The sequence below is a fragment of the Stomoxys calcitrans genome, chromosome 1, assembly GCF_963082655.1.
Source record: "Stomoxys calcitrans chromosome 1, idStoCalc2.1, whole genome shotgun sequence".
In the NCBI taxonomy this organism is placed as follows: Eukaryota; Metazoa; Arthropoda; class Insecta; order Diptera; family Muscidae; genus Stomoxys; species Stomoxys calcitrans.
The window spans coordinates 230,923,703-230,976,276 of NC_081552.1; the positions used below are offsets into that span (position 1 = coordinate 230,923,703).

Consider the following 52,574-nt stretch of genomic DNA (forward strand, 5'->3'; position numbering starts at 1 on the left):
TTCCTGGTGGTAATGCTTTTCCTAGGGTAATGTTCTCATTAGGAGAGGGATGGCACCTCAGATACTTCGACTCAAATATGCATATCAAATTCGTGCTGCACTTCCAAATCTCTTCAATTTGAGCCCCATATTGCCATGGTCGGTAAATATCAACTGTTTGGAGAGTGTTTTGGGGCTGAGGCGGCCACCGGCACTTTGCAATGAAAATAGATATCAAATTCGTTCTTCATTCCCAAATATCGTTGATTGGAGCTCCATATTGCCCAAAACACTTGGCTCTAAAATTGGATATCAATTCGTTTTCTACTCTCAAATACCTTTTATTTGAGTCCCATGTTGTCATAATCGGACAAATAACCCATTTGAGGTATCTTTAAGAGGAAAAGCGCCACCTAGACAAATTGTATTGTCATATTCGTAATGTACTCCTTTACAGCTTTAATTTGAGTCCCATATAACCATGATCGGCTAATATGCCCATTTGGGGGTACCTGGGGGTGAGCGACGCCCATTACTTGGACCTAATGTTTTATGCCATATTTGTAATCTGCTGCCTAATACCTTTCATTTGAGTCCCATATTGCCATGAACTTCGAATTTATCTGTTTAGAGGTTTTTTGGTTTTGGGGGCCCGCTGGGTACTTGGACCTAAATTTAAATACCATATTCATTTTCTGGTCTCCAATACTTTCATTTGATACCTTTATTGTTCCCATCGAACCACTTTTGGATATGGGTGGCATTTTTTGAGGTAAGGGGGAGGGTACGCCTCCACCCGATATCTAAAAATTATAAAGCCTATGTTTCCTTTCAAACAAAAGTAAACAATCTATGAAATTTTAAGAACATCGGTTCAGCCAAGTATCATATAGTCATAATGGGTTTAAAGGCGTTTTTGAGGGGTGGCTAGACCCCTATACTTCGATCTGATTTTGTATGCCAGATTCGAAATCTACTCCCGAAAACCTTTGGGCCCCATATTGAAATGAACATCGAATATGTCTGTATGGGGAGTTTTGGCGTTGTGGCCCGATGGGTACATAGACTCAAATTTTAATACCATTTCGCATTCTACTCTCCAATACCTTTCATTTGATACCGATATTGTCCCGATCGGTTAACTTTAGATTTTGGGTTGTGTTTTTGTCATAAGGGGGAGGGTTCGTCCCCCGTATATAACCTATGTTTCCTTCCAGACCAACCTACACAATATGCGAAAATTTCGAGAAAATCAGTTCTGCCGTTTTTCAGTCTATACGGAACAAACAAACCGAGTCCCATATATCCGTAATTGGCTAATGGCACATTTTGGAAGTTTTTGTGGGGGTAGGGTGACACCCTATACTTCAACATGAATTTGTATGCCAGATTCGTTATCTACTCCCGCATACTTTTCCCGCATACTTTTTTTTTATTTTGGGTGGTGTTTTCGGGGTAACGGTAGAGGGTCCGCCCCCTTCCATTATCAATAAATTATGAAGCCTATTCCTATTTCCTAACCATATTCGTAATCTACATCGGAATATCTTTCGTTTGAGTCCCGTATTGTCATGATCGTCAAATAAACATTTTTTAAGGTGTTTTGGCTCTAGGGCGTCCCCAAGGTACTGGGACCCAACTTTTGTTATGAAATTCGTACTCTACTTTTGAATACCTTACGTTTGAATCCCATATTGTCCCGATCGGTCCACTTTTATTTTTGGGTAGTACTTTTCGGGTAAGGGAGAGGGTCCGCCCCCTCCCGCTATCAATAAGTTGTAAAATCTATTCCTATTTCCTGACCATATTCGTAATCTACTCCCGAATACCTTTCATTTGAGTCCCATATTGCCATGATCGTTAAGTAAACTTATTTTAAGAGGTTTTGGGGCTCGGCGGCCCCCAGGTACTTGGACCCATTTTTTATTATGAAATTCGTACTCTACTCTTAAATACCTTTTATTTGAACCCCATATTGTCCCGATCGGTCCACTTTTATTTTTGGGTAGTACTTTTGGGGTAAGGGGGAGGGTCCGCCCGCCTCCCGATATCAAATTATATAGCCTATGTTTCCTGCCAGATCAACCTACACAATCTGTGAAAATTTCAAGGTAATCGGTTCAGCCGTTTTTGAGGCTATACGGATTGGATTCCAAATTTGGTATCTACTCCTCCTCCAAATACCTTTATCGGAGCTCTATTTTGTCAGTAAAAAATTGCTGCTTCTGGGGTATTTGGGAAAAGGGGCAGGCCCCCAGAAAATTGCTCCCGAAAGTGGTTATCAATTCTTGCTCTTCCCGCAAATACCTTTCATTTAAGCCCCATTTTGACATGGTCGGTAAATATGCCTGATTTACTGGTGTTTTGGTGAGTGGAGTGGTCCTCCAAACACTAAGCCCTGAAACTGTATCAACAACGTGCTTTATTCTCATATATCTTTGTATCATTTATTTGAACCCCATATTGCCATTGGCCTCAAAATTGATTATCAAATTCGTTTCCTATTTAAGGGTCAGGGAATACTTCCTATTTGGTTGGTGTTATGGGGATGGGGTGGCCCCATAGACAATTCTCCCGAATATTGTTATCAGATTCGTGCTTTACTTCCAAAGACCTATCATTTGAGCCCCATATTGCTATGGTCGTAAATTTGTCCTCTTTGGGGGATGGGCGGCCCCCCCAAATACTTGGCCCTACATCTGGATATCAGATTCGTAATCTACCCTCAAATACCTTTTATTTAAGCTCATATTACCATGGTCAGTAAATAAGTCCTGTTTTGGGGAAGGGAACTTGGGCCCATATTTGGATATCAGATTTATATTTTACTCCTAAATATCTTTTATTTGAGTCCCACATTCCCATGGTCACTAAATAAGTCCTGTTTGGGGGGTGTTTTGGAAAGGCGTGGACACCCAGAAACTTGGTCCCACATATGGATATCAGTTTCGTATTCTACTCGCAAATACCTTTCATTTGTGTCCCATATTGCCATGGTGGGTAAATATGTCCGATTTAGGGGTGTTTTGGGGCTTGGGGTGGTCCCCCTAGCACTTGGTCTGACAATTGGATATCATATACGTTTTCTTATCCTAAATACCTTTCATTTGAGTCCCATATTGGCGTGATTGGTCTAAATATATGTTTGGTAGGTTTTGGGGTGGGGCGCTCCCCCTAGGTACCCCACCCGAAATTTGGATGCCAAATTTTTGTTTGTAGGTTACTTTAAGAGAGCACACAAAATTTCGCTTAAATCGCACCACCCATCTCCGAGATCTGGCGTTTCTGAAAATTAGGGTAAGGGTGAGGGTCCGCCCCCCTCCTGATATCAAAAATTTATATAGCCTATTTTTCTTTCCAGACCAACCTACACAATCTATGCCCGATTTAGGGCTGTTTTGGGCTTGGGGTGGTCCCCCTACCACTTGGTCTGACAATTGGATATCATATACGTTTTCTTATCCTAAATACCTTTCATTTGAGTCCCGTAGTGTCGTGATTGGTCTAAATATATGCTTGGTAGGTTTTGGGGTGGGGCGCTCCCCCTAGGTAGCCCACCCGAAATTTGGATGCCAAATTTTTGTTTGTAGGTTACTTTAAGAGAGCACACTCAATTTCGCTTAAATCGCACCACCCATCTCCGAGATCTGGCGTTTCTGAAAATTAGGGTATGGGGGAGGGTCCGCCCCCCTCCTGATATTTTTCTTTCCAGACCAACCTACACAATCTATGCCCGATTTAGGGCTGTTTTGGGCTTGGGGTGGTCCGCCTAGCACTTGGTCTGATCATTGGATATCAGATACGTTTTCTTATCCTAAATACCTTTCATTTGAGTCCCATATTGTCGTGATTAGTCTAAATATATGTTTGGTAGGTTTGTAGGTTACTTTAAGAGAGCACACAAAATTTCGCTTAAATCGCACCACCCATCTCCGAGATCTGGCGTTTCTGAAAATTAGGGTAAGGGGGAGGGTCCGCCCCCCTCCTGATATCAAAATTTATATAGCCTATTTTTCTTTCCAGACCAACCTACACAATCTATGCCCGATTTAGGGCTGTTTTGGGGCTTGGGGTGGTCCCCCTAGCACTTGGTCTGACAATTGGATATCAGATACGTTTTCTTATCCTAAATACCTTTCATTTGAGTCCCATATTGGCGTGATTGGTCTAAATATATGTTTGGTAGGTTTTGGGGTGGGGCGCTCCCCCTAGGTACGCAATCCGAAATTTGGATGCCAAATTTTTATTTGTAGGTTACTATAAGAGAGCACACAACATTTCGCAAAATTTCTGGTGTTTCTGAAAATTTGGGAAAAGGGGAGGGTCCGCCCCCCCTTCAGATACCAAAAATATGAAGTAGCCAATTTTCACCACGGGATCATTAGCACCATCTGTGAAAACTTCAAGATAATCGGCTTAGACATTTTTGAGTCTATACGGAACAGGCAAACAAACACAAATTCAATTTTATATATAAGAAGATGTGTTTTTCATCGGACTTGACGTAATGAGGTTAATATGTATAACCAATGTGGCGGGTATTCAAAGTTCGGCCCAGTCGAACTTTGTGCATTTTTACTTGTTTTTTAGTCAAAGGGGAAAGGGCGGCACTTCAGCGGCGCTAAGTTAAGCTTAAGGTTGGTGGGTTGAGGTGACCACTACTGGCTCCTCTTCCTATTCACCAGCTGGGAACTCGCTAGATTGGAGTTTTACACCTTCGGCCGTTTGATTTTACTAACTGAAGTGCATTTGCAAGTCGACTTTATGAGTCCGATTCAATCTTTGTGAAACATTTCATTACGTTAATGTCTTGTCACATTGTTATTTTTTGAATTCTTCTCATCTTTTTTGCCAGCTTTACATTCGTACAACAATTACTTGCACTTTTTTTAACGCAATTGGCGTTTTGGTTTGTTTTTTTTGGTTACTTATTCGGTGCCTCCTCCTTATTTTTCAATCATCATTGTGTGAGATGGCGAATAATTTGTGGTGCCTCGTTTCATTTTTGTCTTCTCCTCGCCTCAAAGTTATTATCAGCTGCTTGGAAGGTATTATTCGCAATTTGTAAAACTTTGAAAAGTATACCGGAAATATAAATAAGCAATTAATAATAAATACAATTAAGAATACAAATTGCTTTCGAGGAGTGCACAGCAAGAGAGAGAGAGAGAGAAAGAGGGAGAGCGTCGACAACTGAGATTGCCGCCTGTGCACGTTTGTCAGGGCTGTTTTCATGAGTGTTTGTCGTTGGCGAATTTCACATATTTGCCGGTGCACAGTATTTTTTGGTGTCACTGCCATTCTCCTTTGGTTTGTCTACTGCGCAACAGGTGTCGCTGCCTGCTGGCTTGACCGCTAATTATGTTCAATATATTCGTGTTCTTGTGCTTGGTGGCTGGTGTTTCCTAATTATGGCCACACGTTTTAGACAAGGTTGTTAATAACAATTGTTAATGACTGACGCTTTCATAATTATCTGGGCTATAATTATATTTTTATTAGCTTAATAAAGACCTGTTTATAATTTAGATTAGTCTAAAGTTTCGTGCCGAATTGTTTGTGTAGCAGCATATTGAAACAATACATCCCATATATTAAGAAGCTACCTCATTTGTGCTATGTTCAGTAGCAGTTTTGGCTTTGAGCGAGAAAGATTTTTTTTCGTTGGCCCACACAGACAAACTCTTTGGATTCGATTACCTTTGATTCAAAAGAGGAACTTAGAAAAAAGCGGTACTATTTACAAATTATATATGGTAAATTTAATGTGGCTACTAAATTAAACCGGATATTCGGATATTCTAAACTGCTTCGGAAGTAAGCATATCTTGCACCTCCCATATTGGTAGGGTAGAGCTAAAGTTGTTGTTGTTGTTTGGAGTGTGTTGTACACTGAGGCTGCAGCCCTTGTCGATGAAGGAATCCATCGGGTCAATCCGGTACGCACATCCGGCTGCCATGGGATTGTAGAACTAAAGTGAAACACATTTGTCTCGTTTCTTTAAAAATTAAAATTCAAGCGATTTAAGGCACAAAAAACGAAATTTATTTTTAGAATAGTGGATTTTGCTTTTCTATGTACCAAGAAAAGCAAAATGAAAAGAAACAAGTAAAAATGTATTAAGTTCGCCCGGGCCGAACTTTGGATACTCACCACCTTGGGTATATATGTCAACCCCCTTTCGTCACAATCCGGTGAAAATTCGATAACTTATGCATCCAAATTCGGCACGGACATTGAGTGGTTTAATAAATATAAGCCACTGTTGAATTTTGTATTTTAAATTTCAACAAAATCGTGTAAAAAATAAAGCTTTTATGAGATTCAGACCCTTAACCGGCATATCGGCCTATAGGAAAGCTATATCTAAATACAGTCCAATCTGAACCATATTTGAGTCGGATGTTGGCAAGCGTAAAACTACGCGAAATTTCAACAAAATCGCGTAATAAAGTTTTATGGGCTTCAGACCCTTTATTTGGAGATCGGTCTATATGGCAGCTATATCTAAATTTAGTCCGATCTGTAGCATATTTGAGTCGGATGTCGGGAGGCTTACAATAACCAACTTTTTCAAATTTCAGCGTAATCGGGTAACAAATAAAGCTTTAATGGGCTTCAGACCCTTTATCGGGAGACCGGTCTATATGGCAGCTATATCTAAATATAGTCCGATCGGAACCATATTTGGGACTGATATCGGGAGACCTAAAACTACCCACTGTTTCAAATTTCAGCGAAATCGGGTAATAAATAGAGATCTTATGGGCTTCAGAGCCTTTATCGGGAGATCGGTCTATATGGCAGCTATATGTAAATATAGTCCGATCTAAACCATATTTGGGTTCTACGTTGGGAGGCGTAAAACTACTCATTGTTTTAAATTTCAGCGAAATCGGTTAAAAAATAAAGCTGTTATGGGCTTCAGACCATTTATCTCGAGATCGGTCTATATGGTAGCTATATCTAAATATAGTCCGATTTGATCAATATTTAGGTGAAACGTCGAGAGGCTTAAAATAACCTACTTTTTCCCAATTTCGCCGAAATCTGTTAAAAAATAAAGCTTTTATGGGTTTCAGACCCTTAATCGGCAGATCGGTCTATATGGCAGCTATGTCTAAATATAGTCCGATCTGTACCATATTTGAGTCGGATGTCGGGAGGCTTAAAATAACCCACTTTTTCAAATTTCAGCGAAATTGGGTAATAAACTAATGCACACATATAAGGACGCTGAATAAAACACCTCATGCCAAATTTTGTAAAAATCGGTCCTAAATTGTGGCTTCTACAGCCTTAAAAGGCCTTATCGGATGAAAGATATATATGGGTGCTATATTTAAATCTGAACCGATTTTTATGAAATTTTGCAGTCGTATTGAAACTTCAAAGAAAACACTTTGTAAAGATCGGACCAAAACTGTGGCTTCTACAGCCTTAAAAGGCCTTATCGGATGAAAGATATATATGGGAGCTGTATTTAAATCTGAAACTATTTTTATGAAAGTCTGCACACATATGAGGACGCTGAATAAAACACCTCATGCCAAATTTTGTAAAGATCGGACCAAAACTGTGGCTTCTACAGCCTTTAAAGGCCATATCGGATGAAAAATATATTGGGTTGCCCAAAAAGTAATTGCGGATTTTTTTTAAAAGAAAGTAAATGCATTTTTAATAAAACTTAGAATGAACTTTAATCAAATATACTTCTTTTACACTTTTTTTCTAAAGCAAGCTAAAAGTAACAGCTGATAACTGACAGAAGAAAGAATGCAATTACAGAGTCACAAGCTGTGAAAAAATTTGTCAACGCCGACTATATGAAAAATCCGCAATTACTTTTTGGGCAACCCAATATATAGGAGCTATATCTAAATCTGAACCGATTTCATTCAAAATCAAATCCTTGGGCCAAAAGAGACACTTGTGCAAAATTTCATGACAATCGGACAATAAATGTGACCTAAACTTGGTCACAAGATTATGATATAGCATCTAAAAGGTGGTATTGCCCCTTATAGGTTAGTTGGCGCTGCCCGACTTTGCCATTTAATAGTTTTTTTTTAACAAATTTTTACCTACATTTTCCTTTTGTTTGAAATTTTATTATCATTTGATTTTTTTTTATACCCTCCACCATAAGATGGGGGGTATACTAATTTCGTCATTCTGATTGTAACTACTCGAAATATTCGTCTGAGACTCCATAAAGTATATATATTCTTGATCCTCTTGAAATTTTATGTCGATCTAGCCATGTCCGTCCGTCTGTCTGTCTGTCGAAAGCACGCTAACTTCCGAAGGAATAAAACTAGCCGCTTGGAATTTTGCACAAATACTTCTTATTAGTGTAGGTCGGTTGGTATTGTAAATGGGCCATATCGGTCCATGTTTTGATATAGCTGCCATATAAACCGATCTTGGGTCTTGACTTCTTGAGCCTCTAGAGTGCGCAATTCTTATCCGATTGGAATGAAATTTTGCACGACGTGTTTTGTTATTATATCCAACAACTGTGCCAAGTATGGTTCAAATCGGTTCATAACCTGATATAGCTGCCATATCAACCGATCTGGGGTCTTGACTTCTTGAGCCTCTATAGTGCGCAATTCTTATCCGATGGGAATGAAATTGTGCACGACGTGTTTTGTTACGATATCCAACAACTGTGCCAAGTATGGTTCAAATCGGTCCATAACCTTATATAGCTGTCATATAAACCGATCTTGGGTCTTGACTTCTTGAGCCTCTGAGAGCGCAATTCCTATCCGATGGGAATGAAATTGTGCACGACGTGTTTTGTTACGATATCCAACAAATGTGCCAAGTATGGTTCAAATCGGTCCATAACCTTATATAGCTGTCATATAAACCGATCTTGGGTCTTGACTTGTTGAGCCTCTAGAGAGCGCAATTCTTATCCAATTTGAATGAATTTTGGCACGTAGTATTTTGTTATGATATCCAACAACTGTGCAAAGTATGGTTCAAATCGGTTCATAACCTGATATAGCTGTCATATAAACAGATCTGGGGACTTCTTGAGCTTCTAATGGGCGCAATTCCTATCCGATTTGGCTGAAATTTCGCAAGACGTTTTTTATTGTTACTTTTAACAACAATATAAAATAAAGTACAAGTCGGTTTATAACCTGCCATATAAACCGATCTGGGATCTTGACTTCTTGAGCCTCTAGAGGTCGCAATTATTATCCGATTTGCCTGAAATTTTGTACGACGGATTCTCTCATGACCATTAACATACGTGTTTATTATGGTCTGAATCGGTCTATAGGCCGATACAGCTCCCATAAAAATCGATCTCTCTATTTTACTTCTTGAGCCCACAAAGGGCGCAATTCTTATTCGAATTGGCTGACATTTTACACAGGTCTCCAACATATAATTTAATTGTGGTCCAAACCGGACCATATCTTGATATCGCTCTAATAGCAGAGAAAATCTTTTCTTATATCCTTTTTTTGCCTAAGAAGAGATGCCGGGAAAAGAACTCGACAAATGCGATCCATGGTGGAGGGTATATAAGATTCGGCCCGGCCGAACTTAGCACGCTTTTACTTGTTTTTGATTAAGCTCGTCTCGAATGAAAAACAAACAAAAATTGTAAAATTTAATGATCTCGCGGCAAAAAACTTGAAAAATTAAAAATTCGTCAGAGCCCGGCCAGGATTCGAACCTGGGCACACGGAGCAACAGCGAGAGCCATTGCCGTTGTCTTAGCGTTCGAAGCCATCAATGCAACTTCCAACAGATGCACAAAATCTTGTGTAGTACGGAAGAAGTGTAATTTGTCACAGAAAGAATGTCTGTCATTACACAAAAATACATGCATTGGGAAAAGTACAGCTAATAGACAGGGTTGTCGAGCGTGGTTAATGTGGTAATACGATTCAAAAACAACATGCAAACCCACGACCCTTGAAGTCATCACACCTAATATGGTTGAAAAGTCTTCTAACCATAGACGAAACGCGTCCCATAGTGGTTGGTGTGTGTTGCTATCATTGGCTTTCCTTTTCCATTTGCATCTCCGATCATCGAGCTCGTCTCGAAAGAGAAACAAACAAAAATTGTAAAATTTAATTATCTCGCCCTAATAGACAAAAAACTTGAAAAATGAATCATTTGACTCTTCTAAAAAATTTTCATTCATGCCTTAAATTTTTGATGGAATTTATTTCCAAAATAGAGGTTTCCCTTTGTACTCTGGAAAACCAGTATTTCACAAAAAATCGGTAAATCAAAGCTTTGATTCAATTTTTTCTCTGTGGGTATTTTATTGGCGTACTTGATAAAGGTCAAGATTTCGGGTCGGAAGTCAGAGCAAGAGTGAGTGAAGTATCTCTCACGTGCACGTGTTCGCCAAGTACCAGTATACAGACCAAAATGCCTAGAGCATAAACGTTCATCTTCGTTTTCGCCAAGCATTGTGAAGATTGTGGCTTTCGTTAGTGCTTTTGTTTTAAAGGGTTTTGATGATCGCTCTGTGAAATTGTTTGCGTTGGCTTTACGTCGTTTATGGGCATTTCTAGAGAGTCTATTATCTATTGGGTTGCCCAAAAAGTAATTGCGGATTTTTTTTTTAAACGAAAGTAAATGCATTTTTAATAAAACTTAGAATGAACTTTAATCAAATATACTTTTTTTACACTTTTTTTCTAAAGCAAGCTTAAAGTAACAGCTGATAACTGACAGGAGAAAGAATGCAATTACAGAGTCACAAGCTGTGAAAAAATTTGTCAACGCCGACTATATGAAAAATCCGCAATTACTTTTTGGGCAACCCAATACTATGTAAATATTAAAAACGAAACAAGAAGACTGAAAATTTAAAGCTTTTATGAATTTTTATTAGTATTGGAAATGCTAGAGATAAGTCATATACAGCATTTTTATTAACATTAATTAATGTCTTAGAATAATGCCTGACTAATGCACAATGGGATAATGCGTCGCTAAGTGTTGGAGAGGCCGCCTAACTCCCAAAAATCTCTGTAAACTGACATGAAGACCGTTTGGAACAATATGGGGTTCAAATGAAAGGTCTTTGGAAGTAGACTACATTATCGGCGCCCAAGTTTGGGTCAAGCCTCTGGGGGACACCAAAACACATTAGCGCCAACAGCGGTTAGGCGAAACATTTGGTACAATATTGGGTTCAAGGGAAATATATTTGGTAGTAGAGAACGAATTTTCAATCAACATTTGTTTCCGTGTCAGTCGTTCCATCCCAAAATAAACACCAAATGCGGACTTATGTGCCGACTGAGATTATATGGTGTTAGCTTAGTTTAGGTTGAAAAGAGGGTGTGGATATGAATCAGCCCCATGCCACTATGGACATACACCTAAGCTAGCAATCGGCTTTTTGTGCGCTCTAAAAACTAAAAAGTAACCTCGAAAAAGAAAATTTTAGGTTGGGAATTCCGTGGTACTTACAAAATCCTTAATTGTTTTCCTTACCACTCCCCTAAGTTGTTTCATGTCTGATATTGTGTCCCCACCTAAGTACGGGTGTCTTTTAGCCGCGAAAGCCGGGCAATGACATAGGAAATGGTCCAACGTGTCATCACTTCCCCACATGACCACATGCTAACCCTTGCCGCACCGATTTTGCATGAGTGAGCTCGTAGTCCTATGTGTCCCGTTATGATACCGAAAGCTATACTGACCTCCTTCTTACTTGCTTTCAGTAATAGCCTCATCCTTTCACGATGTGGATAACTCCATAGGATTTTCGCCGTCCTACCGACTGTTTCGGGGTTTCCACTGTTATATGGGCGTTCGTCGCCCACACCCTTAAATCGGACTGCGTCGACTCGAAAGGCTATGGGTTAACCAGAGGCAGTCCTCTGGCATTCACTGCCAAATCATCTGCCCTTTCATTCCCCCTTACTGCGTTATGTCGCGGCACCCAAACGATGCGGATTGTGCCATCCTCAGAGAAGGCGTTAATCTTTGTCTTACACTGCAAGCCTGTTCGCGGCATTAGCGTCCTGGTTATTATAGCCCTTATGGCCATTTTACTGTCCGTAAAGATGTTCACACTTCTCGCTTTAGCACCACACCACCGTATTCTGTGATCGCCCAGATCTCCCCCTGCAGGACCGTATTATGGTCAGGCAGTCTAAAACAGATCTCGGTCCCCGAGTTCTCAATTTAGACCCCCAGGCCCACGCTGTCCTCTAGCTTTGATCCACCCGTGTAACATGATCCTCCACATGGCAACACTAGGGTTCCCTCAGTCCAAGACTGTGCCACTGGCAGCAGCGCCTCGCTTTCAACTTCAAGTGTCGTCTCAGGAATCTGACGATAGGAAACCTCCTGGAAACCTAGGAAACCAGGAGGTTTCCTATCGTCAGATTCCTGAGACGACACTTGAGGTTGAAAGCGAGGCACTGCTGCCAGTGGCACAGTCTTGGACTGAGGGAACCCTAGTATTGCCATCTGGAAGATCATGTCGCCTCGATTATACCGCCATGATATGAGCTGCTCCCATCCTCAATCCATTCTCCCATCGCCTTAAGTCTCATAGCCGCAGTGGCTGCCTCACACTTAATCTGTTTGCCAATGGGTCGGATATCTAGAATAGTCTCCGGTTCCCGAGTAGTTCTCGGGTTCTCTGAACCTATTGTATGGTCCTTATGTTGCGCCTTTTCTCCATAGCAGTCCACCAAACTACTGAGGCGTAAGTAAGTATTGGTCTAATCACGCTCCTGTAAAGCCAGTGAACTGTCCTCGGATTTAGGCCCCATTTCGAGAATACGGCCCGTCTACATAGCGCTCAATATCTGTGAGTCTTCTTAAAACGCTCCTGAATGTGGGGTTAAAAAGCGGACTTTGCAAAATATGAAGGTTAGGCTAAGTTATTTTGATACCACAGACGGCTTGCGTCATGGCCCAAACCTGCGAGGCTCAAGGGTAAATACAATGCGTCTACCAACGGCCCCACATGTGGTAACCCACACATGAGTACCAATTTGATCCCACGTATTTGGACGTGTTCACCTCCTTGTTTAGGAGCGAAGCACTACCTAAAACTCCTTCCGATCTATGGGTCACGGCACCCGGTTGAAAACGCAACTCCACGCCGAGCTTATGCTCTACTCGCGATTTGGGTACAAACCACAGTCACCACATTACTCCCTACTGGGGCCTCACCATTGTCAGGCTAGAACCGAAGTTCCAGGGGCTCCAGACACCTGTGGTACCAGATTAAAATCTCCGGTCAGACTTCGTAGCCTTAAAGGACTACTACCAGTTGAACCCCAAACAGTTCCGGACTGGTCATCTGGAAGAAATGAATCGCCCCAAGCCGACCTCAAGCCAGCCTACAAAAGTATGCATCAAACATACAACAGGACGATATACACAAACACAAACAGGACACGACAGCCCTCACGGGCTATGCCACACATATCTGCATCAACATGGGACTCACAATCAACGCGGCCACCCTCACGGATGACCGAACACAACCACAACAGCTACGGGAACGAACGATGGGCAAACGCCGCTGCATCAACATGGGCAAGGCATGTGCCAGGCAATGTCATGCGCAGCACCAAATCACTCGGTCGCGCCAGTACAGCGGGACCTCGTTATGGATAACTAGCGTGTATTCATCCCTCCACTTAGTGTTGTCCGCCTCCTAAGAAATACTTCCCGGGAAAAGGTGGCCAGCCTTGCAATAGTCGTCTCCCACACCTCCTCGCTAATCCCCATCGCACCTAAATCTCTAATATCTGCATATCCAGTCCTCAGGTCTCCCACAGTCGCACAGATCAGTAGGGGACAAATTCCTCTGTTGTAAAAATGCATTAAAGGAACCATGTCCCGTCAGTATGAAGCCCAGACTTAGGCCGTAGCCAAAGTCCGGGCGGTCTCGTACCAACGTCGCGTCACGAATAAATTCGTAAGTCACCTGACCATTGTCACTGTTCGTCCATCTAGTTCTTCTACCTATCCTCAAGGTGCTCCAAAAGGAGTGCCTCCTAGTTCCTACCGTTGAACCATCCAGATCGCTTTAAAAACTCCAACAACTTGCGAATGTTCTCATCCGCTAAATCAGATAAGTTAATAAAGAAATGAGAACTTAGAGTGGAACTCCTTCTGACTGTCAATGTGGCACACCTCGCCGTCCTCATAGCTTCTGCAGAAGTCGTTACTGACAACCTGCTGTTTGTCACCAGTACATCTCCTCAAGTATAGATTTGTGACCATATGTCATTTGTTGCCCTTTGGACCTGTTCCTCAAGACTGAGCTTGCATGTCGCTAGAGTCATACCCACAGATCCCAGTTCCCTTGGTATGGTAGTTCCTAGTCTCGCAGGCTTATCCGCTCTTAAATTCCTTGGAATATATCTGTGGCTCGTTCAATTGTGAACTGTTCAGCCATTTCGTTCATTTTTAAAACAGAAATATTTTCCCCAGAAATTTAATGGCATAGACCAACGTAGCGAAGAGCTTAGCATGTTCACCTATAACGTTCAACGCCTGGTTTCGAACCCTAGCGAGATCATATGGGGTCCATCTTCGGAAAGCGGTTCCGAAATTGAATTTATCCCTAGGGGTGATACAGGGTGGGTTTTTAGCCGGTATAGTTAATAACGCAGACCGGCATAAGGCGAGCCACGTACTCTTCATATACATAAAGCATTTGCCCACCCTGACCCGCAAAAAAAAAAAAAACAAGTAAAAGCGTACTAAGTTCGTCCGGGCTGAATCTTATTACCCTCTACCATGGATAGCATTTGTCGAGTTCTTTTCCCGGTATCTCTTTTTAGGGAAACAAAGGGTAAAAGAAAAGAATTACTACCCTATTAGAGCTATATCAAGTTATGGTCCGATTGGGACCATAATTGAAATGAATCTTGAAGACCATAACAGAATTGCGCCCTTTAGGGGCTCAAGAAGTAAAATAGGGAGATCGGTTTATAAGGGAGCTGTATTAGGCTAAAGATTGATTCCGACCATATTTGACACGTTAGATGAAGGTCATAAGAGAAGCTGTTGTACAAAATTTCAGCCAAATCGGATAATAACTGCGCCCTCTAGAGGCTGAAGAAAACAAGATCCCAGATCGGTTTATATGGCAGCTATATCAGGATCTATACCGATTTATGCCATACTTAACACAGTTATTGGATGTAATAACAAAACACCTCATGCAAAATTTCAGTTAAATCGGACGAGAATTGCGCCCTCTAGAGGCTCAGGAAGTCAAGACCCAAGATCGGTTTATATGGCAGCTATATCAAAACATGGACCGATTTTGGCCATTTACAATACCAACCGACCTAGTATTTGTGCATAATTTCAAGCGGCTAGCTTTACTCCTCCGAAAGTTAGCGTGCTTTTGACAGACAGCCGGACGGACGGACAGACGGATGGACATCGCTAGATCGACTTAAAATGACATGACGATCAAGAATATATATACTTTATGGGGTCTTAGACGCATATTTCGAGGTGCTACAAACAGAATGACGAAATTAGTATACCCCCCATCTTATGGTGGAGGGTAAAAAAACGGGTATAAAAAAACGGTTCATACAAGAATCCTCGATTTAACTACCATATAATCCGATCTTTCGATTTGACTTCTTGAGACTATAGAGGTCGCACATCTTAACCGATTTGGTTGTAATTTAGCAAGTGGGGTTTTGTTAAGATTCCCAACAACTGTGCCGGGTATGGTCCAAATCTATCCATCCTATCCTGCCAGATCCGAATGACCCGATCGGGAGACTATATCGCCCGAGTTGACTTCGTGAGCCCCTAGAGGGCGCAATTCATATTCGATTTGGTTGGCATTTCTCATGTGGCGGTTTGTTATGACGTCCAATAACTGTGCCGATACCGCCCTAGGTATTGACTTCTTGAGCCTCTAGAGTGTGTAATTGTCCGATTTTGCTTAAATTTACTATGAGGCATTTTGTATGGACTTTTGTACAAAGTATGGTAAAAAAAGTTTTGTTTTTTCGGGACACTCTAATGTATATGGTTATATCTCATGCTTATTCAATAGCTATATCTCACATATCGTTAAGCATTTTGCTGTTAAAGGATAATTGATAAGTTTTGTCATCATTTCGTTTACTGAACCGTAGTTTTAAAATACCAAAATGTTATAAACTATAAGAACGGTAGTTGGCGGCTACTATTATTATTTCCAAACTGTTTGAACAATATGTACAAATTGCTAGTAATTAATATTTGATTGGTTCGAATATTGTATGAATGTTATATGTTATTAACGCTACTACACCGTGCTACATAGTTGGATTGCCTTGCCATAGGTTTGGCAAAAATGGCTGTATACTGTTAAATGGTTAAACTGTCTTCAGAGCTGTAACAAGAGCATACAAATGTTCCTATGTGGTGCCCATCAACCAATAAAGGGTGAAATGGCAAATTTTTCTCATGAACATTTCGCTAAGGAACAGGAGCAAACTTCTCACATATCAATGAGTGCAGTCCGATTCAAGTTTAAGCGAGTCCGAACGGCGTGCCGCTGTGCGACACCTCTTTGGAGAGCAGTTTTTACATGGCAAAGTACCTCACAAATGTTGCCAGCATTAGGATGGGAAAACCACCGCTGAAAATTTTTCTGATGTTCTCGCCACGATTCGAACCCAGGCATTCAGCATCATAGGCGGACATGCTTACCTCTTCATTACGGTGTACTTTAGGGTGTACTTTCAAAAATTTTGCCCTCGAAGAGACCATTAAGTCTTCCGTTTCTTCGGGAGACGTTTCGCATTTCAATGATTTCTGTTCGATTCAAGGTTAAGTTCAATGTTAACAGCGAAAACCGAGTTCAAACAGCGTGCCTCTGGGCGACACTATTTTCTGGAGAAGTTTTACAAGGCTGAATACCTAACGAATGTCGCCAGCATTAGTGAGGGGATTACCGTCATAGTAATCATAGGCTCCTCTCTTAAGGGACCAAGTTAACCTGCCTTGGCCCAGAAGTTTAGTTTTTGATTCGGATGGTATAATTTGAAATGTAGTGTAGGGCTGTTGTATGGCTTCGAAGCATAGACGTGCGTCAGCAAATGAGGCAGTACTTGGAGTGTTTGAGAGAAAGATCCTTCGTTAAAATATAAATTTCTGCATTGACGGCAAAAATACGAATCGTATGAGGAGGTTAACCACGAGCTGTATGAGAAGGTTAGCGTAGCTAAAGGTATCAAAATACAACGGTTGCTTTGCCTAGGTTATATTGTCAGAACCAACAAAGAGGCTCTAGCTATGAAGTTCTTTGAAGGCTATCATAATGGAATACTCAAAAGGCGAAGACCAAAACTCCCATGGAAAGACCAAATGGAAAAGACATATCGAAACTGGTGGTCAGAGATTGAAAAAAAAGAGCAGTAGATCGCAGCGTTTTGGAAATCCATTCTACGTTCGCCTAGTGGAACAAAAGTTCTGCAATGGTCACCTCACACTATTTTGTGGAGAAGTTTTACAAGGCTGAATACCTAATGAATGTCGCCAGCATTAGTGAGGGGATTACCGTCATAGTAATCATAGGCTACTCTCTTAAAGGCCAAGTAAACCTGCCTTGGCCCACTTTCACTTTTTGATGCCCGGAAGTTTAATTTTTGATTCGGATGGTATTATTTGAAATGTAGTGTAGGGCTGCTGTATGGCTTCGAAGCATAGACTTGCGGCAGCAAATGAGGCAGTACTTGGAGTGTTTGAGAGAAAGATCCTTCGCTAAAATATAAATTTCTGCATTGACGGCTAAAATACGAATCGTATGAGGAGGTTAACCACGAGCTGTATGAGAGGGCTAGCGTAGCTAAAGGTATCAAAATACAACGGTTGCTTTGCCTAGGTTATATTGTCAGAACCAACAAAGAGGCTCTAGCTATGAAGTCCTTTGAAGGCTATCATAATGGAATACTCACAAGGGGAAGATCAAAACTCCGATGGAAAGACAAAGTGGAAAAGGACACATCGAAACTGGTGGTCAGAGATTGAAGAGCAATAGATCGAAGCGTTTTGGAAATCCATTATAAATACGTTCGGCTGGTGGAACAAAAGTTCTGCAATGGTCACCACGATGCGAGATGCCAAATCTGCCCTTCTTCATTAGTACGATGCGTATAGGACCACTTTTTGATACAGTCTCCATATAACCGATCAGCCGATTAACTTGATGTAATTTTATTACCACGATATTTGTAATGGTAAATTCTAATACCTCAGTAGCGCAGAATAAGGCATTTCCGCCTATGCCGCTTGGAGGCCACCGTAGCGCAGAGGTTAGCATGTCCGCCTATGACGTTGAAAGCTTGGGTTCGAATCCTGGCGAGACCATCAGAAAAAATTTTCAGCAGTGGTTTTCTCCTCCTAATGCTGGCAACATTTGTGAGGTACTATGCCATGTAAAACTTCTCTCCAAAGAGGTGTCGCACTGCGGCGCGCCGTTCGAACTTGGCTATAAAAAGAAGGCCCCTTATCATAGAGCTTAAGCTTGAATCGGACTGCACTCATTAATATGTGAGAAGTTTGCCCCTGTTCCTTAGTGGAATGTTCATGGGCAAAATTTGTTGTATTTGTTGCCTATGCCGCTGAACACCTGGGTTGGAATCCTGGCGATAACATCAGAAACATTTTTCGTCGAAAGCGGTTGGTGTGTGTTGCGATCCCTGGCTTTCCTATTTGCATTTGCAAAGAAAATCTTCGAGCATTGAGCGCGTCTCGAAAGAGAAACAAACAAAAATTGTGAAATTTAATGATCTTCGCCCTAACAGGCAAAAAACTTCAAGTGAAGGAATTCGGCAGGAAGCCCGGCCGGGATTCGAACCTGGGCACAGGGAGCAACAGCAAGAGCCGTTGCCTAGTGTTCGAAACCATTAATACAACTTCCAAAACATGCACTAAGTCATGTGCTACCATGGCAGTAGTGTAATTGTTGCAGACCAAAAATCTGTCACTATACGAAAAAACATGCATTGGGAAAAGTACAGCTAATAGACAGGGTTGTCGAGCGTGATTAATGGGGTATTTTCGTTTTCGCAATAAATACGATACAAATGCAACATATCAACGCGCGGTCCTTGAAACCATCACACCTAATATGGTTGAAAAGTTTTCTAACTAAAGACGAAACGTGTCCCACAGTGGGTGGTACGATCTTTGGCTTTTCGTTTCCATTTGCAAAGAAATCTTTGATCTTTCAGCTCGTCTCGAAAGAAAAACGCACACAAAAAGTAATTATCCCCTCCTAATGCTGGCGACATTTGTGAGGGACTAGGCCATATCAAAACTTCTCTCCAAAGAGGTGCCGGACTGCTTTATTGTGCCACGGAGAGCATTTTTATACCCACCACCCACATCGAAATATCCATTTCCGATCCTATAAAGTATATATGTTCTTGACCGTCGTAAAAATCGGAGAGGATCTAGCCATGTCCGCCCGTCCGTTTGTCCATCTGTCTGTCCGTCTATCTGTTGAAATCACGCTACAGTCTTTAAAAATAGAGACACTGAGTTAAAATTTTGCACAGATTTTTTTTATACCCTCTACCATAGGATGGGGGTATACTAATTTCGTCATTCTGTTTGTAACTACTCGAAATATTCGTCCGAGACCCCCTAAAGTATATATATTCTTGATCGTAGTGACAGGTTAACTTAAACGTCGGTCCATAACCTGATATAGCTGTCATATAAACCGATCTTTGGTCTTGACTTCGTGAGCCTCTAGAGGGCGCAATTCTTATTCGATTTCAATGAATTTTTGCACGAAGTATTTTTTTATGATATCCAACAAATGTGCCAAGCATGGTTCAAATCGGTTCATAACCTAATATAGCTGTCATATAAACAGATCTGGGGACATCTTGAGCTTCTAGAGGGCGCAATTCCTATCCGATTTGGCTGAAATTTTGCACTACGTATTTTATTCTTACTTTCAACAACTGTGTCAAATAAGGTTCAAAACGGGTAATAACCCGATATAGCTGCCATTTAAACCGATCTGGGATCTTGACTTCTTGAGCCTCTAGAGGTCGCAATTATTATCCGATTTGCCTGAAATTTTGTACGACGGATTCTCTCATGACCATCAACATACGGGTTTATTATGGTCTGTATCGGTCTATAGCCTGATTCTGCTCCAACATAAATCGATCTCTCTATTTTACTTCTTGAGCCCCCAAAGGGCGCAATTTTTATTCGAATTGGCTGACATTTTACACAGGTCTCTAACATATAATTGGTCCGAATCGGACCATATAGTGATATCGCCCTAATAGCAGAGCAAATCTTTTCTTTTATCCTTTTTTTGCCTAAGAAGAGATGGCGGGAAAAGAACTCGACACAAGCGATCCATGGTGGAGGGTATATCAGATTCGGCCCGGCCGCTCGCTTTTAGTTGTTGTCCATAAGCAGGTTAAGTTCGAAGATGGGCTATATCGGACTATATCTTGATATAGCCCCATATTGACCGATCCGCAGATTTAGGGTCTTAGGCCCATAAATGCCACATTTATTATCCGATCTTGCTGGAATTTGGGACAGTGAGTTGTGCTAGGCCTCCGACATCCATCTTCAATTTGGCTCAGATCGGTCCAGATTTGGATATATAGATGCCATATAGACCAAGCCATCGATTTAAGGTTTTGGGCCCATAAAAGGCGCATTTATTATCTGATGTTGCCTAAATTTGGGACAGTGAGTTGTGTGAGGCTCTTCGAAATCTTTCTGCAAATTGGCCCAAATCGGTCCAGATTTCGATATATCTGCCATATAGACCAATCCCTCGATTTAGGGTTTTGGGCCCATAAAAGGCGCATTTATTGTCTGATGTTGCCTACATTTGGGACAGTGAGTTGTGTGAGGCTCTTCGGCATCTTTCTGCAATTTGGCCGAATTCGGTCCAGATTTTGATATAGCTCCCATATAGACCGATCTATCGATTTAAGGTTTTGGGCCCATAAAAGGCGCATTTATTGTGCGATTTCGCCGAAAATTGGGGCTGTGAGTTGTGTTAGGCCCTTTGACATTCGTCTTCAATTTGGCCCAGATCGGTTCTGGTTTGAATATAGCTGCCTTATAGACGATATCTCGATTTAAAGTCTTCGCCCCCATAAACATACAAAATTGGACAATGTCTTGTGCTTATTAGACGACTGAATGTCCGTGCCGAATTTGGTGCAAATCGGACCATATCTGGATATAGCTGCTATGGGGGCATTTTTCACCTGATTATGACGAAAGGTGTCTACGTATATACCCAAGGTGGTGGGGCCGAACTTTTCGCCTTTTTACTTGTTTATATTACAATTAGATGCTCATTTTAATTTGTCTGAAAATTATCAATATTCAGAAATTCAGAATTCCCTGTATATCTAAAGGGTGATTTTTTTGAGGTTAGGATATTCATGCATTAGTATTTGACAGATCACGTGGGATTTCAGACATGGTGTCAAAGAGAAAGATGCTCAGTATGCTTTGACATTTCATCATGAATAGACTTACTAACGAGCAACGCTTGCAAATCATTGAATTTTATTACCAAAATCAGTGTTCGGTTCGAAATGTGTTAAAATTTTGACAAATTTTGTTCTCTCTTTCAAAGAATTATTTCTTTTAAATTTCAAAATTATTCTTTCAATAGTTTGTGGTCTAGTGTGGCGATAGCATCATTTCTGTAAGATCATTAATAGAAAGAAAATTGCCAAAAGCTTTAAAATCTTGTATTCTTTTGAAATCCATACCAAACTTCCGTCTATTGTTTTTAAAGCGTTTTTTAATTCTTATTTGTTATCGAGTCTTTGTGGCTCCAGCTCAGGCAGTTTTCGTTTAACATATAAAATAAAGTCATGGCAAGAAAGAGGTCAGCATTATCTAGCAAGCAATCCCATCCTAAACATATCAAACGAAAATGGTAAGAAACCAAAGGCAATACAGTAAATTCTAATTTGGTTCAAAATTCAGGAATATTTTTAATTAAGATGTTTTCTACTCACTCACATAGAAATTTCTCATAGTGGCCCTAGCCTTATGCGCCAGCGCTTTAGCTGATGTCTCCGAATTGGGATACAACTATGAACAACCTGCTGCATCAGCTCCGGTGCAATCGCATGCTGTTGCTACCACACATTCGTATGGTGCCCCAGCTCAATCTCAATCTCAGGGTCATGGTCATGCCGCTCAAGCTCATGCCGCTCCAGCACCAGCTGCTTCCTACTCCCAAGCTGTGCATGCACCTGCTCCAGTTCAGGCTCATGCTCCAGCTCAGTCTTATGGTGCACCAGTGCAATCCCATGCCGCACCTGCTTCCGCTGCTATCCACTCCCATGCTGCCCATGCTCCCGCCCAGTCTCATGGTGCCCCAGCCCAATCCCATGCCGCCCCAGCTCCAGCTCAAGGATATTCCTACTCTGCATCGGCTTCAAGCGGTTCTCAAGCTTATGCTGCTGCTCCCAGTGAATCACATGTAGCTCATGCTCCCGCTCAAACTTATGGTGCTCCAGTTGCTGCTCAAACTCATGCTGCCCATGCTCCTGCACAAAGCTATGCTGCTCCCACTCAATCTCAAGGTCATGCTCAAGTTCATGCCGCTCAGTCTTATGCTGCACCTGCTCCCGCTGCCCATGCTCCCGCTCAAAGTTATGGAGCTCCTGCCCCAGCCCCCGCTGCATCTTACTCTCAGGCTACCTCAGCTTCTCTCGCTACCCAAAGCCATGCCGCGCCTGCTCAATCCTATTCTGCTCCCGCTCCAGTTGAGTCCTACAATCATGCCGCTTCTGCTACTTCTTCTGTTGCCACCGATGGCGGTCATGATCTGACCAATGAGGGTTATGTATACAAGACTGTCCGTCGGGTGGTTCACAGAAACCGTGTCTAAAATATCACTTACACCACTCTAGTCATTACCGATTTTGTTATGTTGAAAATTTGCTCCTGAAAAAGCGTAATAAAAACATTTTGTCCTCGAACTGAAAGTGAAAAGTGAAACTCTTTAACTATAGAAACAACAAAATACAAAGAAAATTAGTTAACAGTGCTCTGTTAATCACTTAACATAGCTCTGTTAAAATGTCAGGTTTGTGTCTTGGCAAAGTTATATTACAATTTTTCTTCACGGACATGGCGAACTCAGCACGCTTTTACTTGTTTTTCCTTTATTCAAGGACAGAGAGGTGGTCTTAACACAGATAAATGCTATATGATCAATTTTGACCTCTCTGCCTTCTCTCTGTTCGTGTTGGCGTCTTCGTTCAATTGATCCATTTGCAAACAGCCAATAGATGGCGCTAATTTGTATGTTAGTGCGTTACTCGCTTGGAGTATTAGCTTAAGGCCTACAACATTGGTCATCATGTGGTTGTTGTCTATAAATGACTATATGACTATCTATTAAATTTTCATTATTTAGCCTTTTTATACTCACCACCATAGGATAAGGGTATATTCATTTTGTCATTCCGTTTGTAGCACATCGAAATATCCATTTTCGACTCAATAAAGTATATATATTTTAGATCGTCGAAAAATTCTAAGGCGATTTGACGATGTCCGTGTATCCGTCAGTCGTAACCACGCTCCAGTCTTTAAAAATTAAGTTATTGAGTTGAAATTTGGCACAGACTCGTATTTCTTCTATACGCAGGTTAAGTTTTTGAATGGGCCAAATCGGACTATATTTGGATATAGCTGCCACATAGACCGATCTGGCGATTTAGGGCCTTAAGCCCGTAATAGCCGTTTTTTTTTGTCCGAGTTCGCTGAAATTGGAAACAGGAAGTTGTACTAGAGGTCCCGGTATTCAAACCGAATATGGCCCATACGGCCATATTCGGCCTTTTTCGATAAAATTTGAAACAGTGAGTGGTTTTAAGCCTCCCGACATCCGCCTAGACTGCCTAGATATCAAATCGGCATTTGTTATCCGACTTCGCTGAAATTTGAAGCAGTGAGTTGTTTAAAGCCTTCCGTCGTCACATCTAAATATGGTTTAGATCGGACTATATTTAGATATAGTTGTCATATAGACCGATCTGCCGATTGAAGGGCTTAGGCCTATAAAAGCGGTTATTATTATCCGATTTCGCTGAGGTTTGAAATAGTGAGTTGATTAAAGCCTCCCAACAGCCGACCCAAATATGGTCCTAATCGAACGATATTTAGATATAGCTGGCATCTAGACTGGTCGGCCGATTAAGGGCTTAAGCCCATAAAAGCTCCATTTATTACCCGATTTCGCTGGAATTTGACACAGTGACTTGTATTAAGTCTCTTGTTTTCTGACCAGCAAATGGTCCAGATCGGACAATATTTAGATAAATTGTTGCCATAGAGACCGATCTTCCTATTTAGGGTCTTAATCTCGAAAATAGCGGATTTGTTCTCGGAACCTGAATCTTATATGATCCAGACCAGCCCCCATTTGCATATTACTATGGATGTGCTAGTGGAGTTGTTGTAAAAGAGGATGCACAGGTAAAAATAATTTTAAAAAACAACAACTTTGGTTGAAAAAAACACCAAGGAATTTGTTAATTTTCCTCCAACAATTTATTTTGAATTCAACTACCCAAAGTACAAAATTGTTGTTGAAAGACACTATTTGCAAACCAACATACAACAACAATATATCCATAAGCAAGACAAAAAACCATCTAAGCAGCCCACACGCATGTGCTTTGCTACGGGTGGTGGTGTTAAAAATGTTAACAATTTTGGTGCCGCAGAGTATTGAACTGATGATCTCATTTTTGGTAGTCTTACACGCATCCTCTAGCCCAGCGACATCATCTTCTTAATGATGAAATAAATCAAAAGGTACTGCTGCACACTAATAAGTGTCGCAATTAATTAAATTGAAAAAAGGTTAAACCATTCTAAAAATTTTTTCCTGAATACGAAACTCATATATATTTTATGCCGAATTTTCTAAAATAAGTTAAAAGAAAGAAAAAAAATTTTTTTTTTTTTTTTGGCCGACCGGGGAACTCGAACCTGGGTTTGCAAGTCATGAATGGCATGGGAGTTTTGTGCTCTACATGGTAGTACGCCTAGTTTTACAACTATTGGGTTGCCCAAAAAGTAATTGCGGATTTTTTAAAAGAAAGTAAATGCATTTTTAATAAAACTTAGAATGAACTTTAATCAAATATACTTTTTTTACACTTTTTTTTCTAAAGCAAGCTAAAAGTAACAGCTGATAACTGACAGAAGAAAGAATGCAATTACAGAGTCACAAGCCGTTGAAAAAATTTGTCAACGCCGACTATATGAAAAATCCGCAATTACTTTTTGGGCAACCCAATAGATCGATCAACAAAATTTCAATAATTTTGTCTGTCAAGTCTGAGTTTGGGCGTTTGAACCGAATTTTTATACCTAATTATAATACCCTTGGGTATTTGAACCTAAATTTTAGTACCATATTCGTATTCTACTCTCCAATACCTTTCATTTGATACCCATACTGTCCTTATCGGTCCACTTTGTTTTTGGGGTAACGGGGGAGGGTCCTACCGGTATCAACAAATTATAAAGCCTACTCCTCCTTTGTGATCATATTCGTAATCTACTCCCGGATACCTTTCATTTAAGTACCATTTTGTCATGATAGTCCAATAGGCTTATTTTAAGGGGGTTTTGGGTTTGGGGCCGCTCCCAAGCAGTAAATATGTTTGGGCGGTGCTGAGGGTTCTCAGTCACCAAGGAACAAATGTTTATGTCAGATTTTTGCTCTACTTTGAAATACCTTTCATTTGATTCCCATATTCCCCAAAGCGGTAAAAGTGTCTTGTTGAGTGGTGTTTTTGGCGGTGAAGGACCTTCCCGACACTTAGGGTAAATTTTTATGCCAAGTTCGTACTCCACTTTTAAATACCTTTCATTTGATACCTATATTGTCCCAATCGTCAGACATGTCCGTTCAGATGGGTTTTGGATGGGGCATCCCCCCCGGTTATTTGAACCTAAAATTGCATACCAATTTTATGTTTTTGGGGTACCATAAGGTGGCATTCAAAATTTCGTTTAAATCGGTGCACACATCTCCGAGGTCTGGCGTTTCTGAAAATGAAAGTAAGGGGGAGGGTCCGCCCCCTCTCCCGGTTCAGCCATTTTTGAGTTTATACGCAACAGACGAACAAACAAAGCGTATTTTTTCATATATAAAGGATTTCTTTTGGGGTTACTGTTTCTAAAGTTTCTGTGCTATAGGCAGTGGATCTGTATCCTTTTCATATGTGATGCATTTACGTTGTTAAAAGAAAGATTTTTAGATTTAATTTTTTTTATATAAAAATTTTTATTATTTTAAAGTTCGAAAGAACTATCAACAAAACATAACAAGCGTTGGTAACAAACGCGTCATCACAGTTTAAGCACGGTGGCTGACGACAACACGGCGAACAGTCTTGTATCTGTAACCGCCTTGGCTGGAAGCAGAGGCATAAGACTCAGCAGCAGCAGCTGGAGCAGAGTAAGATGGAGCAGAGTAGGATGGAGCTGGGGCAGCAGCGGGGGCAGAGTAGGATGGAGCTGGGGCAGCAGCAGGGGCGGAGTAAGATGGAGCTGGAGCAGCAGCTGGGGCGGAGTAGGAAGGAGCTGGGGCAGCAGCAGGGGCGGAGTAAGATGGAGCTGGGGCAGCAGCTGGGGCGGAGTAGGAAGGAGCTGGGGCAGCAGCTGGGGCGGAGTAGGAAGGAGCTGGTGCAGCAGCTGGGGCAGAGTAGGAAGGAGCTGGGGCAGCATGTGGAGCATCATACAAATGGTTGGGGGCAGAAGGAGCTGGGGCAGAGTAAGATGGAGCTGGAGCAGCAGCTGGGGCGGAGTAAGATGGAGCTGGGGCAGCGTAAGATGGAGCTGGGGCAGCAGCTGGGGCAGAGTAGGAAGGAGCTGGGGCAGCGTAAGATGGAGCTGGGGCAGCAGCTGGGGCAGAGTAGGAAGGAGCTGGGGCAGCAGCTGGGGCCGAGTAAGATGGGGCTGGAGCAGCAGCTGGGGCGGAGTAAGATGGAGCTGGGGCAGCATAGGATGGAGCTGGGGCAGCGTAGGATGGGGCTGGAGCAGCAGCTGGGGCAGAGTAGGATGGAGCGGGGGCAGAGTATGAAGGAGCTGAGTAAGATGGAGCTGGAGCAGCAGCTGGGGCCGAGTAAGATGGAGCTGGGGCAGCAGCTGGCTGTTGATAGTTGTAGCCTAATTCAGAGACATCAGCGTAGGCGCTGGCGCACAAGGCAAGGGCAACAATGAAGAATTTCTAAACGATAACCAAAAAAAAAAAAAACAAAGGCAAATTGTTAGCATTAGTTGAGAATCCATTAGGGTGGGGCGTTGTAGGCGAATTCATAATCACTTCATTTTCGTAAATCCTCTTCAATATGATGTTTTGTTTGTCTATTTGTTTTATTTTAGGGCTCTTACCATTTTCGTTTGTTATGCTTTAGCTCTGAATGCTTGCAAGTTAATGCTGTTGTCTCTCAATCAATAGGTTTATTTTATATGATTATCTGAAAACTGCCACCGTTGGCCAACATTGGCCCGGCATAATGAGATGAAACACTCGGCGCTAATCCAATAGACATTAGGCGGAAGTAGTGTAGTTTTTGTTTTATTTTAGTTTTATAGACCCGAAGAACACAAGATTTAATATATATTGTGACCAATAATTTATTAAACATCGATCGAGCAGATAATGTTGCGTCTGTTACACAAGCCGGCCCACCGCTAACCACATTTTCAAGATGGGCGGGTTCATTTGAAAATCTCATGCAAATGAGGATGAAGACCAACTTTGTCGCATAGACCTGAAAATTTTGGAAATCTATTCAGGGGACTAGCAACAACATTTCATAAATCATCATACTCGTATTTGGCTCAATTAATTGCAAACTCGAGTCTCGAGTTGTATGAGAACCGCATAGAGCTGATTATTTACTAATTAAGTGTCTGCGAGAGGCACCAACCTGAGCCTGTGATCTGGGATATCTATCTTCTGAGATAATAAGTCAATCTAACTTTGCCACCCTCTTCTACGAATGAGAAGCATTAGGCTTTTTTCCTCTTCAACGGTAATGGTATGCACCAAACCTGATTGCTATTCGATTCCAAGTAGGTGTGAAACCAAAAGTATAGTCTTGTTATGCATATTTTTGGTTTAAGCCTATTATATTTTTTGGTTTGACGACAACCTGTCTGTCAAATTAGGTTTTATGTTTGCCTTTTAATATTAATGTCGGTCAAATTTGTTATCTGCTGTGTAAAGGTGTTCGCGTTGTGGTTGGTGGTCTTTTTTCATGTCTATTTCCGAATTGTAGCCATAAAATGCAGCACGTTTTTGAATTTAGGATTATAAATCAACAAGGCAGGATAACCAACAACGACGATAAGTTTTCCAAGTGAAACTTAAATTTTTGATAAAGTCACGAATTCCCCCTAGGACGCATAGTTTTGGAGTTAAAGCCTTTTTAAAGTTTTCATAATTTCCATTTTTTCTGGATTTTCGACGCAATTTGGAAAATTTGGTGGAGTCACGGATTATGGCCCATTTCCGATACAGTATTTAAAAAGTATTCAGAGTGAAAATTCGGTTTTGGCTGGATTTTCGATAAAATTTTGAATTTTTTGATGGTGTCACGAATTGTGGCCCACTTCCCTCTAGGACGCATAGTTTAGGAGATACAGCACTTTTAAAGTTTTGAAAGTAAATCTTCGATTTAGGATGAGTTTTTGATGAAATAAAGAATATTTTTAGTCAGTCACGAATTATTTCCTTCTAGGATGCAGTTCCTTCAAGGACTCATAGTTAAGGAGATACAGCCATCTTAAAGATTTCAAAGTGAAAACGCGATTTGTGATGGTTTTTCGATTAAATTTTTAATTTTTTGATGGAATGGTGGAATCCCTTTGCGACGCATAGTTTACGAGATTCATCCCTTTTTAAGTTTTAAAAGTAAAAAGTAGATTTTTTATGATATATGGAAGTTTTTGATGGAGTCACCGATAATGGCCCATTTCCCTCTAGGACGCATTGTTTAGGAGATACAGCCATTTTAAAAGTATTCAGAGTGAAATTTCGGTTTTTTGCTGGATTTTCGATGAAATTTGGAATTTTTTGATGGTGTCACGAATTATGGCCCATTTCCCTCTAGGACCCATAGTTAAGGAGATACAGCCATTTTAAAGTTATAAAAGTGAAAATAAAATTTTGCTGGTTTTTCCATGGAATTTAGAATTTTTGATGGAGTCACGAATTGTGGCCAGGCGGAATCTTGGAAACCCACCACCACCGATTTTGCTAAAATATGGGAGCTATATCTGGTTGTAGACCGATTCGGACCGTATTTTCAGCCAAATCGGATAAAAATGGCGGCTTCCAGGGGCTCAAGAAGTCAAATCATGAGATTGGTTTATATGCGAGCTATCTCAGGTTATAGACCGATTTAGCACACAACCAGGCCGTATTTTGGGAACCCACCACCTGGCTTCTGGTAAAATATGGGAGCTATATCTGGTTATAGACTGATTCGAACGGTACTTAGCACAATTGTTGAGAGTCATAACGGAATACTTTGTGCAAAAATTCAGCCACATTGGATAAAAATGGCGGCTTCCATGGGCTCATGAAGTCAAATCCCGAGATCGGTTTATATGGGAGCTATATCAGGTTATAGACCGAGGTAGGCCCTACTTAGCACATTTGTTGAAGTCATAACACAACACTACGTCCAAAATTTCAGCCAAATCGGATGAAAAGTTTTGCTTCCAGGGGCCTAAAGAAGTCAAATCGGTAGATTGGTTTATATGGGAGCAATATCAGGATCTTGACCTATTTGGACGGTACGTGGCACAGTTGTTGTAAGTCACAGCAGAACACTATGTTCAAAATTTCAGCCAATTCGGACAAATTGGGGTTTCCAGGGGCCTGAAGAAGACAAATCGGGCGATAGGTATATATGGAAGCTATTTCCAAAACTGATCCGATATGGCCCATTTGCAACTTTCAGCGAACTACATCGATATTAAGTGTTTAGTGTTTCCCAAACATCCCATTACGGAACAAATTAACTTCTCACAATATCGATTGAGTGCTGCCCGTTTCAAATTTAAGCTCAATGATAAGGGGATCTCCTGTTTGATGCCGAGTCCGAACGGCGTGCCACTGAAAAGTACAAAAGTCACAAATGTCACCAGCATTTGGTGAGGGGATAACCACCGCTGAAAAATATTTTAAGGTGTTCTCGCCGGCAGTATTTGAACCCCGGCGTTTGGGCACGATAGGCGGGCATGTTAACCTATGCACCACGATATTAGGTATCTGTGCAGAATTCCAACCTGCTAGCTTTACGCGTTCGACCGCTTTCGTGATTTCGACAGACGGACGGACGGACATGGCTAGATCGACTCAGGATGTCGAGAGGATTGGGTCCTAGGTCAATATTTCGAGGTGTTACAAACAGAATGGCTGACTTCAGCCAATTCGGACAAATTGCGATTTCCAGGGGCTCAAGAAGTCAACTCGGGTGATCGGTATATATGGAAGCCATATCAGGATCTTGACCTATTTGGACGATACGTGGCACAGTTGTTGTAAGTCATAGCAGAACATTATGTGCAACATGTCGGCCAAATCGGACAAATTGGGCTTTCCAGGGGCCTTAAGAAGTCAAATCAGGCGATCGGTATATATGGAAGCTATTTCCAAAACTGATCCGATATGGCCCATTTGCAACTTTCAGCGACCTACATCGATATTAAGTATCTGTGCAAAATTCGAACCTGCTAGCTTTACGCGTTCGACCGCTTTCGTGATTTCGACAGACGGACGGACGGACATGGCTAGATCGACTCAGGATATCGAGAGGATTGGGTCCTAGGTCAATATTTCGAGGTGTTACAAACAGAATGGAAGCCATATCAGGATCTTGACCTATTTGGACGGTACGTGGCACAGTTGCTGTAGGTCATAGCAGAACACTATGGGCAAAATTTCAACCAAATCGGTCAAATTGCGGTTTCCAGGGGCTCAAGAAGTCAACTCGGGTGATCGGTATATATGGAAGCTATAGCCAAAATCTGAACCGATATGGCCCATTTGCAACCTTCAAGGCGTAAAGTTCTGCCGGGCCGAATTTTGGATACCCACCACCTCGGATATATGTGTAAACCAACTTGCGTCATAATCCGGTGAAGAATGCACAATTTATGCCCTCATAGCAGCTATATCGAAAAATGCTCTGATTTGGACCAAAATCAGCACTGACATTAAGTCGTCCAACAATTAAAGTCATTGTTCAATTTTGTAGTACAAAATTTTGGTGTTTTCGGTAGCTTTATCCAAATATAGACCGAACTGAAGCATATACTGCACGGATGTCGAAAAACCTAACATAAGTGACTGTGTCGAATTTCAGCGAAATGGGATTATAAATGCGCCTTTTATGGCGACAAGACTTTGAATCGAGGGATCGGTCTATATGACAGCTATATGCAAATCTGAAAGGATCTGGACCAACTTGAAAAGGAATATCGAAGGACCTAACACAACTCACCTTCCCAAATTCGGGAACATCGAACAATGGATGCGCCTTATATGGGCCCAAATCCTTATATCGAGAGATCGGTCTATATGGCAGCTATACGCAAATCTGGACCAATCTGGGCCAACCTGAAGAGGGATATCGAAGGACGTAACACAACTCACTGTTCCAAATTTCGGCGACATCGAACAATAAATGCGTCATTTATAGGCCCAAAACCTTAAATCGAGAGATCGGTCTATATGGCAGCTATATCCAAATCTGGAACGATCTGGACCAAACTTAAGAAGGATGTCGAAGGGCTTTACACAGCTCACTGTCCCAAATTTCGGCGACATCGGACAATAAATGCCTCTTTTATGGGCCCAAGACCTTCAATTGAGAGATCGGTCTATAGTGCAGCTTTACCCAAATCTGGACCGATCTGGACCAAATTTAACAACGATGTCAAAGGGCTTTACACAGCTCACTGTCCCAGCTTTCGGCGACATCGGACAATAAATGGCTCTTTTATGGGCCCAAGACCTTAAATCGAGAGATCGGTCTATATGGCAGCTATATCCAATTCTGGACCGAGCCGTGTCCGTCCGTCTGTCTGTCGAAAGCACGCTAACTTCCGAAGGAATAAAGCTAGCCGCTTAAAATTTTGCACAAATACTTCTTATTAGTGTAGGTCGGTTGGTATTGTAAATGGGCCATATCGGTCCACATTTTGATATAGCTACCATATAAACCGATCTTGGGTCTTGACTTCTTGGGCCTCTAGAGTGCGCAATTCTTATCCAATTGGAATGAAATTTTGCACGACGTGTTTTGTTATGATATCCTAAAAGTGTGCCAAGTATGGTTCAAATCGGTCCATGACCTGATATAGCTGGCATATAAACCGATCTTGGGTCTTGACTTCTTAAGCCTCCGATTGGAATGAAATTTTGCACGACGTATTTTGTTTTGTTATCCAACAACTGTGCTAAGTTAGGTTCAAATCGGTCCATAATCTGATCTAGCTGTCATATAAACTGATCTGGGGACTTGACTTCTTGAGCCTCTAGAGTGCACAATTCTCTCCGATTGAAATGAAATTTTGAACGAAGTATTTTGTTATGATACCCAACAACTATGCTAAGTTAGGTTCAAATCGGTCAATAACTCTTGGGTCTTGACTTCTTGAGCCTCTAGAGTGCGCAATTTTTATCCGATTGGAATGAAATTTTGCACGACGTATTTTGTTTTGTTATCCAACAACTGTGCCAAGTATGGTTCATATCGGTCCATGAGCTGATATAGCTGTCATATAAACCGATCTTGGATCTTGACTTCTTGAGCCTCTAGAGTGCGCAATTCTTATCCGATTGGAATGAAATTTTGCACGACGTGTTTTGTTATGATATCCAACAACTGTGCCAAGTATGGTTCAAATCGGTCTATAACCTGCTATAGCTGCCATATAAACCGATCTTGGGTCTTGACTTCTTGAGCCTCTAGAGTGCGCAATTCTTATCCAATTGGAATGAAATTTTGCACGACTTGTTTTGTTATGATATCCAACAACTGTGCCAAGTATGGTTCAAAATCGGTTCATGACCTGATATAGCTGTTATATAAACCGATCTTGGGTGTTGACCTCTTGAGCCTCTAGAGGGCGCAATTCTCTCCGATTGGAATGAAATTTTGCACGACGTGTTTTGTTATGATATCCAACAACTGTGCCAGGTATAGTTCAAATCAAAGAAAAAGAACTCGACAATTGCCAGCCATGGTGGAGGGTATATAAGATTCGGCCCGGCCGAACTTCGCACGCTTTTACTTGTTTTTTAATTGCATTGTCAAAATAATTTCACTTTTATGGCTGCTTCTAAGCTGCTTCTTAGCCCCATGGTTGTGTTTAATTTTTGTTTCCTTTTTTACACATTTGGTTTGCATTTAAAAAAATATAAAAATTTTATTTATCTAACGTGTCCCATTGGGGGTAGACATACAGACTCACAGCAACTTTTGACATTTGCATATGACTTTATAAATATTCAGTGACACGAACGACATCGAACTGAATCAAAACTTAATTTTGACTTGATTCACTACTTTTTGAAGTTCATGATATTGATATGAGATGTTTAATTGTGCCTGCTGCAAAAAAAGCTGCCTCCAAGATTGACCAGATGGGTTACAGTTATCGATATTTCTTTTGTTTAACAAACTTTGTGTTTGAATGCTTTCGTGAGTAACAACAGAAACACTTTTTATGCTTTATTAAATATTTTATGCATAATTATTAATTTTTTTTCTTAACTAATGATCGATTAGGGTTTTTATATATAAAATAAATATAAAAAAAAAATAATATTTTGACTAAATATAGCGGAGTACCTCGAAAACCTGGTTTGGTGTGAGTTATTGGATTAACTGTAATATGAGCTATTCCATAAATAATTAGCTAAAGTTTATGTATTAGTTATAGTTAGCACCATAAATATGCAATAAATCCTTAAAAAAAAACTAAATAATTCCAAAAAAACGTGTTTTTTTTGCTTTCTATAGAGCATTAAGAGAGTTATACCCACCACCGAAGGATGGGGATATATTCATTTTGTCATTCCGTTTGCAACACATCGAAATATCCATTTCCGAACCTATAAAGTGTAAAAATTCTTGATCAGCGTAAAAATCCAAGACGATATAGCCATGTCCGTCCGTCCGGCTGTCTGTTGAAATCACGCTACAGTCTTTAAAAATGGAGGTATTGAGCTGAAATGTTGCACAGATTCTTTTTTATACCCTCCACCATAGGATGGGGGTATACTAATTTTGTCATTCTATTTGTAACTAATCGAAATATTCGTCCGAGACCCCATAAAGATCTAGCCATGTCCGTCCGTCCGTCTGTCTGTCTGTCGAAAGCACGCTAATTATCGAAGGAGTAAAGCTGGCCGCTTGAAATTTTGCACAAATACTTCTTATTAGTGTAGGTCGGTTGGGATTGTAAATGGGCGATATCGGTCCATGTTTTGATATAGCTGCCATATAAACCGATCTTGGGTCTTGACTTTTTGAGCCTATAGAGGGCGCAATTATTACCCGATTGGAATGAAATTTTAAATGACGTGTTTTGCTATGACTTTTAACAACTGTTCCAAATAAGGTTCAAATCGGTCTATAACCTGATATAGCTGTCGTATAAACCGATCTTGGGTCTTGAATTCTCGAGTCCCTAGAGGTCGCAATTCTTATTCGATTGGATTGAAATTTTGCACAACGTGTTTTGTTATGGTATCTAACAATTGTGCCAAGTATGGTTCAAATCGGTTCATAACCTGATATAGCTGCCATATAAACCGATCTGGGGACTGACTTCTTGAGCCTCTAGAGTGCGCAATTCTCTCCGATTGGAATGAAATTTTGCACGAAGTATTTTGTTTAATATCCAACAACTGTGCTAAGTTAAGTTCAAGTCGGTCAATAACCTGATATAGCTGCTATATAAATCTTGCGTCTTGACTTCTTGAGCCTCTAGAGTGCGCAATTATTATCCGATTTGGCTGAAATTTTGTACAATGACTTCTCCTATGACCTTTAATATATGTGTCAAATATGGTCTGAATCGGTCTATAGTCTTATACATGTCCCCTTTACACCGATCTCCCTATATTACTTCTTGAGCCATTAGAGGGCGCAATTCTTATCCGCTTTGGCTGAAATTTTCCGTGACCTGTTTTATTGTGACTTCCAGCAACTGTGCCAAATATGGTTCCAATCGGTTTATAACTTGGTATAGCTGTCATATAAACCGATCTGGGATCTTGATTTCGTGAGCCTCTAGAGGGCGCATGGTGGTGGGTATACAAGATTCGGCTCGGCCGAACTTATTACGCTTTTACTTGTTTTTTTATTTTTGTTTTTATGTCTTCTACCATAGGATGGTGGAAACACAATATTTGTCCAACAGTTAAGGATATCTGCTTGAAATTTTGCACAGGGACTTGCTATTAGTGTAGATCGGCTGATGTTGTAAATGGGCCATTTCGGCTCCGGTTTTGATTAAACTGCCATATAAACCGTCATTGTAGCTTGACTTCGTGTAGCTTAACTTATCCGCTTAATTCTTATCCGATTTTAGTGAATTTTTGCATGAATTCCTTTTACATGAAGACTTTTAACAACTGTGCTAAATATGTTTCATATCGGTTCATAACATGATATTCATATCTGCCATACAAACCAATCTTGGATCTTGATTTCTTGAGCCTCTGAAGTCTTTTGTTTTGACTTCCAACAACTATGCCAAGTACGGTTGAAATTAGTTAATAACTTGATATAGCTCCCATATAAACCGATCTCACAATTATTCTTATTCAGCCTATAGAGGGCGCTGTAGTTATGCTATTTGATAAGATACTAGATAAGACTTAAACGATTATCAATTAATAATATTTTTTTCTTTTTTTTTTGCAGTTATGGAAAATCACCCAACTACCTGTAAGTACGAATATGATAAAAACTTTTTTTTTTTAATTTAACGTAATCTATAGTCTTATAGTTTTTTTGTAATAATCAGATATTGTCTGTCTTATCAATGAAGCAAACAGTTCGTGGTATAGTCTCGTAGTTTTTCAAAAGTTTATATCAACCTGCTGCAAATATTTTTTATGTTAATTATCCACTGATTGCTAAGATTTTCGCACTACCCCTAATAATTATTTATCAATGCATCATGGATCCTAATCATTTATGTCCGGGCTCTTGCAACAAAAAAAAAAAAAATACTGTAATTCATTTGATATCACTCTTTGGTTTTCTCGTTTAGCCCGCCAAAAAACGTCAATTGGCCATATAACCTTCAGTCAATGCTTGGCGAATTTTTGAATTTTGGTGAACGGATCACCGACTGCTATGAGTATTGCACATTTTTTCTATCAAAGACAAAAGCTGCGTGTGCGCCTCCTCATAAAAGGTCATTACTCGTGTGTTCAAATCAAATTTTAATATGCAGTAGCAATATCGAATTTATTTCAGCTTCTTTTACTCGTGTCTTCATTGTTGTAGCTGTATTGTCTGATATCATATTAAAATGATATCTATTTTTAAGATAGCCAATTTGCTACCCTTGCACGATGAGAGCAAGCACCAGTTCAAATTTCAAAGCCCATTGTGAACCTCTCCTAATTTAATATTCCACGAAATGAGTTTTTTTTTTTCTTAAATATGCGATATCGACAAATTAACTGCAATAAAGAAAACTTAATTAAAATGTATTAGCTAAACGATTTATAAATTGCTAATATTAGCCATAATCTGGGTAGTCTTAAGCCCAAACAGCAGCAAGTTTTTTTTTCGTTAATTTTGATTTACATTTAAAATTGAAATAGAAAAATTAGTTGCTGTGTAGGAAATTGGGTATATTAGTTGGATTTTGTTTGTTAATGTTGCCCTACGAGTATAAATAGATTCCAAAAAAAGTTTCTGCAAAAACTTTATTTTCCTTGAAAAACGCTTTGAAATTAAATTTTCCATAAAATGAAAACCTAACCCTCGCTCTATATTTTTGTATACACAGATTAAAATAATTTTGAAAAACAACAACTTTTGTCGTAAAACCGACAACGAAATTTGTTAATTTTCCTGCAACAACTTGTATTGAATCTCAACGACCCAAAGTATAAATTTGTTGTTGAAAGGCACTCCCCTTTATTAAAACATGAACCGATACGGCCCATTTACAATCCCAACCGACCTACACTTATAGGAGGTATTTGTGCAAAATTTCAAGTGCCTAGCTTTACTTCCTCAAAATTTAGCGTGCTTTCCCTAGATACACAGACAGACAGACGGAGGGACATGGCTAGATCGACTGAAAATGTCAAACGATCAGGAATATATACACTTTATGGGATCTTAGATCAATACTTCATGGTGTTACAAACGGAATAGCGAAGTTAGTATCCTATGATGGAGGGTATAAAAAATAAAATTTTTTTGGCCGGCCCGGGGATTCGAACTTTGGTTTGCAAGTCATGAATGGCATGAGAATTTGGTGCGCTATATGGTAGTACACATTTTTTAACAACTACCTGAACTAAAGAATTAGTTAGACTCTTGAGATTTGGATATAAACCAATCTTAGGGCACAGATCTCTGGAGATCGCCTGTCGCGCCAGCACCATGCATATAGTAAAGGCAAATCCACTGAAAAAGCCCTTCACGACCTATTCGGCTACATTGAGGGTTCTCTCACTGGCAAGGAATATACAATGGTAGCACTTCTTGACATTCAAGGAGCTTTCAATAATGTAGAAACCGACATCGATGCCATGAAAGAGTTGGAGTTTCTAGGCATCAACTCTGCCGTAAGAAAGTTTATTAATAAATTATTTACTAAAAGATACTGTAGATCTAAATAAAATGAATATTTAGCGCAGGGACACCTCAAGGAGGTGTTCCGTCTCCTCTACTTTGGAATATAGCCATTAACAATATATTATTGTCTTTGGAAGAAAAAGGCTTAAAAGTTGTCGCGTATGCTGATACGTGGCAATTGCGGTTAGGGGAAAGTTTCCCAACACCCTTATACTTCAGGAAGCTCTACGTTTAACAGCGAAGTGGACTACCGAAAATGGTCTAGGCGTAAATCCCTTTAAGACAGAAGTAGTTCTTTTCTGCAGGAGATATAAATTAACTACAGTGGCACTTGTCTTCTTGGGAGAACAGAATGTTCCATTTACAGAAAGAGCAAAATCTGGGTGTTTTGCTGCACAGGAAATTGAACTTCAAAGCCAACATTTTGGATAGGACAAGAAAGGAAACTCTTGCGCTATACACTTGCAAGAGAGCCATTGGCTAAAGTTGGGGGTTTAGACCACGCGTCATGCACTGGGTATGTACTGCAGTTGTCAGACCTATAATGCTATATGGTGTTGTGGTCTGGTGGACGGCGCTTCAAAAGTCCACCTATTGTTCAATTACGGCAAGCTGGAGATCTGTAGATCTACAATGAATATTTAGCGCAGGGACACCTCAAGGAGGTGTTCCGTCTCATCTACTTTGGAATATAGCCATTAATAATATATTATTGTCCTTGGAAGGAAAAGGTGCAAAAGTGATCGCGTATGCTGATGACGTGGCAATTGCGATTAGGGGAAAGAGATTTACTCCAGGAATCTCTACATGCAACGGGGAAGTGGACTACCGAAAATGGTCTAGGCGTAAATCGGTGTAAGACAGAAGTAGTTCTTTTCAGCAGGAGATGCAAGTTGCCTATAGTGGCACCTGTCTCCTTGGGAGAAGAGAATGTTCCATTTAGAGAAAGCGCAAAATATCTAGGTGTTTTGCTGGACAGGAAATTGAACTTCAAATCCTACATTTTGGAAAGGGCAAGAAGGGCAACACCTGCAAGAGAGTCATTGGCAAAAGTTGGGGGCTTAGACCGCCATTCGGTATATACTGCAGTTTTCAAACCTATAATGCTATATGGTGCTGGGGTCTGGTGGACGGCGCTTCAAAAGTCCACCTACTGTTCAATACTCAACCGGATCCAAAGGATGGCTTGTTGTTGTTGTTCTTGTTATAGAAGTTTATTGTGTTCTATCTTTCGTCTGCTTGATTCTGTTGAGTGTCAAGATCCAGAAACTCTGCGACTAAGATAGGCTGCGCCCACAGGGATCTGGGTCTGAGTCGAGTGGGTCTGGCCGGGCAGTTAAACAGGTGACGTGTATCGTGCGGTCCCTGGTTACAATCGGGACATACATCTTGCACGTCGGCATCAATCCTTGTTCTGTAGGAGTTGAGGCGGCTGCATCTGCCGGATCGTAATTAAGCCAGAACTACTCTGGTTTGCCAGGGGGAAGTCGATTTCTTCAGGTGCAATGGGAGGCGGTCGTTCTCCAAGGACTGCTTGTTTGTGCATCACAGCCGCACTTAGGATGACACCATCTAATGCACTGAATTTAATGCTGCATCTAATGCCTCTGGACATTGTGGCGAGACATTGAGGACGTCGAAGAAGAAGAGACTATAGAACATCTGCTGTATATGTGTACCGCACTAGCAGTCAGTAGGAGTTTCACTTTACGTTCTCATTTCTTCGATTACTTGTCTGATTTAGCGGATGTGAATATTCGCTTGTTTTTGGGCTTTTTATGTAACTTAAGTTGGAGGCCATCTTGGCGCAAAGGTTAGCATATCCGCCTTTAACGTTGAACGCCGGGGTTTAAATAGTAGCGAGAACATCAGATAATAAATTTTTAGAGCAACTGCTGTCCTTCTACTGTTGGCGACATTTGTGGGTTATTTAGCCAACTAAAACTGCGTAATGCGTAATGAGCTGTCGCCCTGCGGCGTGCCGCATTTTTAAAAATTCCAGTCCTTTGAATGGTACTTGAATTGGCATGGACAGAAAATTTGTCCCATTAGCCAAACTGAGAATAGATGTTTCAGCGCCTCGATTTTCCGTGCTCCTTCTCGTATCCCTAACACCAAGTCTTGGGATGTCTTTCGCCACTTGTTCTTCTCAACCGTGTCGGTTTACGTGTACGAAACTGTTCGCCTCCAAAAGTCTTCTTCGCTGGAGTTTTTTCTTTCATTCCGACAACCTAACGCAACCGTTGCACTTTGATACCTCTAACTATACAAACGTCGCACAGTGGGATAGTCTTGAGAAAAAAATAGTGAAAAATATGCCATTTGAGAACGAATAAAAATAATTCCTGAGGTGTTATCGAGATAATGTACAAAATTTCTAGGTCTAAGGTTATCCGGATGCTTCTTGGCAGGGCCCTAAAGCAGGTAACTTTGGCATTTCGAAAGCTTGTTTAGGCCGCCAAATCTTCATTTGTGGTTCGATTTCCGCAATTCTTTTCATACACTCCACCATGGGATGGGGGTATACTAATTTCGTCATTCCGTTTGTAACACATCGAAATATTCATCTGAGACCCAACAAAGTATTGATATTCTTGATTGTCTTGACATCCAAAGTAGATTTAGTCAAGTCGGTCCCTCTGTCCCCCTGTTGAAAGCATGATAACTTTCGAACGAATAAAGCTAGGCGTTGGAAATTTTTCACAATTCTTATCCAATTCGGCTGAAATTTTGCATGAAGTCTTTTGTTTTGACTTCCAACAAATATGCCAAGTATAGTCAAAATTGGGTCTTTACCTGATATAGCTCCCATATAAACCGATCTCCATATTATACTTCTTGAGCCTTGAGCCAATTTACGTAAAATTTTGTGCAACGTCTTCTCCTATGGCCTTCCACATGTGTGCCAAATATGACCTGAATCGGTTCATAATCTGATATAGCTACCATATAAACCGATATCCCGATATTACTTCTTGAACCCCTGTAGGGCACAATTAAGCTCTAGTCTAGTCTTAGACATACTCCAGTATATGTCTTTCAACCGATATGGCCTTTTTTGGCTATAGCAGTCCGAACTTTACAAAATTTTGTGTGTGGTGTTCGATTTGACTTCTCCGATATTGGTCCAGGTTTGGATATGTGTTTCCCTATACATCTTTTATCTGATATGCACTTTTATGGCAATGTAGCCATATTTTGTTAGGCTCACTGTAAAATTTTACTGTTCTCGCATCTGCTTAATAATAGTAGGCAGATAATGATAAGGGGCCTTCTATTTAAAGCCCTGTCCGAACGATGTGGAGCAGTGCGACACCTCTTTGGAGAGAAGTTTTTATAGGGCATAGTATCTCACAAATGTTGCCACCATTTGTAGATTTAAACCACCTATAAAAATGTTGAATACTCACCATGATAGGATGTGGGTATACTAATCTAGTAAATCCGTTTGTAACACCTCGAAATGTTCGTCTAAGACCCCATAAGGTATCTATATTCTTAAATGTCTCGAAATTCTTATTCGATCTAGCCATGTCCGTCCGTCCGTCTGTAGACTCCAATGTAAATGCCATATTCATATTCTACTCTCCAATACCTTTGATTTGATACCTATATTGTCCCGATCGGTCCACTTTTGATTGTGGTTTGTGTTTTTGGTATAAGGGGGAGGGTCCGTCCCCCTTCCGATAGCGACAAATTATTTGCCCTATGTTTGCTTCCAGACCAACCTACACAATAAGCGAAAGTTTCGAGAAATTCGGTTTTGCCATTTTTCAGTCTATACGGAACAAACAATCCGAGTCCCATATATCCGTGATTGGCTAATGTACCCCTTTTCGGGCGTTTTTGCGGAGGTGGGTTGCCCCCCCTACTTCGACATGAATTTGTATGCCAGATTCGTTATCTACTCCCGCATACTTTTCATTTGATACCCATATTGTCCTTATCGGTCCTCTTTAGATTTTGGGTGGTGTTTTTGGAGTAACGGGGGAGGGTCCGTCCCCTTCCGTTATTAATAACTTATGAGGCCTATTCCTACTTCCTGACCATATTCGTCTATCTACTCCCGAAAACCTTTCATTTGAGTCCCATATTGCCATGATCGTCATTTAAACCTATTTTAAGGGGTTTTGGGGCTGGGCGGACCCCCAGGTACTTGGACCCAACTTTTATTATGAAATTCGTATTCTACTCTTGAATACCTTTCATTTGAATCCCATGTTGTTGCGATCGGTCCACTTTTATTTTTGGTTAGTACTTTTGGGGTAAGGGGGAGGGTCCGATATCAAAAAATTACATAGCCTATGTTTTCTTCCAGACCAACCTACACAATCTGTGAAAATTTCATGGAAATCGGTTCAGCCGTTTTTGAGTCTATACTCAAATTGAATTTTATATGGGCCTATCTCTTTTCCTTTTGGGTGCTACAAACAAATGCACAAAGTGGTAGGGGGTGTAGGGTGTAAAACGGCAATGGGTCAAATACTTTCTCGTACCAATTCAATAGGTTTATGCCTGCAACATCTTCCAATGCCTGAGAGTATCATATTAACTGAGCCAAGGAAGTTTTCTGGAGGCCACCGTAGCGCAGAGGTTAGCATGTCCGCCTATGACGCTGAACGCCTGGGTTCGAATCCTGGCGAGACCATTGGAAAAAAATTTTCAGCGGTGGTTTCCCCCATTTCCATAAATGCTTTAAACAGGCTCACACTTATGAGACTCCCACAATGGCGCTTAAAGTGCCACCAAAGACATTGTCGCCTCTGTTATTATTTCACTGACCTTGACTCGTATTTCGGGGTCACAACCAGCAAACTAATTTGCGAAATTATAACGCGAGCTCAAATCATGCGGATGTCTGTCCATTTGTCCGTCTGTTGGCGCATGTCTTCAAAATCGTGAAATCGTAACAGCTGTGGCAGGGCTAAGCAAACAAATTTGTAATGCCACACACAAAAGCAGGCGTACCAGAGTGATAGATGATGAACGAGAATATTTCGAGTATTTAAATGATGCGAACATTTTATCACCTCTGCTTTGGCGAGGCAGCCGTTGAAGACAACGGGTCGTCGCATTAAAGCGGATAACAAAACGAGAAGGCATTGTGTTAAAGCTGTATAACTACGACTTTGTTGAGGCTATTTTGACCAATTAATCATTTTCGTGGCAAAAAGCTGCCTAAGCAGTGACATCAGATACCCATCTAGGGTCAAATGCGTAAAACCGAGTAGAGATGACAACAGACTTTGAGCGAGACTAAGATAAAGAACAAATAAAAGTGCGTTAAGTTTGGCCGGGCCGAAACTTATGTACTCTTCACCATTTGAGAATGAATTTTTCAAATATTTATCGGATAGATGTACAAATACAGATGGACCATACTTCGCATGACTCTTAAGAGTCATAAAAAATATTACGTTCTAAATTTCAGCCAAATACTGGCGCCCTTAGGAGGCTCAAGAAGTCAAATCGGACGAATGGTTTATGTGGGAGATATATCAGGTTATAAACCTATTTGGACTTTACTTGGCATGGCTGTTAGAACCCGTGGCAAAACTTTAAATTGGGTGGTAATTACTTTACTTTAATTGGCTATGACAGATTATTTGTTCCACTAGCCGAACGCAGAATAGCGTTCCAAGCGCCTCGATCTTCTGTGATCATTTTAAAATCTTTGACACCAAGTTTCTAGGTGTGTCCCACCACTTGATCTTTCCATCGGGCTTTTGGTCTTCCCGGTTTGCTTGTACCACGGTGTTTCCCTTCAAAGACTTCTTTGCTGGAGCTTCTCCAACCCATTCTGACAACATAGGAATAGCTTTCCAAGCGCCTCAATCTTCTGCGCTCATTCTAAAATCTTTGACACCAATTTTCTAGGTGTCTCCCACCACTTGATCTTTCCATCGGGCTTTTGGTCGTGCCGGTTTCCCTGTACCACGGTGTTTGCCTTCAAAAGACTTCTTTGCTGGAGCTTCCCCAACCCATTCTGACAACATGACCTAGCCAACGTAGCCGTTGCAGTTTGATGCGTGTAACTATGCTATCGTCGTCATGCAGCTCATACAGTTAGTGGTTCATACGTCGCCTATATTCTCCATTAACGCAAACTGGTCCATATATATTTTACGAAGAATCATTCTCTCAAATACTCCAAGTACTGCCTCATCAGCTTTCACAAGTACCCATGATTTCACATGTACCCATGCTCGCGGTTCATACGTCGCCTATATTCTCCATTTACGCAAACTGGTCCATATATTTTATGAAGAATCTTTCTCTCAAGTACTCCAAGTACTCCCTCATCTGCTTTCACAAGCACCCATGCCTCAGAACCATATAACAGCAAGGGTAGTTTCAGTGTCTGGTATAGTGTAATCTTCGTCTGTCGAGAGGTGGCCTTGTGTCTAAACTGCTTAATTGGTCCAAAGTAGCATATGTTTGCCAGTATTATTCTTCCTTCGCTTAATCTCAAAACTGGTGTCATTCGTTTCGGTTACGGCATTGCCGAGGTAGATAAAGTTACTGACTGTCTCAAAGTTGTGATTCCCAACTTTCTCCATTTTCTTCATCTGCTCGGTTGTGCAAGGCTTTTTTGGGAGTTGAAACCATCCATTTCATCTAATTTCCATTTACTGCCAGACCGATTTTCACTGACTCTCAAAGGCTGCAGTTACTACTTCCGGTGACCGACCTATGATATCGACATCGTCGGCATAGGCGAGTAGCATGTGCTCTCTTGTGATTAGTGTGCCAAATCTATTCACATCTGCCTCTCGTATAATCTTCTCCAGCAGTATATTAAAGAGATCACACGATAGGCTGTCTCCTTGTCTGAAATCTCGTTTGGTATTAAATTGTTCCGAGAGATTTTTTCCTATTCTTACTGAGGAGCGCGTATCAGCAAGTGTCATCCTGCAGAGTCTTATAAATTTTGCAGGGATACCAAACTCAGACATGGCTTGAAATACCTTTGAACGTAAAGGGGTATCAAAGGCGGCTTTGTAGTCAACAAAGAGATGGCAGGTGTTGATTTGTCCTTCTCGAGTCTTTTCCAGGATTTGGCGCTGTGTGAATATCTGGTCTAGGGTGGATTTACCAGGTCTAAAGCCGCATTGATAGGGCCCAATTATCTCATTGACTTTCACACAGTACGTACGAGAGTATCTTGTATGCGATGGAGAGGAGACTTATTCCTCTGTAGTGGGCACATTCCGTCTTGTCTCCTTTCTTGTGTACGGAACATAGTATGCTGAGGTTCCAATCATCGGGTATGCGTTCTTCTAGCCAGATTGTGCAGATAAGCTGATGCATACGCCTTATCAGCGTGTCGCCTCCGGTCTTAAATAGTTCAGAGCGTAACTCGTCGGCTCCTGCTGCCTTGTTATTCTTTAGTCGGGTCACTGCTACTTGGACCTCATTCTGACTAGGAGGTAAACATTCTATACCATCATCAGGAATTGGTTCTGCGGTATCCTCTTCGCCGCCAACATCGGACACTAGCAGTTGGGTAAAATGTTCTTTCCATATCCTCAGCATGTTATCTGTGTCAGTTACCAGATTTCCTTCTTTGTCTCTGCAGGAGGATGTGCCTGCACCAAAGCCATCGGTTTGATGTTTAATTCTTTGGTAGAATTTCCGGACTGCATTGTGACTCCTGTACCTCTCAATTCCTCTGTAGATGGCACGGGACATAGTATGCTGAGGTTCCAATCTTCGGTTATGCGTTCTTCTAGTCAGATTGCGCAGATAAGCTGATGCATACGACTTCTAAGCGTATCGCCTCTGGTCTTAAATAGTTAAGCGCGTAACTCGTCGGCTCCTGCTGCCTTGTTATTCTTTAGTCGGGTCACTGCTACTTGGACCTCATTCTGACTAGGAGGTAAACATTCTATACCATCATCAGGAATTGGTTCTGCGGTATCCTCTTCGCCGCCAACATCGGACACTAGCAGTTGGCTAAAATGTTCTTTCCATATCCTCAGCATGTTGTCTGTGTCAGTTACCAGATTCCCTTCTTTGTCTCTGCAGGAGGATGTGCCTGCACCAAAGCCATCGGTTTGGTGTTTAAATCTTTGGTAGAATTTCCGGACTTCATTCTGACTCCTGTACATCTCAATTCGCTCGCACTCACGTCTTTCCATTTCCTTTTTCTTTCTGCGGAATAGACGTATCTCCTCTCTCCTTTTCTCCCGATACCTCTCCTTCATCTGGCGCGTTGCTACTGATTGCAGGGTTACTCTATATGCCGCATTCTTGGCTTCAATAGCATCTCAACACTTGGTCTTACCATGGGCTTCTTGGAGGATTCTTGCGGTACGGATTTCGCGTCATTTTCCATGGAGTGGGTAATAGTTTGCCACTGCGCCATTATATCATCGGAACAAGGAGTGCTTTCATCAAGCAGTTGGGTCAGTCGAGTGGAGTATGCCGCTGCCATTTGTTGTGTTTGCAGCTTTTCAATGTCCAGCTTCCGTGTCAGTGTCAGATCGTACTTTCCTCGCCATGTTCAAACGAGTGCGAACTTTTGCTGCAACAAGGTAATGATCCCAATCTATATTCGCTCCACGGATCGATCGTACATCTAACACGCTGGATGAATGCCTTCCATCTATCACAACGTGATCAATTTGGTTTCTCATGTTTTGATCGGGTGACAGCCATGTGGTTTTGTAAATATCTTTATATTGAAATCTGATGCTACTAACTGCCATGGTTTTTGCCGCGGCGAAATCTATCAGCCTCAACCCATTACTGGACGTGGAGGCTAAACTTTGCGACTGTTGGACCAAAAATGTCTTCCTTCCCTATCTTTGCATTAAAATCTCCCAGAACGATTTTAATATCATGGGCGGGGCCGCGGTCATATTGGATACGTAACGGCTAGGAATGTGGATAGGTAAACTGGTGTCAAATTTTCTGGAAAAAGAACACATACATTTTTATACCCACCATCATAGGATGGGAGTATACGAATCTAGTCATTCCGTTTGCAACACCTCGAAACATTGATGTAAGGCCCCACAAAGCCTCAACATTCTGATTCGATCTTGCCTTGCCCGTCCGTCCGTCCGTCTGTCGAAATCACGATTGCGGTCGAACGTATAAAGCTAGCCGCTTGACATTTTGCACAGATACTTTCCTTTGATGAAGGTCGTTGGGAACTGCAAATGGACCATATCGGTTCAGATTTGGATATAGCACCCATATAAACCGATCACCCGATTTGACTTCTTGAGGCCACTATTTTTGTCCGATTTGGCTGCAATTTTGCAAGTAGTAGTCTGTTATGACTTCCAATATCTGTGCCAAGTACGATTGAAATCGGTCTATAACCTGATATAGCTCCCATATAAACCGATCTCCCGATTTGACTTCTTGAGCCCGTACAAGCCGCAATTTTTATCCGATTTGGCTGAAGTTATGCATGCGGTCTTCTGTTCTGTTGGAGGGCATCGTGTGGTCCCTTTTTCACGACGTCTATATTTGAAAATTATTTATATTCGCATTTAACTCTCATATAACTATCATTAGAATCCCATATTGTCCCCTTGTTCATTTCCAACACGGGAATTGACTTAAATTTTTATATATTTTTCGTAATCTTCTCTCAAATACCTTTCGTTTGAGTCCCACCTTGTCCGGTTTGGCGTACATGTCCATTTGTTGCATAATTTTGGTGTGGGCGACTCGCCTGGGAATAGATCCCAAACTTTTATATAAGCTGCGTATGCTACTCTCAAGTACCTTTCGTTTGCATCCCATATCGCCCCCGATCGGCCCACATGTCCGTTTGGGGGCGATTTTTTTAGGACGGGTGGCCCACTGGGAATTGACTCCAAATTTGTAAGTACTTCCAATAACCTTTCATTTGATGTCCATATTGCCCCACTCGGTAAACATGTCAAACTTATCGGTTTTTGGCGGTGGGGCGGGTCCCCCATACGTGAGGTCGTGAGTTCGTACTCTACTCTTAAATACCTTTCATTTGATACCTAGATTATCTCAATCGGTAAACATATCCGTTTGGGTGGGTGGGACATCCCCCTGGATGGGTGGGACATCCCCCTGGATGGGTGGGACATCCCCCACGGTTATTTGACTCCAAAGTTTTGTACCAATTTTGTGTTTTTGGGTTACCATAAGCGTTGAAACCAAATTTCGCTTGAATGGGTAAACCCTGATCTGATGTTTTTGAGAATTGTGGTAAGGGGACGGGTCCACCTTCACGCCGGCTATCAAAAAAGTGGGTACCCTAAATCAATTGGTGCGCGGGTTTAGCCTTTTTTGAGTGTATAGGTAACATTCAATCAACTCACAAACAAACTAAGCGCAACACTTTTTTTATACCCTCCACCATGGGATGGGGGTATACTAATTTCGTCATTCCGTTTGTAACACATCGAAATATTCGTCTAAGATCCCATAAAGTATATATATTCTTAATCGTCTTGACATTCTTATTCGATCTAGCCATGTCCGTCCGTCCTTCCTTCTATCTGTCGAAAGCACGCTAACTTTCGAAGGTGTAAAGCTAGATCTCGAATCTTGACTACTTGAACCGCTAGACTTCGCAATTATTATTCGATTTGGCTAAAATTTTGCACCAAGTTTTTTATTTTGTATTCCAACAACTCTGACAAGTATGGTCCAGATCGATATTTATCTCCCATATAAACCGATTTCCAGTCTTGACTTCTTGAGCCGCTAGAGGGCGCAATTATTATCCGATTTGGCTGAAACTTAGCATGAAGTGTTTTGTAATGACTTCGAAAAACTGTGCCAAGTATGGTCTAAGTCGGTTTACAACCTGATTTAGCTCCCATATATACCAATCTCGGATATTGACTTCTTGAGCCGCTAGAGTGCGCAATTATTATTTGATTTGGCTGAAACTTTGTATGAAGTGTTCCGTTATGATTTCGAAAAACTGTGCCAAGTATGGTCCAAATCGGTTCATAACCTGATTTAGCGCCCGTATAAACCGATTTCGGATCTTGACTTCTTGAGCCGCTAGAGGGCGCAATTATTATCCGATTTGGCTGAAGCTTGGCTGGAAGTGTTTTGTAATGACTTCGAAAAACTGTGCCAAGTATGGTCCAAATCGGTTCATAATCTGATATGGCTCCCATATAAACCGATTTCGGATCTTGACTTGACTTGAGCCGCTAGAGGGCGCAATTATTATTTGATTTGGCTGAAACTTTGCATGAAGTATTCTGTTTTCGATTTCGACAAACTGTGCCAAGTATGGTCTAAATCGGTCCATAACCTGATTTAGCTCCCATAACCTGATATGTCTCCCATATAAACCGATTTCGGATCTTGACTTCTTGAGCCTCTAGAGGGCGCAATTATTATCCGATTTGTTTGAAACTTTGAATGAAGTGTTTTGGTATGACTTAAAAAAACCATGTCAAGTATGGTTTTAAACGTTTCATAACCTTGTATAGCTCCCATATAAACCGATTTCGAATCTTGACTTGACTTGAGCCGCTAGAGGGCGCAATTATTATCCGATTTGGCTGAAATTTATCACAAAGTGTTTTGTTTTAACTTTTAGCACGATTCGCATCATCTTTGAAGAAGTACGATCCAATGATGCCATCAGCCCATAAACCGCACCAAACTGTGGCTTTTTCTGGATGCATTGGTAGGTCTTGCAATGCTTCTGTCTGATTTTCACTTCAAAATCGACAATTCTGCTTATTTACATACCTTTTAAGCCAAAAATGAGGTTCGTCGATGGAGTGGAAGCAGCGCGCGATCAACTTTCTTAACAGAGCACACATTTTGTGATAATGAAATCCAATCATTTGCAAGCGCTGTTCGTTTGTAAGACGATTCATGGTAAAATTATAGACCAAACTGAAGATGTTTGACAGTGAAACAAAACACGAAACGCGTGTGAGCTGTGTAAACCAGTGTTGGCAAAAAGATAATAACTAAAAAAATCACCTTTTATAATACATGCTTCACCTCTTGGTAAGAAGTTAAAAAAAAATTTTGTAGTATAAGTAGACAGTGTTTGCTTATATCAGCAGACTTATATTCTGGGTGCTACTGACTTATATCAGTAAGTATTATTTGTGCAAAATTTTGAGCAGCTACCTTTACTCTTTCGAAAGCAAGGTAGATATAGTTATTATTGGGTTGCCCAAAAAGTAATTGCGGATTTTTTAAAAGAAAGTAAATGCATTTTTAATAAAACTTAGAATGAACTTTAATCAAATATACTTTTTTTCTAAAGCAAGCTAAAAGTAACAGCTGATAACTGACAGAAGAAAGAATGCAATTACAGAGTCGCAAGCCGTTGAAAAAATTTGTCAACGCCGACTATATGAAAAATCCGCAATTACTTTTTGGGCAACCCAATAGTTATTATATCTCTCTCCTATAGTGGAGAATACAAAAAAATAACTTTACTGAAAATCCACAAGCTACTCAATAATTTGACTTAACTGTCATGCTTGTCAAATTAATAATGCAGTTATCAACAAATTTAGATGCTAAGGATCACTGATTTGCATGAAATTGCTCATTGACTCCATTAAATTCAAAACAATTTTTTTTCAAAAAATCTTAATCACAGAGCCGTAACATATGTTTTTTTTGACAAACTATAATCGCAAAATTTGGAGTAGATATTTTAAAAAATAATAAAGCATAACTTTGGGCATACCCAAAATTTTGCCCAATATAAACAAATTTTAGTTTGTATGGCTTCAAAAACACTAGCTATGTGCTTGAAATGCAGAATAGCGTAAGTCTTCGAAGTTTTAAATGGTAATATACAGAGAGAAATCTGCGTTCTTGTAAAATACAGGGTGCAACAGAGACCCTTACTTATTTGAAAAAATCCCCAAGCGTTGAGTTGGTTTGGGAATGGGTCGAGAATGGGCGCATCTGGAGGGAGAAGTCGCCAAGTTTGTTTCTCTCTCCAGTGACTTGCAATCTGGCCCCTTTTCTAACGGTCGCCCACTTGTTATCTATGTTATTATGGGGTTATTGAAATCCCTGGTTTGTGTTGATCGATCACAGACTATAGCACACCTCAAGAACAACATTCACGACGCTTTTGCCAACATACCGATTGATATGCTGCAAAAAATGGAAACGAATTAAAACAAGTAAGAGCGTGCCAAGTTCGGCCGGGCCGAATCTTATATACCCTCCACCATGGATCGCATTTGTCGAGTTCTTTTCCCGGCATCTCTTCTTAGGCAATAAAAGGATATAAGAAAAGATTTGCTCTGCTATTAGAGCGATATCAAGATATGGTCCGGTTTGGACCACAATTAAATTATATGTTGGAGACCTGTGTAAAATGTCAGCCAATTCGAATAAGAATTGCACCCTTTGGGGGCTCAAGAAGTAAAATAGAGAGATCGATTTATATGGGAGCTGTATCAGGCTATAGACCGATTCAGACCATAATAAACACGTATGTTGATGGTTATGAGAGGATCCGTCATTTCAGGCAAATCGGATAATAATTGCGCACTCTAGAGGCTCAAGAAGTCAAAACCACATATGGGTGTATATGGCAGCTATATCAGGTTATGGACCAATTTGAACCATACTTGGCACAGTTGTTGGAATTCATAACAAAACACGTCGTGCAAATTTTCAGCCAAATCGGATAGGAATTGCGCATTCTAGACGCTCCAGAAATCAAGACCCCAGATAGGTTTATATGACAGCTATACCAGGTTATGGACCGACTTCAACCATACTCAGCACAGTTGTTGGAAGTCATAATAAAACACCTTATGCAAAATTTCAGCCAAATCGGATAAGAATTGTTCCCTCTAGCGGCTCAAGAAGTCAAGATCCCAGATCTGTTTATATGGCAGCTATATCAAAACGTGGACCGATATAGCCCATTTACAATCCCAACCGACCTACGCTACTAAGATGTATTTGTGCAAAATTTGAAGGGGCTAGCTTTACTCCTTCGAAAGTTAGCGTGCTTTCGACAGATAGACGGACGGACAGACGGACGGACATAGTTCGACTTAAAATGTCACGACGATCGAGAATATATGGAATTTATGGGGTCTTAGACGAATATTTCGAGGAGTTACAAACAGAATGACGAAATTAGTATACCCCTACCCTATGGTGGAGGGTATAAAAATCTACCGTTTGAGAACGGGTAGAGATAACTCTGATATTTTGAACATTTGTAGCTGAGGAGTTAATGACCTAATGAGCAAAATCTGAATACTCAGACATCCTTGCGTTCCGAAATTTACTGGATACTGTAAATTGCTGATTGTGTTTTTGTTTTTCAAAATATTTGAGAGTGTTCTAGCCGGTTTTTTTTGGAGCCTTCATAATTATGCCCTACACCACTACTGTGGTACAGGGTATGGTAGTGCATTTGTTTGTAACACCCAGAAGGAAGAGAGATAGACCCATAGATAAGTATACCGATCGGCGTAGAATTACTTTCTGATTCGATGTAGCCATGTCCATCTGTCTGTCTGTCCGTCTATCCATATTAATTTGAGTAAAAACTAGAGGTCGCATTTTTCATCCGATCGTCTTCAAATTTGGTACCGACATGTTTCTCAGCCTAGAGACGAAGCCTATTGAAATTGGGAAAAATTGGTTCAGATTTGGATATAGCTCCCATATATATGTTGGTTCGATTCGCAGTAATAATGCAATAAAATTGTCATTTGTTAACCGCGAAATTT

General features: G+C 40.9%; 2 protein-coding genes across 2 annotated transcripts; one reads left to right on the forward strand and one right to left on the reverse strand.

Annotated features, from left to right (window-relative positions):
* Positions 1-17,288: 17,288 nt before the first annotated feature.
* On the forward strand, positions 17,289-24,731 carry LOC106094301 (skin secretory protein xP2-like). The gene is made up of 5 exons (XM_059368808.1): positions 17,289-17,437; positions 21,645-21,677; positions 21,814-21,928; positions 22,005-22,832; positions 24,573-24,731. Exons 1-5 carry the CDS (start codon positions 17,289-17,291, stop codon positions 24,729-24,731), a joined length of 1,284 nt encoding a protein of 427 aa, XP_059224791.1.
* Positions 24,732-26,369: 1,638 nt separating this feature from the next.
* Positions 26,370-46,210, reverse strand: LOC106094302 (uncharacterized). Its single transcript, XM_059368813.1, has 2 exons — positions 46,160-46,210; positions 26,370-27,242 (listed from the first exon to the last, which is right to left on the reverse strand). Exons 1-2 carry the CDS (start codon positions 46,208-46,210, stop codon positions 26,370-26,372), a joined length of 924 nt encoding a protein of 307 aa, XP_059224796.1.
* Positions 46,211-52,574: the final 6,364 nt, after the last annotated feature.

Coding starts and splice junctions, on each gene's coding strand:
- LOC106094301 (XM_059368808.1), top strand. CDS start 17,289: ATGGAATACTCAAAAGGCGAAGACCAAAACTCCCATGGAAAGACCAAA. Junction 21,678..21,813: donor GTGGCGATAGCATCATTTCT/GTAAGATCATTA, acceptor TTGTGGCTCCAG/CTCAGGCAGTTTTCGTTTAA. Junction 21,929..22,004: donor AAAATGGTAAGAAACCAAAG/GCAATACAGTAA, acceptor TCACTCACATAG/AAATTTCTCATAGTGGCCCT.
- LOC106094302 (XM_059368813.1), bottom strand. CDS start 46,210: ATGGAAAATGACGCGAAATCCGTACCGCAAGAATCCTCCAAGAAGCCC. Junction 27,243..46,159: donor AATCCTCCAAGAAGCCCATG/GTAAGACCAAGT, acceptor GTTATCGTTTAG/AAATTCTTCATTGTTGCCCT.